We start from the raw sequence: 72089 nt of genomic DNA, 5'->3' as shown, positions 1-72089 counted from the left end.
TTTGTAATAAAGAGATAGCAAGGTCTTTATATTGTGATAATTTGTCCTGTTTTGCTTGATATATTCCTGTTACTTGTCTTATAATCAATTGCGAATCTCCATAGATATGTATGTGTTTTATATTAAGAGCTAAGGCTGCTTTTATTCCTGCTATAAGAGCCTCATACTCAGCAATGTTATTGGTACACAGGAAATTTAGATGATATGATAATGGAATAGGTTTCTTTGTAGGAGAAACCAGAACAACACCTGCCCCCGATCCCGTACGACACTTAGAGCCATCAAAGTATAACTCCCAAGTTTCATCTTCCTCTATAGAAAGAATGAAGTCATCGGGAAAGGACTCAGGGTTAAGGAATGAAAAAGGTGAAGGGGCCTCAACTAAGTGATCGGTCAATGCTTGTCCTTTAATTGCTCTTTGTGAAACAAATTTAAGGTCAAATTCAGTTAACATCATAACCCACTTAGCGAGACGACCTGATAAATCAGTTTTGGAGAAAAGATGTTTCAATGGATCAAACTTAACCATGACATGGACTTCTGAATTTAAAAGATAATGTCTCAATTTCTGAGTCGCAAATACCACAGCCAAGCATTGTCTTTCTATCGCAGAATATCGGGTCTCATAATCGAGTAAGGTACGACTTATGTAATACATCGGACATTCCTTACCATCTTTATCATGTTGTGCTAACAATGCTGCGAGAGCATGAGAAGAAGCAGCTGTATATAAGATAAAGGGTTTAGAAGGTTCGGCCGGTCGAAGAATAGGAGGACTAGCCAAATACACTTTTAAATCCTCAAATGCTTGTTGACAATTCTCATTCCATTGAAAAGTGATATCCTTTTTAAGAAGTTGAGTAAAAGGAAAGGTACGATCCGCAAGTTGAGACACAAACCTATGAATAGCTTGAATCTTTCCTTGTAAGCTTTTAAGTTGAGAGACATTTCGAGGAGGTGGCATGTTGACAATAACATCTATTTTCTTAGTGTCCACCTCAATCCCACGATGCAAAACTATGAATCCTAATAGTTTTCCACTATCCACACCAAAAACACATTTTCGGGGATTCAAGCGCATGTGATATTTACGAATTCTTTCAAAGATTTGATGAAGGACTTTAACATGATCCATGCGAAGAAGGGATTTAGCCAAAATATCATCAACGTAATCCTCTAAAATCTTATGCATATAATCATGAAAGATAAGGGTCATCGCTCGTTGATAAGTTGCACCCGCGTTTTTAAGTCCAAAAGGCATCATTATCCAACAAAACGTACCCCAAGGAGTGGTGAAAGCAGTTTTGTATTGATCTTGAGGGTTAATGAAAATTTGATTGTAGCCTGAAAAACCATCCATGAAGGATAAGAGGGCATGTCCTGCCGTAGAGTCAACTATCATGTCAATGTTTGGAAGAGGGAAATCATCTTTTAAAGAAGCCTTATTTAGATCCCGAAAGTCGGTACACATTCTTATTTTGTTATCTGGTTTAGCCACAGCGACAATGTTTGAAATCCAGGGGGAATAGTCAATAGGGTGGATAAATCCAGCCTCCAATAACTTTTCAATCTCAGCTTTAACAAGCAGAGCTATCTTAGGATTCATTTTTTGAATCTTTTGTTTCATGGGCTTAGCATCAGGTACTAAGACGATATTATGAGTAACAATCTTAGGATCTATACCAGGCATGTCAGAATATGCCCAAGCAAAAATCTCAGGGAATTCATGCAATAGTTCTTCATATTGTTTCTGTTCCTCTTCATCCAAACATTTTCCAATTTTAATGATTTTTTCTTTGTTGCAAGGATCCATCTTAACATCAAGGGTATCACTTATGAGGAGATTACTTTGTTGAGGAGTATCCTTTAACTGAGGGAATTCTTTCACAGTCTTATCATTATCAATCTCTTTTCCAAAATAAGCTTCAGTGTTCAAACAATAAGGGAGTCCCCTATTGTGATGATAACGAGGAAGAGTGTCATAGGCTCCCAAGAACTCAGCTAAAGCGTCGTTGGTAGGGAAGATATCTAGAGCACAATCACCCGAAGAATCCTCATCAATATACTCAGGGTGTTGTATTGATAAAGATGTAGAGATGGCATTAACACTAATGCATGGTCTTTTAGAGGCTTTAGTACGTCTGCAGGGATTATAACCAAGTCCAAAGGCATAATGTTGAAAATTAGTCTCTAGAGGAACTCTAATCCCTTGTTCATTAGCACCACAACCTTTTCCATGATACCCATGCTTAGCAAAAATGCGAAAACCACGACCATAGCGATCAGCCATTTCAGGAAGGGAAGGTGGTTTTTCATAAAACAAAGAATCAAACTCTTCATAGCTATCGATGTGAGAAGAGGAAGTTTGAGAAGCGGCCACAAAATTATTACTCATAGCTTCAGGCAGGGTTGATTGTTTTTTAGTTTCTTCTTTCTTTTCAACTTTGTGATTTTCAGTTTCTTCCTTCTTTTCAGCTTTAAGTTCTCTAGAAGGAATCTTATATTCACCCACAAAGGTAGGATTAAAATCAAGAGGTCCCCAATCATCTTCTGCGAGAACCTTCTCAGGATCAAAATCCTTTTTATGTGTAGTTTCAAGTCGAGAAGGATTTTCTTCAGGAGTTCCAGATTCATCCAAAGGATTTTGATCATTGGAAAGCGAAGACTCATCGATAGGTTTCTTGTTTAAAGAGTCATCACTAGATGAGGATGGCTTAGAAGAATCTCCTTCGGAATTAGATGTTTGTAGACAAGCTTGAAAATTAGTATCTCCCATCAAAGTATATGTCTTATTGTTATAAATGAATTTAACTTGTCTATGCAATGTAGAGGGGACAGCTTGCATGCTGTGAATCCAAGGCCTCCCTAATAACAAGTTGTATGTTAAATTTCCTGGCATAACATGGATAGGAGTAGGCAAAGTAACAGGTCCCACTGTGAGAGGTAAGGTAATGATACCCAATGAAGTCTTAGCCACATTGTCAAAGCCACGAATAGAACGAGAGTCAGGCTCCATAAGAGATGTATCCACATTCATCTTATGCAATAGATTGATGCTACACACATTAAGGCCAGAGCCATTATCTACTAGTGTTCATCTTATAGCAGTGTCTTTCATGACAACCACAATCATCAAAGGATCACATTGTTGTTGGACTTCACTATTAGGCAACTCATCTTGTGTAAACACAATTTGAGGTTTAGGATTCATCACGGAGTTAACAAAAGATGCTATATTACTAGATGTATTTGGTGGAGGAACATTCAAATCTTTCAAGGCATCTTGTAACATCCCATGATGAGCGTAAGAAGTTTGAATCAAATCCCAAAGGGATATTTTGGCAGGGGTAGTTTTAAGTTGTTCTATGAGATCATATTCCTTACCCATAACTTGCGAAATACGGGGAGCTTGAGGAAGAATTGGTTGAGGATTAGGAAGCGAAACTGGAATAATAGGAGGAGGATTAGGTTGCTTATTATTTCTGGTATGATAAGTATGGGCAACCGCATGATAACTCTCTCTAGTTATTTGCTTAGCATAATTGTAAGGACTTGTAGGTTTTCTTCCTTGTACGATGATGATTGGTTTATTCGGAGTACAAAAGGAATCATGATCATACCTCCTTTGGACAGTAAGGAGAGGAGTTTTAGGAATTTGAAAGGTGGGAGAAGGATAAGCACCTTGGACTTCAAAGAGAGGCTTGTTATATTCATTCAAATTTATCATGTTAACTAACTTAGAGGTCTTGTTTTTGTTTATAGGTTTCGACAAAGCCACAAAGTCATCAAGGGCATCATCCAACAAAGCACAATCATATCGGTTAAAGGGTTTGTCTTTTGATTCAAAAGGAGACATCTCCTCATAGAGGGGATTATTGAAAACAACCATGTTACTAGATTCAGGGGAAGAGTGGATAGGAATGTATCCTTGAGAGGAATCATTCGACTTATCTTTCTCATCACACCTAAATGGCATAGTAACAAGGTTTATGAGTTTTTGGTAAAATGAAGGTTTAGCATCCTTAGGGTTTAAAAACTCATCTAAAGCTTCATCTAATTCATCTTGGCTATACTCATAATAATCATCAAATGCATGAACATTTTGCAAATAAAAATATGACATTTTGAAAAGATTGCATAAAAATTTAAACACACAATGCAAAGAAACACAAGTTCTCTTTTTTTTTTTTCTTTTTCTCTTTTAATGAAATGAAATGAAAACACACTAAATCTAGATCTAGATCTAACAAATGCAATGCAAAAAAAGAAGCAATGATAGTTTCACATCGGGTTCACCAAAATGTGTAAGGGAAAAAGCGAGACTAGGTCAATGTACCCTAATCCTAACTTTTGACACACATTGCGGAATACGAAAGAGCCTAGAGATATCACACAATTGGCTACTTCTTTTGGTGAAAGAGAGAGCCACGGGATATCTATTAGGATTTCTATTCCCTTGTTGAAATTGAAAGCTAAAATGATACAAGTTCAAACCCTAACCTCAAAATGTAAATATGAACTAGTAACCAATTTGCAGAATTGAGATTAAACAATGAACAGCTGTAAATGTAAGGATAAAATAAGAATGCAGATATGTACCCGGAGTCGAAATTGGACTAAAAATGTTCGGGACGGGGGCGCGGGCGCCACTGTCCTGAAAACTACACCGGAAACCACTGTTCTGCACCCTGAAACACTGTCGAGAAGCTGTCGGAAACTTGTCTGTCCGGAGGACCAGGGTGCCCAGCACCTCTGTCCCAGGGACCAGGGCGCCCAGCGCCCCTGTCCTGGCAGGACCAGGGCACCCAGCGCCCCTGTCCCAGTCTTCTGAGCTGCAATTGCACACAGAGTTCTGTCTTTGTCTCCTCTTTCTGGATCTGTGTCCTGCGGCGTCGTCCGAATCCCAAAACCTGCAGTAATGTCTGAAAAGGGGAAGGGCGGCTATATAGGGTTTTGCCTTAGTCAAACCCCCGCTTAGGTGATTTCCACCTCCATGAATAGCCAAGTTGTTTTGTAAAATGTATTGTGTGTGCAGACCTAGTATGTGTGCAAGGTCCAAAATGCAAGAAAGCAAACTAGAGCAACCTAGAAAGTAAACCCTAATTGCTTGTAAATGATAGTGCAAATGCTCTAAATCAAGGTGCAATGTGATCTAAAGCATGAATAAATGATATATCAAAGCTTATGTAAGAACATGAAAACAATATGAAATCATACCCAACCCTCAAGGGAGGAGTACAAGCCAATCTTCAGTCGGTAATCTCCTATTGTTCTTCAATGTCTTCCAAGCCCTAAATGGATGAATGAATGAATTTGATAGATGCTTGATAGAATGATGTTGAATGTTGTTGAAGTCTTCAAAAATCTGCTCTTTCGTTGCATATGAAGTTCCTGTAAACAAAAATCGGATCCCCTCAAATGAAGAAAGAGAGCTCTTATGTATGAAACCCTAGGTCATAAATTCATATTTTCGCCGACCTAGAGATTGAATATCCCGCCAATTTCTTGGGGTTAAGCTTTATTTTATGATTGGATCGTGCTCCCAAAATTTCGGGAAAAATGTCCGGGACCATGTTGCACGGGCGCCATGGTCCCGACAACTTTTCACCAAATTTTCAGGGCCGTCGGATATGATGATTTTAGAGAGAATCCCAAAGTTACAGGTGATTTCGAGATGTTTAGACCCCGAAACCAAGCCCCCAAGTTCGAAATAGGACTTAATTAGGGTTTTTGATTAAGTGGTGTATAGGAAGAATAAAATGCGAAGGGCGCGCTTTAGTGAAAGGGCCCAACTTTATGATGTAGAGAATGATGAAATAAGACCTTAGACCTAATTAATTTGATTAATTAAGTGCTTAAGGAGAAATGCAATGCAGAATGCAAAATGCACTAAGGCGGGTGCTAAACTAGGTGTGAAATTGTACCACCCTAGCGAGTGCGTACAATTTACGACGCTACACTGTGTATGTCTAGATTCATTGAACCTAGGAAATTGAAATGTAATCCTATTGGACCAACATGAAATCAGATTCCTTCATAAGGATATCATGTCTAGGGTTTTAGGTTGTTGAAAGTTTTTGTTGGTGCTAGGGTTTAAGGTGTTTTTATGAGTTTTTGTAAGAGCGATCTTATTTGAGAAGATCAAGTTTTGTGAAGTGTAACAAAGTGAGAGATAGAGAAGACTGAAGTAATGCTGTAATGCATTAGCTATGAGCTATACTAGATCTAACCAAGCAATTTGTGCTATTTGATAGATCTCATACTTGTTGATTACTCACCTCTTTGACAAGTCTGTAGCCCTTAACCGGGTAGGCTTAGAGCAGCCTTTGTAAAATTCTCTAACAAGGTGGTTCACCTCTGTCAATCTAAAATCCTCTAGCAAGGTAGTCTTTGATCGGACTTATGTCCTAACAAAGATTGAGATTCCTAATAGGATCTGTTCTAGTGAAGAACATTGTAAGACCTTAACTGGTCTGGTTTCTATTTTGCAGATAGTGACTTGTGAGTTCCATCTCACCGTGGTTTTTCCCATTTGGGTTTCCATGTCAAATACCTTGTGTTATGGTTGTATTGCTTTTGTGGGTGAATGCTTTATTCACATTTTGGTTTGCAAGTGTGATAACTGGTCTGTCTGTTAAACTGTTTTACTAGCTTATCTTTAGACTATTTAAGTGCTTAAGTGCAGTGTTTTTTGGTATACTAATTCACCCCCCCTCTTAGTATTCATCAAAAACATCAAGAGGTTTTTATCCTAAGTTCTCTTTAGGTATTTCTTGAATCAAACACAAAACATCACTTTTTAAAGTGTCTCTACATCTAGGATAAACTCATCCTAAGAGGCATTTCTATGCGGGTTAAAATTAGTCTATGAGTGAATCCTCTCATTACTAGGTAGTTGGGTCTGTAACACATCTTAGATCTCTCTAAATCTTATCATATCAAACATTGTCAACTAAACACAACAAACAATTCAAGAAAGGTCTTTTGGAAACATCTACCTTTAGTGCTAGAGATCCACATGCACAACACTCCACCAAACATAAATCTGTCATTTCCTCACCAACTCATAATCATTTTCACCAAACTTCAAAAACAAATTTCAAACAAAATGGCTCACACTAGATCAAGAACCAAACAACTAGAGATCGAAGAAGAGGAGGATGAAAATCTCAATGATTTTCATAAGGCCTTTGGAGGAGGCACAAATGCTAAATATCCCTAATTGATAGGGAGCTTGGTAGGTAAGAACTCACAAGGCTAGTTGCTCAAAAGGAGCAATTTATTGATTAAGGACTTGTTGAGTCTGTTGTATATGACTATCCAATCTTTCCTATTGTTGTAATGCCAAGTCCTCCAAGGTTTACTTGCCTAACAAACTCCCTTACTGGTGTTGACTCTCACCATGCACAGAACTACCCAAAAATGCTCATTCCTTCCAACTACACTTTTTCATGCTTGGATCTTTGGGCCTTCAACCTTAGGTTCCAGTGTGTACTAGGGGTCTTCCACATGGAAATATAGAGGCAGTAAGGTAATGTTTACCTTTGTATGCTCATAAACTTGGTTGAGGTCTATAACCCTTGACTTACTCAAATTCGCTACCAAGGCTCAACTACCCCCAAATGAGGCTACACATGGTTTAGGAGTCCTAAGGAACACTTCTTGGATTGCTTAGAATGTTTCCATAATGTTTCATGAGCCCCAAGTTTAATTTTCCAATTGGGTTCATGCAATTTGCAAAAAACTGTCAATGTTGTGTGTTATGCAACATGGCTACTAGCCTGTAGAGGCCTAATTGGCCTTGTTTTGCTCCCTCTAGTCAATGATGGCCTTTTTAACCACAAAGAAAGTTTGGGATGATGTTTTAGGAGTGTATGCTCAAGGATTTATGGGGTTTAGCCCACTGTTAGTGTAGATTTCAGACTATCCACTTTTATGGCATAATTAGAGGGTTTTGTAGGGTTTGGAGCAAGCAATGTTTGAAAGTCTCTCTCACTCCACTCTCGAAGCCTCCTCCATGGTATAGGACCTCTACCACATCTCAAGGAACCTTCCCCTACTTTTTCTCTGTAAGGAAAAATCAAACACTTGGCGAACAAGAAGGAAACCAGTCACTATCACTGTCTTTTCATTGCCTTTTACCAGTCAGCAACATTTTAACTTTGGAACTTGCAAGAATGAAGAGTTTGGAAGATGGGAAAGTACTTCAATGAGGTCTTAAAACATTTACACTCCACCTATTACATTTCCTTCAAGATACAAGGCATGGATTATGCTCTTCAAGCATTCCTTGGGCATTTTGCCACATACAATTTATGAAAACAGTGAACTCACTGTTTGATTACAAAATGAGAAATTTTTAAGGAGTAAGATAAACTCACAATCTAAGGAGATGTTCAATACCCTTGGAAAAATTTCCATGCCCTTGTTACATTCATTTGCTCACTCAAATTACTTTTGAGTGCAAACTTTGAGTTTTAACCAAGCTACTAGCCAAATGACAAACACTTGCCTAGTATTCACTCAATTGCATATTCCAAACCACTTCTCTAGCACAAAAAGAAATATATGTACATTGTATACACATGAACCAACTTGGAAGAATCCATTGGAGGGATCCCAGGCCTGGATCAATCAAGTTGATGCATTTTACAACTCCAAACCCCTAGCAGGGCAGCAGATTCCCAGTTATGAAATAATTTTACACAAACCAATTTCCAAAGTAAACCAGTACAATAGTCACTTGGAAGGCATTAAATGACCAATATAAACACTTCCCAGAAGGTACAGTATGGATACAAATGCTACAATATGGACTGTTACTCTAAGAAGACAGTGAAATAAACCAAAAGTTCATGATTTGTATTAAAAAGTACTCGCTCAAAAAAAAAAAAAACCTTTCCAAGGAAAATGGAGGCCTTATATAGTTTCTCCAGTTGTTTTTTCAAGCCCTTGTACAAACATGAGGCTTCAGTAACTTCATTATGCAAGAAAATGATAATTTTGACAACTTTCTTAAGCCAAATGACAACTTTTCTTGCTCCAAGATGCATTTTTCCCAATCTAACCTCATCAAATTGTCTAAAAAAATTAGACATGCTTAAAAAAACTAAAGAAACATGTTTCAATTCTCTTGAAGACATTAAGAGACCTTTTTGGCAATTTTTCACATTTTTGCCAAAAATTGTCAACTCAAGGCCTGAAATGCAAGATTTGATCTCTTAAGCCCAAAATGAGATCAAAACCACTAAACATGATCCAAAAATACCTAAAAAAAAAAAAAAACCTAACACAATACTTTACAAACATAAAAGCATAAAATACCCAAAAATGGGAGTTTGACTCCACTAGGTGCTCCTGCACCATACTCCCCCCAAAACAAAAAAGTCATGTGACTCCTTAAGGAAACAAAGAAGAAGGAATACCAACTTTCTGAAAGTTAGCTCCAAGTATCCAAGTGGCCTCTAAGATAGGCTGATCCTTCCACTTGATGAGATGCTCCATGTAGGTGTGATTCCTTGTCTTTTTTAGAACTCTGCAGTCTAGAACCTGTTCAGCATGGGGAAAAGAAAGAGAAGGGAGAGATAGATCAGAAAGAGAGTTGGAAATATCTAAAACTCTTTGAACCTCCTTAGGTGGCTGCCCTTTGAAAGTAATCAAATCTACAACATTAAAAATGGGGTATAAAGAAACATTAGTAGGCAAATCAACTTTATAAGCATTAGACCCATACTTAGCCAAGATCTTGCAAGGGCCTATCCTCCTCATCTGAAGCTTGCTTGGAACTCCCTTTTGTAGCCTTTCCTTATTCAAATGAACCATCACATAATCTCCTATGGCAAATTGAACATCTCTCTTTGTAGCATCCACTCTTGCCTTGACTTTTTGAGAGGTATCTTGGAGAGCTTTCCTTACTCATGAACCTCCTTCATGGAGTGAGCCATGTCATCTAGTGTCCCACTCTTATGCTACAAGTTAGTGATATCCCTCAACTCCATTATACCCCTTGGATGCATACCATAAACAACTTCAAATGGACTTTTACCTATAGACCGGTTAACACTGTCATTGTAGGCATATTCTACTTGATGAATGAGCTGATCCCAATTCCGCCCATACTCCTTTGTCAAGCACCTAAGCATTTTCAAGAGACCTGTTCACAACTTCTATTTGGCCATCAGTTTGTGGATGATAAGCAAAACCAAAAGAGAGATTAGTACCAAATCTCTTCCACAATGTTTTCTAGAAATGACCAAGAAACTTAACATCTCTATCTGATACAATGCTAGTAGGCAAACCATGAATCCTAACAACTTCCTTGAAAAATAAATAAGAAATATGACTTGCATCATGTGTTGTTTTGCAAGGAATGAAGTGAGACATCTTGCTGAATCTATCAACTACTACAAAGATGCTATCAAATCCTGATTGAGTTCTAGGTAACCCTACTACAAAATCCATGCTAATGCAATCCCAAGGCCTATGTGGAATGGGAAGAGGCTGATATAAACCAGCATTAGCAGAGTCACCTTTTTCTTTCTAGCATACCAAGCACTGCTCAACATACCTCCTGATGTCTCTCTGTAGCTTAGGCCAATAATAGAACCTTTGAACCAGCTCTAAGGTCTTATTGAGACCAAAATGTCCACTTAAGCACCCATTGTGCTTCTTTTGAATGAGGTTATCTCTCATAGAACCCTATGGAACACACAACTATCCACCCCTGAATAACAAACCATCCTGCAAAGTGAAATCAACATATGCACCATGGAAGTTATTCTCAAAATCTTTACAAACTGTAAAGCGGAAAATCGTGAGCGAACCCTATGCGTTCTCCCCTCCCCGACTCCAAGGAGAGAGAAGGGAGAGTCACTAGGGTTGACGGTTTTCACTTAAGAGAGACTTTACATTCAAAAGAGGGGTTAAAACCCACAAGATCCAATCCCACATAATGCAAGATTGGATTCTAAATGAGTTTCAAGGGTTAAGACAGCAAGGCTACCCTCTTTTGTAAAGAATGTAGATAGAAGGATTGAGCTAGGAATGCATGTAAAGTGAGAAAGATTCGCTTATAAACAGAGATAGGAATATAGGATGAAGCTGTGGACCTGGAATTAGTAGTAAAATGTCGAGATGATGCTTCCTACAAATTTGAGCGAAAGTTGACAGGACGATGGCGCCCGGCGTGCACACGGTCCTCCGAAAAATCCGCGAAACGAAGGGGGATCTATTCATCTCTGCACAAGGATTCTAGATCTTCAATTATAGCTGCGTACCTACAACCTACACATAGAAAAGAGAGGATGATTGGGGGGTTAGGGATTAGGGGTTTGCCCTTAGGTCAAACCCCAGTTTTGGAATTAACCAAGAAATGAGAAATTGCTGTAAATGTAAATGATTGTAATGTAATAAAGTACCAATACCTTGTTGTAAGAATGTTTGTATTCTTACATGCGAAGGTGTAAATGTTGTTGTATGTTGTATGTTGTATGTGATCTCCTCTTCAATGGTTGAATCCTTGTCTTGAATGCAACACTTAGCCTTGAATGGAGACTTAGAATGATCAATTGCTTAAAGGAATGCTTGAATGTTTGAATGTCGTTTCCGCCTTTTTTTTTTCATCTACCAAAATGGGAAAGGAAAATGTAGTTTATATACTTGTCAATTAGGGTTAAAAGACTGATTTTTTCAACCTTAGGCCGACCAGGAAACATTATTTTCCAATTTGCAAACATAAAGACCTGATGCCCCAAAAGAGACCGGGCCCAAAAATAGGGCCAGGCGCCATGGTCCCACCTCCAGGGACAGCAGGGTGCAAGGAGGATAAGGCCAGGGTGCTGAAAAATGCAGTTTTTGATGTCATGAACAAGTTTCGGGGTCTCCATTCAGGTTCAGTGTTGCGTCGCCATCGTGAAGACCCAAATGCAGTCGAAATTGCAAGTGTCACAATTTTAGGATGCTACACAAACTTTATAAGCTTCAACAAAATCATTATTAGTAGGATACATGTCCCTGAAACTATCAATACCAATGCTCTGAACTTGAATCTCATGAATAGTTAACAATCTTCTACTCAAAGCATCTGCTACTTTGTTCAACTGACCCTTCTTATGCTTAAGAGTAAAAGTGTAAGCTTGTAAATATTCTACCCATTTAACATGCCTATGATTCAGTTTATCCTGTGATTTCAAATAACTGAGTGTTTGATTATCTATGTATACAACAAACTCTTTAGGAAGAAGATAGTGTCTCCATTTCCTAAGTGTTTGTACTAATGCATAAAGTTCTAAATCATAGGATGAGTACTTTTTATTTGCATCATTTAACTTTTCACTAAAGAATGCAACTGGTCTATTTTCTTGACGTAAAACAACTCCTACAACAATATTACTAGCATCACATTCAATAGTAAAAAGCTTATCAAAACTAGGCAAAATGAGCACTGGTTGAGTAGCTACTTTAGTTTTTAGTAATTCAAACCCCTTATTTTCTGCACTTGTCCACTGAAACTTTACCTTTATACCCCCTTTGATGGTGTCCAACATTGGAGCACAAATCTCACTGAATCCTCTAATGAATTTTTTGTAAAACTAAGCTTCTGACATCACTGGCTATCTTAGGAGTTGGCCAACTGGTTATTTCTGCCACTTTAGATTGATCCATTTTTAGATTGCCTCCTGATACAACAAAACCAAGATAGACCAATTCTTGCTTCATAAAATCACATTTTTCAAGATTAATGGTTAGTTGTTCATCAGATAGCTATTTCAAAACATTAGCTAAATGCTGTAAGTGTTCTTCCTTAGTCTTGCTGAAAATAAAAATATCATCTAAATACACTACAACAAATTTGCCAATGAAATCATGTAAAACTTCATTCATGAGTCTCATGAATGTGCTGGGAGCATTAGAGAGTCCAAAAGGCATGACTAGCCACTCATAGAGACCCTCATTCATTTTGAAAGCTGTCTTCCACTCATCCCCCTCTTTGATTCTTATCTAATGGTAACCACTCTTCAAATCAATCTTATTGAAATACTATGCACCCCCCAAAAAATCCATCAAATCTTCTATCCTAGGTATGGGAAATCTATATCTAATGGTGATTTTGTTTATGGCTCTGGAATCTGTACAAAATCTCCATGTTCCACCTTTCTTAGGTGTCAACACTGTAGGTACTACACAAGGACTAATGCTCTTCCTAATCAGCCCTTGGTCTAAGAGTTCTTGTATTTGTCTTGCTACCTCTTTGTTTTGTTCAGGGGTCATCTTGTAGGCTGCCTTATTGGGCAAAGAGGCTCTAGGAGTGAAGTCAATCTGATGGCTAATGGCTCTATGAGGTGGTAAGGTTGTAGGTGTACCATCACTAATTATTTGTTTGAAGTTATCAAGGATTTTCTGCACCTCATGTGGTATCTCAACTTTCTTGTCTACCTTTTCTTCCTTAGGCTTCACTATGAGTGCAAATCCTACTCCTTTACCTTCTTCTAGTGTTTTTATGAACTCTTTCTCATTCACTAACAAGATGTTAGGCACCTTATTGCTGCTCTCTCCTTCTTCAATGAGGGACTAAATCTGATAGGCTACTCCATCTTTTTGAAATGAATAGGAGTTTCTTTCCCCATCATGTTGTGCTTTTCGGTCAAACTGCCATGGTCTACCCAACAATAGGTGGCAAGCATCCATAGGAAGGATGTCACATAGGATCCTATCTACATATCCCCCAATGTGTAAATCTACCCAAGCTTGTTCATTTACCAACACATGTTGTCCCTTATTCAACTAGGTGACTTTATATGGCTCCTTGTGTTGAAACCTAGGTAGTTTCAATTTGCTTACTGCTTCTTCTGATATGATGTTATATGCGGATCTTGAATCGATGATCACCTTACACACCTTTCCCATGATTTTACACTTAATCCTGAACAATGCTCTTCTCTGTGAGGCCTCTATACTATGTGGCTTCTTTATTAACACTCTCTTGATCATCAAACTCACACCATCTTCTGAATCTAGGTTGTTTAGTGCTGAAGTTCTGGTATTACCTCCATCTTCTTGAACATAATTTACCCTATTTTCACCTCCATAGGATGAACTAGGCTTCTCTGGGCATCTATAGGCAAGGTGACCCAACTTTTGGTAGTTATATCACTTCATGGTTGAGAAGTAGGACCCTCTCCCCGGTCCATTAGATCTACCTCTACTCGGGTTGCTTGATCCCCTACCCCTATAGTTGGGTTTTCTCTAAGAATCCCCACTTTGCTCAATAAGTTTAGACTCTCCTTGGGACCATTGATCTATGCTCCTTCCCCCAAAATTTCCTCTATGGCCTCTACCATCTCTTCCCCTACCTCTTCCTCTATTTGTTTTTTCTTGCTTTCTCCTACCTTTCTCTTCCACTTTAAGTGCCAATTGATAGCACTTGTGTACGGTTTGTGGGCACCACAAGCTCATCTCTTCCTGGATGTTCCATCTTAACCCATTCAAGTACCTTGCCACTTTGATACTCTCATCCTCTACTACTCTAGATCTCATACACAGTTTCTGAAACTCTTTAGTGTAGCTACTGACATCTAGGTCTTTTTGTCTCAAGTTTTGTCTTTTCTTGTGAAGTTGTATCTCATAGTCTTCAGGAAGGTAGGTCTCTTTGATTTTGGCTACCATTGCCTTCCAGGTGGCTAGTGGTTGCTTACCTTCTTTCACCCTTTCCTATTGGATGAATTTCCACCATGTTAAGGCTGCCCCTCTTAGCCTTGATTTTTCCACCTTAACCTTTTGTGCTTCACTCACTCCATCACACTCAAAATGGTTTTCTAACCCTTCAATCCACTCTATTAGAGCATCTGGATCCATCTTCCCACTAAAAAGGGCCACTCCTTCTAAGGTCTTACCACTCATAGCTCTCAAGGCTTTCAAGAATGGTTCTTTCTCTATGACAAGGTCAGGTATGGGAACCTCATCTTCTATGGCCACCATTTTACCCTTATCGCCAACCTTATCATGGACCTCTTCAGTTTTGACTTCTACTTCAGCTAGTTTCATTGCCAGTTGATTTAATCTGTCTCTGAGTGCCCTATTTTCCTCTTCTTGATCTTCAACCTTCTTAGCCAATTCTGCATTGGTCACCATGTTTTCCTAATGTGTCTTTCTCCTAAATCTTTTGTTGGCTCTGATATCACTATGATAGGGAGCTTGGTAGGTAAGCACTCACAAGGCTAGTTGCTCAAAAGGAGCAATTTATTGACTAAGGACTTGTAGATTATGTTGTATATGACTATCCAATTTTTTCTATTGTTGTAATGCCAAGTCCTCCAAGGTTTACTTTCCTAACAAACTCCCTTACTGGTGTTGACTCTCACCATGCTCAGAACTACTAAAAAATGCTCATTCCTTCCAACTACACTTTTTCATGCTTGGCTCTTGGGGCCTTCAACCTTAGGTTCTAGTGTGTACTAGGGGTCTTCCACATGGAAATATAGGGGTAGTAAGGTAATGTTCACCTTTGTATGCTCATAAACCTAGTTGAGGTCTATAACCCTTGACTTACTCAAATTCACTACCAAGGCTCAACTACCCCCAAATGAGGCTGCACATGGTTTAGAAGTCCTAAGGAACACTTGTTGGACTTATTATAATTTTTCCATAATGTTTCATGAGCCCCAAGTTTCATTTTCCAATCGGGTTCATGCAATTTGCAAAAAACTGTCAATGTTGTGTGTTATGCAATAGGGCTACTAGCCCATAGAGGCCTAATTGGCCTTGTTTTGCTCCCTCCAGTCAACGATGGCCTTTTTAACCACAAAGAAAGTTTGGGATGATTTTTTAGGAGTGTATTCTCAAGGATTTCTGGGGTTTAGCCCACTGTTAGTGCAAATTTTAGATTGTCCACTTTTATGGCATAATTGGAGGGTTTTGTAGGGTTTGGAGCAAGCAATGTTTGAAAGTCTCTCTCACTCCAATCTTCAAGCCTCCTCCATGCTATAGGACCTCTACCACATCTCAAGGAAACTTACCCTTCTTTTTCTTTGCAAGGAAAACATCAACACTTGGCAAACAAGAAGGAAACCAGTCACTATCACTATCTTTTCACTACCTTTTACCAGTCAGCAACATTTTAACTTTGGAACCTGCAAGAATGAAGAGTTTGGAAGATGTGAAAGTACCTAAATGAGGTCTTAAAACATTTACACTCCACATATTACATTTCCTTCAAGATACAAGGCATGGATTATGCTCCTCAAGCATTCCTTGTGCATTTTGCCACATACAATTTATGAAAACATTGAACTCACTGTTTGATTACAAAATGAGAATTTTTTAAGGAGTAAGCTAAAATTGCCATATAAGGAGATTTTCAATACACTTGGCCAAATCTCTAGGCCCTTGTTACATTCATTTGCTCACACAAATTACTTTTGAGTGCAACCTTTGAGTTTTAACCAAGCTACTAGCCAAATGCCAAACACTTGCCTAGTATTCACTCAATTGCATATTCCAAACCACTTCTCTAGAAAAAAATAAATATATGTACATTGTATACACATGAACTAACTTGGAAGAATCCATTGGAGGGATCCCAGACCTAGATCAACCAAGTTGATGCATTTTACAACTCCAAACCCCTGGTAGGGCAACAAATTCCCAGTTATGAAATAATTTTACACAAACCAATTTCCAAAGTAAACCAGTACAACAGTCACTTGGAAGGCATTAAATGACCAATATAGAAACTTTCCACAAGGTACAATATGGATACAAATGCTACAGTATGGATTGTTACTCTAAGAAGCAAAAAAATAGTGAAATAAACCATAAGTTCATGATTTGTATTGAAAAGTACTTGCTCAAAAAAAAACCAACCCTTTCCAAGGAAAATGGAGGCCTTATATAGTTTCTCTAGTTGGTTTTTCAAGCCCTTGTATGGACATGAGGCTTCAATAACTTCATTATGCAAGAAAATGACAATTTTGACAACTTTCTTAAGCCAAATGACAACTTTTCTTGCTCCAAGATGCATTTTTCCCACTCTAACCTCATAAACTTTTATAAACAACTTAGACATGCTTTAAAAAACTAAACAAACATTTTTCAATGCTCTTGAAGACATTAAGAGACCTTTTTGGCAATTTTTCATATTTTTGCTAAAAATTGTCAACTCAAGGCCTAAAATGCAAGATTTGAGCTCTTAAGCCCAAAATGAGATCAAAACCACTAAACATGATCCAAAACAACCTAAAACAACAAAAACAACCTAACACAAGACTTTACAAACATAAAAGCATAAAATACCCAAAAATGGGAGTTTGACTCCACTAGGTGCTCCTGCACCAGTAATCATCAAGTGCTCCTGCACCACTAATCATCAAGGGAATCCTCATCAATGGTTCATTCATCCATTTATTATCTTTCTATACATTGGGGAAATAGAATACATCTTTCTTCTAATCCAAAAAAAAACTCCAAAAAAATTGAAATATCCAAAAAAATAAAAAATAAAAAATTGACAAAATCAAATAAAAATTGAAAATCAAAGCATTAACGCATGGCTCATCCATCGATTCAACAACAGGGAAGACTCTCAAAATTTTAAATCAACCTAATCACATGTCTTGTTAATAAATTCATCACTCAAAATCTATCGACATCAACATGTCTTATACAGGGATGGGTACACTCGAAACCAAACATACTGGTCTTATACGAGGTACTCACTCTTTGAAACCAAACATTTTTATCAATAATCAAACAAAACAAAACAATGACATAGATTAGTATGACTGCTGGATTTTGTTCTAGTTAGCCTTATCTTTATCAGTATGACATTCTAACATCGCATATCATACATCTCATTTTCAGGGTACATCTCATCATCACAATCTAGTCACATTCATCTTGTATCCATCACATGCATATATGTCACATCATCATGGAATCTTTCTTCACTTTCATATCTTCATCATTCTTCCAACTCTCATGTCTTATACAGGATGTATCTTTCTTGAAACCAGACAGTTTGATCATCTTATACAGGATATATCATTCTTGAAACCAGGCACTTTCATCATCTTTGTCTTATACAGGAGGTGTCATTCCTGAAACTAGACTCGATCCCGATCTTATCAATTCCATCCAACCTTTTTCATCTGATCCATTATACCATGTCTTATATAGGATGTATCTTTCTTGAAACCAGACATTTTGATCAAGTCTTATATAGGATGTATCTTTCCTGAAACTAGACGCTTTGATCATTTTTGTCTTATACAAGATGCATCTTTCCTGAAACCAGACACTTTGATCATTTTTGTCTTATACAGGATGTATCTTTCTTGAAACTAGACATTTTGATCATTTTTGTCTTATACAAGAAGTATCTTTCCTGAAACCGGATGCTTTGATCATTTTTGTCTTATACAGGATGTATCTTTCCTGAAACCAGACGCTTTGATTATTTTTGTCTTATACAGGATGTATCTTTCCTGAAACCAGACGCTTTGATCATTTTTGTCTTATACAGGATATATCTTTCCCGAAACTAGACAATTTGATCATCTTTGTCTTATACAGGCGGTGTCATTCTTGAAACCAGACTTAATATCAATCTAATCAATCTTGTCAAACCCATGCATGTCATCAACTATTCACTTTTCTATCTTTCAAATAGCTTTCTTCTTCTTTCAAGAGATCATTCATGCCTTTAGTGCATGGACAATCTCCTGAGGGGGGCATTATCATATCACGTCTCTATATCAATCTCATATCAGTCTCATATCAAATCAATTCTTCATATTTACATCACCCACAAAACCATCAGTAGCATCAATAGTACCAAGTACGCCAACCCAAATACCAACAACACCAATAATCCTACCTGCAAAACCCCTAATCCCACTAGCAGTACCCACTATACCCATAGCACCAATAAAAATACTTGCAACACCAATCATCCCACCAATCAAACCAATGACCCTATCAACAACAGCAATAACATCCAAAGCACCATTAGTAGCAGCAACTATATCAGAATTCCCAGTAGTATCAACAACACCGACAATTCCAGTAGAAGTAGCAAAGTAAACAACATCGATACTCCTAGTATCAGATTCACTAATTCCCATCATTCTTCCTGTAGCATCGATCATTCTGTCTATCTAGGTACATCAGCTGATCACACCTGTAGTGTTTAACTCAAAAGATATCCCAGTATGGTATAGCAATTGGATCCTAGAAAGTGACTCAGAGACCAACTCACATGAGTGGGAATTTGATTCAGTTATCTAAATACTTCAGATGAGGAAGACGTGTCACCCCCTCTACCTCACAAGGAAATCCCTGTTTATAGAGAAGCATAGATTAAAACCTCTTGGGTTCCTGAACTAGAAACATCTTCCACAGACCCTACGTCACATCCTACGCCCGATTCTGATAGGGAGAGTACCATCGCCAACCTTCACCATAATATCTTAACCCTCACTGACACATCTAACGACCTTAACCTAATCGATGAGGTAATGCCCATTATCCATCCTGAACTCATCGAATGGAACCAACCTAATCCCCCATGTCTTGACCACTTCCATAATGACGAGGCGATCATTGACTTCTTGGAATTACGGGATAACATACCAAGCGGGGATCACAAAGCTGGATTCGCCATAAAACTTAATAGCACAACATACTTTGGGGTGGATGCCAAACCTTTCAGCTGCAAAAATATAACAATAAAACATGGATCTTCTAGTGAAGACCACATAGTGGCACTATTTGATCCCACAAAAGTAAAAATAAAGAGCGTATCCAATGATGAAAACCTCTCTGAGGCACCTGAGGATGAAAGGTTTGACATCCTTCCCTCTAGTACACAATAGGAAAGATCAACAATTCTCATCGAGGAAACAAAAGAATACAACATGGGGACTTTTGAAACTCCTCACCACATACATCTGGCATCTCTTTTGACTTCAGAAGAATAGCCTAAGTTTGTCGAATTCTTTCAGAAGCATCAGATCAACTTTGCATGGTCATATTCAGACATGCCTGGTCTCGATCCTGATTTAGTCATGCATCACCTCACAGTCGTAGAAGGAGCTAAGCTTGTCAAGCAAAAGCTTCGTAAGATGCATCCCCAGATTGCAGTACTCATCAAAGCCAAACTTAATAAACTCCTAGATGTTGGTTTCATTAGACCAATTGATTATGCAAACTGAATGGGGGCATCTGTATCTGTACTGACTTCAGAGACCTGAACAAAGCATGTCCTAAAGATGACTTCCCCCTACCAAACATTGACATCATAGTGGACCTAACAACAGAGCATGCCATGATTTCACTCATGGATGGTTTTTTTGGATACAACCAGATAAATATCGCATCGGAGGATCAATATAAGATAGCCTTCACATGTCCATGGGGAACATACTGCTAGAATGTGATGCCTTTTAGCTTAAAGAATGTAGGAGAAACCTATCAATGAGCCATGACCACCATCTTCCATGACATGATGCATACTATAATGGAAGATTATGTTGATGACTTACTTGCAAAATCACTCACAAGAGAAGGTCATCTAGAAGTACTAGAGAAGATCTTTGATCGATTAGAGCAATATCATGTGCGACTCAATCCGAAGAAATGTGTCTTTGGAGTAACCTCTGGGAAACTTCTAGGATACATTATCTCCAGCAAAGGTCAAAGCAACATGGACATGCCACCTCCCAAGAACATCAATCAGCTAAGGACATTACAAGGGTAGCTACAGTCCATTCGAAGATTCATTGCACAACTAGCAGATAAGTGTCACCTGTTTATACACCTGCTACACAAGAACATCCGCTTTCAATGGGATGCCAGATACCAGCAAGCATTCCAGATGCTTAAAGACTATCTCATGAATACACCATTGCTGATCCCACCAGATCCAAATAAACCTCTCTTGCTCTATATCTCAGCAACTAATACAACATTGGGAGTATTACTGGCTCAACACAATCCATAAGGCAAAGAGTGTGTTGTTTACTGCATCTCTCGCACACTGGTTGGCTATGAACTCAATTACACACCTATTGAGTGAGCTTGCCTAGTAGTAATCTTGGCAGCCACAAAATTGAGGCACTATCTGTTAACACATAAAGTATAGCTCATTGTGAAGATTGATCCACTCAAGTACCTAATTAGTAAAGCAACATTGACTAGCTGCTTGGCCAAATGGGTGATGATTCTGAGTGAATTTGACATTGAGTATGTGGACCGTAAGGCTATCAAGGGCCAAGTTATTGCAGATCAGTTGGCTGATGCACCCCTCCTAGGTGATCATCCTCTCATTTCCAATTTTCCAAATGAAGAGCTATTCATGATCACAGAAGCACAACCATGGAAACTATACTTTGATGGTTCATACACTAGGCATGGCTCAGGGGCAGGTATTCTATTTATCACACCTCAAGGTGACAACATCCTAAAGTCTTACAAGCTCACATTTCCATGTACAAACAACATAGCAGAATATGAGGCCTTAATCATAAGACTCAGACTAGCCATACAATGGAAATTGAAAGAGTTATAGATATATGGCGACTCCCAACTGGTAATACAATAATTCACAGATGAATATCAGACCAAGGATGATAAAATCATGCCGTACAAACAAATGGTGGATAGTTTAAAGGCATCATTTATGACTATCACCTTTGAGAAGATACCTAGAGATCAGAATCGAGCTACTGATGCTATGGCTACCATTGCATCTCTCCTAGATCTTCCATAGAATTCAACACACTATGAGTTCTTGGTTGGACAGCTTTGGATTCCCACTTATGATATCCTTGAATCCAAGATGATATGTTGCCTTGTCAGTTCTGAATCCCCATGGTACGGTGAGTTCTACACCTACCTCTGCGATCACACACTTCCTCCAAACCAATCGAATAACCAACGTAAAACCTTCATTCACCAAATCACTCGATATACCATTATTGTTGAAACCTTATATCGACGTAGTCTTGATGGTACTCTCCTTTGATGTTTGGAACATGATGAGATAAAAAAGGCCTTGGAAGAGGTACATGAAGGAATTTGTGGAACTCATGCAAGTGGTCTTTCACTAGCAAAGAAACTCATGCGCACTGGTTACTATTGGCCATCCATGGACAAAGACTCCTACTATTTTGTTAGAAAATGCAAGAAATGCCAAGTTCATGGAGACCTGATACATGCACCAGCATAGGAATTGCAACCAATCACATCACCATGGCATTTTTGTCAATGGGGCCTTGACCTTGTGGGTAAAATCCATCCATCTTCATCCAACGGTCACAAATTCATTATTACCGCCACTAAATACTTCACAAAGTGGATCGAAGCTGTTCCACTTACCCAAGTCACCGGCAAGCAGATCACCTCATTCATTCTCAATTACATCATCTACCGGTATGGTGTACCCATGTCCATCATCACAGATAATGGTCTTCCTTTCAAAAATCAGGATGTCCGTGAACTCTGTGAGAAGTTTCACATCCAACACCGCTTTTCCACTCCCTATTACCCACAAGGAAATGGTCAGGCTGAAGCATCAAATAAGAATAGATTGAGAATCCTCAAGAAGACAGTCAATGACACCAGTCGTGATTGGCATGTTCAATTAAATCCAGCACTATGGGTGTATCAAACTAGCATTTGAACCCCTACAGGCACAACTCCTTACTCACTGGTCTATGGTGCAGAAGCTATCTTACCTATTGAGGTCAAGATACCATCACTACGAGTTTCCTTGCATAATCTCATTGATGATGAAGCATACAGAGTATCACGTCTTCAATACTTGGAACTACTTGATGAGAAAAGACAAGCTGCATACAATCACCTCAAAGCCTATCAGTCGTGCATGAGCATAAGCTATAATCATCGAGTTAGACCTCGCACATTTGAGGTAGGTGATCTTGTTCTTTGAGAAAATCCTCGTAACCAACCAAACAAAGAACATCAGGGAAAATTTGAATCAAACTGTTTGGGTCCATATGTTATCACTGCTGTATTTGGGTTTGAGGCATATCAATTGGCTACTTTAGAAGGAGAACCGCTAGCAAATCCCATCAACAACATGCACCTCAAAAGGTTTTATACCTAAGCATACGGGAAAAACACCAAAAACATTTAGATAAATGTCTTGAAGAAAAAAAAAAACACAATAGTAAAGAAAAATCATGCATCCAAATAGTGAACAACCACTCCAGTGGCACCTTGGGTAAGTGCAATGGTGAAACTTGGCAAATAGGCGCCACTCGTAAAGGCTATGGCTCCATTGTCTTTCAAACTTTCTGCACTCACATTGATTACATACACACATCCATTAGTCCAACACCATGGCTTGTTATTGATTTACAATAAAGAGATAGTACTTCATACATCATGCATCCCGATTTTTCATAGTCATGTCAAAAACCAGGGGCAATGACCTTAACCTATTGATGGAAGTGGATTCTGCATTACTTATGATTCATTGGGTTCTTCAATTCAAAACTATCTCACAAAAATCCAAAAACATTTGAAAACACTCACAAAATCCAAAAACATCATAAAACATCAAAAATCAAACAAAAATAGGACGACACCTTGTACATACTCATCCGAGCAGACACCACACAAACATTGAAAAATACTCACACGATGATCACTTATCAAATCAACCAAACAATCAAACATCAACACACAAACTGTCTTAACAAGGATGCATCCTTCCTTACCAAAACAAAGACATGATATCATTTTCTTTGACAAGAAATTTTTTTTAAGCTATCAAATACTTGGTTGATTTATAGGTTATTCATTCATATCAGGCTCCTATGCTACTCCGGGATATACACAAAGGATTAGAGTGGCCGTGATGGTTCCTAAGCATTGTTTGTATATCTTCTATGAATTATTCCGATGAAGTTCTGGGGCATGTACTAATGGTGTCTACATGGGAAGTTCACTAAGTTACGTGATCATATGCAACATACAATCATAGATCACTACGACTTTCTAACTACAATGTATACCTCGACCATATGAGCATGAACCATTACCAAGGATCCATATTCTTTATTCTTTGTATATGTTGTTTGCTTGTAGGTACAATGCTTTGTCCTTTGTTCCTACTGCCTCACCCACACTCGATAAAGATTTATCTCTTATTATGGTATGAACTTGTCTCAGGATACAATTGGCAAAAGATCAAGGAGGACGTTCCAAGTCATGCATGAAAGGAGATAATCCTTATCTGTTCTGCAAGTAATACTCAGGTCAACTTGACCCATTATATCAAGTTTCTTGTATTAACTTGCTATATCAAAATCCATGTAAGGAATACTCAGGTCATCTTGAATCATTATGTCAAGTTGCTTGTATTTTCTTACAACATTTTAAAGCTCAATGATGAAAATTAAAAGCACTATGGATCATCATTCCATCTCATATGTATATATTGCATTTTGTTGCATTCCACCCATCCATACATTCATAATAGTTTCATATCATGCATACATAGTAATGATAATGCATACTCTATTTTCCTCTTCTTCCATAGGAATGAGTCATAGATCCTCCATTTCTTCTATCTAACATCGAACCCCCCACCCTCCCCATCTTGATAATCAACATCACATACCCTACATCGTGTCCCAATCAAGCCACATTCATCACCATTTATCTCTAACATGAGGGGCTGCGCTTCCCATCCTCAGCCATCCTATAAGCCAAGCACATTACTCTGTCTGCACAGGTACATCGACTCACACACACCTAGAATATCAACATATACTTTGATCAAGTATCTTTAGGTCTCAACAGGTGATCGATCATGGCAAACCTAGACTACATCAGGCATTTATCATAATGACCTAGTCTCAACGGGGCTGCCATGATTCCCCACAACCATCTATCACATGCACACACTATCAATTGATCAACCAATCAAACACAATTACATCAATTGTCTAAGTCTCAATGAGTATTTTGCTTCCTATACCTTGACTTCATCGGGCAATTACATCAATTGTCTAAGTCACATCAGGTCACTTTGAATCACTTACTCAGACTTTATCCTATCCAAGCGACCAACTGACATCAACTGTCATGCATTGACTCAAGCGGGGCAATCAAACCGATTGCACTAGATTATCCAACCAATTTTGATCAATTGTATAGCATCAATCCAAACCACACACTACATCTGCTCTGTATCTCTTGCATGACCTCAGGGTACTTGCTGGCTTGTTGTTTCTTCGTATTCACTCCATTTTCTCCCATTATTTCACCATTAGTTCTATTATCTTCTCTTCTACCACCCCAGCAATTTTCATTCTTTTTTCAAGAGATTGCTCGATTTTTTGAAAAAATTTCGGCCCATCTCTCGAGGGGGCATACCACTCATTAAATTAACATTTTCTAGGGCATATTTCTTCACACCTATTTTTCTTTCTTTGAAATGATGCGATAAACCGCACTGTCTCAAGGAGGGGCAAATGTAGTCACATAAATCTGTCCATTTTAATTAAATGAATATTTGCTATTTATTTGATTAAAAATCCACTAGCCATCAGTTAATTAAATTAATATTTTATTAATTCATCTTCAAACATTCTTCTATTAATTAAATAAATTATTCAATTTATTTTAATTAATTCATTAAACCAAACTCACAATCAATTAAATGGATTAATCCTATTTATTCAATTTAACCCCTTTTCCTCTTTTAAATAAATTAAATAAAACATTTATTTAAATCATTTATCCCCCCCACTTGAATTTTCCTACAAATGCAACTTGCACCTATTTATTAAAATAAATTAATTTTATTTTAATAAAAATCCTATTTTCCCTCACCCACCAAACCCACTTGCAATTCTAAACCCCTTCTAGATTCTTCTAAGCCCTTCCTAATTAGCCTAATCCATCCCCTAATTATTGCCACATTCCTAAGCAACTTGAAGTCACTTCTCAAAGACTCCAAAGTCTTTGAAAAGCATTTATTGCTTTGTGTGCTCAACAAATTAACCTCCAAAGTCTTCCAAACCACTTATGGCTCTTACATGACCATTTATGGTTAAATCCACTTGCACCCATGGTTAAGGACTTTGACCCCTAACTCAACCCTCATGTGACTCATGTGTCTCCTCAAGCATTTATTGCTTTGACCATGGTTATCCCTTTAACCTTTGCACAAGAGTTTATCCATTGGATAAAAGCTTTATTCTTTGAATAAATAATTTATTCACTCAACCCAACCTTAACCTTAACTCCCAAGTTAACCCTGAGGTCATGTCAAGAATTTAATGCATATTCCCTCTCATTTTGACACTTGTCATCTTGGGATTGGGTTGAAAGCCCTCACATAGATTGAATATCATTCAATCCTGACCCTTGTTGAAATTACTCAATCTCAACCATCCATTGCTCCATTTTACCTATAAATAAGCCTCAAGCCTCCTCAAGCCTCAAGCCTCAAGCATTCTCAAGCATTTAGCATTCATAGTCATAATCCTGAAAACTTGTATGCATTTACATTATAGTCATTTTTAGAGAGCATGCTAGTATAATCACTCATATATTGTCATTTTGGACTAAAATCAACACTAGAATAGATAATAATCTCATTTCTAGTTTTTTCACATTTGCATAGCATTTTAGAGTAATCATCTACAATCTTGAACCTCCATAAGGCATCCATAGTGCAAAAAGCAGCTGAAAGATACACTAATTTGGAACTTGGAGAGGAGAGGAACAAGGGAGAAGGAGCTACGAGCATGTTAGAAGGCATTTGGAGATGCCTTGTGATGTTTATTTCCATAATTAAATATTCTAGCATGTTTCTAGTGTCTCTTTTGATATGCTTGCTTAGATTATTTTTTGGTTGAATAACACTAACTTGACTCTTGTTTCTTGTGTTTTTGTGTGTTATAAGACCACAAGTTTTAGTCTAACCATTGTCCATTTTGTAGAGCATCACATACATCTATATGTACATATATATATGTATATGTATATATATTTATGTACACACACACACACACACACACACACACACACACACACACATATATTACCTCCTATCTCTATCTTTATCTTTTTATCTCCCCCTTTATATATATTTGTCTCTTTCATCTATATCTATCCCTCTCTCTTCTTCTTCATGTATCCCTTATCTTCTCTCTATCTTCTTCTTTATCTCTAACACCTAGTTCCACTTCTTCGTTGATACCTTTTTTTTGTATAAATAACATTTTCTATGTGGTTTACCACTTGACCTTATGTGCTACACAAAGGTATGTAAAAAAGATACCAAATATTTTTTAATTGACCTTCGACACCTATTCAACATACCCATTAGAAACCAAGGTGAAATTGCACTAGTTTTATATAGTTGATAGATGAGTCATGGCATGTGACCTGGACAAAGATTTTTTTTCTTTGATTTATTGGAAAATAATACTGATATTAAATAAAAATAGTTAGAGTTGAGGGAGAGAGGGTGGGAGAGACCTAGAGAGGTGAGAGAAAGGTGAGAGGGAGAAGAGTGGTATAGTGAAAGGAGAATATTAGTAGAGAGGGAGTGAAAGGTAATATCCATCATCAATCATAAACCCTAAAATATAAGCCTCAATCAAAGTGGCGAAGAGAGAGAGAGAGAGAGAGAGAGAGAGAGAGAGAGAGAGAGAATTGATCCAATATAGATAATTTGGCTCTAGCATTCTAAAAATGCAACATCATTTGGCTAGTGCCAAATGATTTGCATTGGAAAATTTCAACCCTTTGGGTTCGATTTGCCTTGGCATCCAACTAAAAAGGTTGGATGATCATTTCATGCCAAAGATATATTTTTTTGAAAAGGAAAAAAAAATCACATATTTTTGGTTGTGCTCTCCATCAATTTTGCATGTGTTTTAATGCAAATTTTAAAAAAATACCATGATGATATTAAGCTCTCTCTTAGTTACCTAGCCATATATTTTTTTATATTTTGATTATGTTAAGGTTTTCATCTTTAATTTCTTTTGTTACTGTGTTCATTTTTTGTCCAAAACCAACATGTAATATTTTGCGTATAGTTTTTTACTTGTTCATCAAATTTTGAAAAAAATTACATGTTTAGAAACTAGACTCCATTCTACACATATTGGAAAAATATTTATTTGTGTTTTATTAGTTGAAAAATTTGTAAACTAGGAAGGTTTATAAAATGTGGATTTTAGCCATAGTGTTTGTGTTTCTAACTAATGTCTCCAAAGTGACCCTTATGAGTAGCCAACTTCAACATTCAAGGGTTTGGATCAGTGGCCAACTTGACATGATAATAACTAGGGATAAGGAGCTAGTTATATCCTCTTTTAGGCTCAACAAGGCCTAAGCAAGTGTACCTAATAATACTTAAGAATTTAACAAACTACTGACAAGTATTACCTATATGTTGATGATTCTCATACTTCAATTACCAGAATACAAAACATCTCACTCAAAATTAGCTTAATTCTAGTTATATTATTTTGTTATGCATTTTAGAATGAAAACATTACTTGATTTAGGTCCATCATATGTAATGTAAATCATAATATTTGTTTGGTGATACCGTGTGATGTAATTTTTGTAATTATGGGTTTATGGGTTTAGGGTTTAGCTGACCTTGTCAATAAGGTTGATGATCTGTATTTATAGGTGACTTATTCATGTAACTTGTATGGTTATGTCTACATTATCAGAGATTTGTTTATGTGTGAACAAGGTTATGTCATTCAACGAAGGTTTCAGAAGGCTTTGTGTTGCAGGGCAGACATTTGTGCTTAACAAGAATTGTATCAAACATTAGTAGATGCTACTTTCATAGTTCATTCTTTCTAGATTGTAGTTTGATGTTTATGTAAGTCAATGAGACTTCCTTTTGTGATGAGCAGTGAGCTTTAGGCGGTTGGCTTGATTGCAAGTGAAATCCCTATTGTAATTATTTCACATAATATTGCAGAAGTATTATCTGATTGTGGGTAGGGTTTCCCACCATCGTTTTTCCCTTTATCGAGTTTTCCACTTTAAAAATATTGGTGTTATGTGTATTATGCTTTCATCTTCTATCTTTCATTATTGGTTTCTTTGTGCTTTGGTTCAAAGGTTTTGATATGTAATAGTTTTTATTTCTTATAGTAAACTGATTGACCCCCCCCCTCTCAGTTTACTCTTGACATTAGATTTGTCTAATAGGAGCCTTGAAGGAAAAGACAAAAGAATGTGACAAACTTATTCAAGCTAATATTGTTCAGGAAAATGAGATGGAAGCCATTGTGATGAGATTGACAAAGGAGATTGAGGAAGGAAGAAGAATGAGGAGAAGCTTTCTCAGTCCTTGAAAGAAAAATCTGAAGAATGTTGCAAACTTGAGAATGAGAATGACCAACTAAAGAAAGAATTGCATGAAACCAAGGAAGATCTTAGAAAGCAAGTACTTCTTAAATTTGATTTGAATGCTACAAATGAGTACAAGGAGAAGTTCTAGATCAGTTCAACCAGACTAGATGAGATGTTTGCAAGCCAAAAGAATCCAAATGATACCCAAGGTCTTCGATTTGAGAAAGGTGAAAGTACTAAATTAGCACAACAAAAGAAAAACTCAATGGCAACTGTTTTGTTTGTAATAAATTTGGTCATATGGCTAGTCATTATAGAAATAGGATGAATAATAATGGTTCATCTTTCTCCAGTCAATGTTGTAAATGCAATAAGTATGGTCATTGTAAAGCAGAAAATCGCGAGTGAACCCTAAGTGTTCCCCCCACCACTCCGAGGAGAGGGGAAGGAGGATCACTAGGGTTGATGGTTTTCACTTAGAGGAGACTTTACATTCAAAAGAGGGGTTGAAACCCACAAGATCCAATCCCACACAATGCAAGATTGGATTCTAAATGAGTTTCAAGGGTTAAGACAGCAAGGCTACCCTCTTTTGTAAAGAATGTAGATAGAAGGATTAAGCTAGGAATGCATGAAAAGTGGGAAAGATTCACTTATAAACTGAGATAGGAATATAGGATGAAGCTGTGGACCTGGAATTAGCAATAAAATGTCGAGATGATGTTGTCCTGCAAATTTGAGTGAAAGTTGACAGGACGATGGCGCCCGGCGTGCACACAGTCCTCCGAAAAATCCGTGAAAGGAAGGGGGATCTGTTCGTCTCTATACAAGGATTCCAGATCTTCAATTACAGCCGTGTACCTACAACCTACACATAGAAAAGTGAAGATGATTGGGGGGTTAGGGATTAGGGGTTTTCCCTTAGGTCAAACCCCGGTTTTGGAATTAACCAAGAAATGAGAAATGTTGTAAATGTAAATGATTGTAATGTAAAACAAGTACTAGTACCTTGTTGTAAGAATGTTTGTATTCTTACATGCGAAGGTGTAGATGTTGTTGTATGTTGTATGTTGTATGTGATCTCCTCTTCAATGGTTGAATCCTTGTCTTGAATGCAACACTTAGCCTTGAATGGAGACTTAGAATGCTCAATTGCTTGAAGGAATGCTTGAATGCTTGAATGCTTGAATGCTTGAATGTTTGAGTATCGCTTCCGCCTTTTTTCCCATCTTCTAAAATGAGAGAGGAAATGTAGTTTATATACTTGTCAATTAGGGTTACAAGATTGATTTTTTCCGACCTTAGGCCAACCAGGAAATATTATTTTGCAATTTGCAAACATAAAGACCCAAAGCCCCATAAGAGACCGGGCCCAAAAATAGGGCCAGGGACCAGGGCACTGGGCGCCATGGTCCCACCTCCAAGGACAGCAGGGTGCAAGGAGGATCAGGCCAGGGTGTAGAAAAATGCAGTTTTTGATGCCATGAACAAGTTTCGGGGTCTCCATTCAGGTTCTGTGTTGCATCGCCATCGTGAAGACCCAAATGCAGTCGAAATTGCAAGTGTCACAATTTTAGGACGCTACATTTAGCCCCCACTTTAGCGGGAGTATAAGCGTACGCTCATACTTCCGGTAAAGTATAAGGGAACAACATTGAAAGACTTTCACCATGTCAAGGAGGCAAGATACACCAAGCCCCTAGTGGACTAAGGATCTTACGACTTTGATTGACAAAGTAAAAGGGAAGATCATGAGGGAGAACCATGACTGTCAGTAGTAAGGTTCCCTCACTATGAGTCATGCAAGAGAAATACCAAAAATTTTCAAGGCAAAGCTAAGTTCGCCAAGAAATTTTCAAGTATCCTGAAGGGATAGATGGGGTGTATGCCCCCCTATGTTAAAGCGATCGCACACGCCTCAACGGGGGTGATTGCTTTAAGGTAGTGATACACATAAGAAATGAGAAGGGAAAGGAGCACGTTATCACAAAGATTTAGCCCCCAAGTGTGAGATAAACCCAAGGATAATAGACACAAAACACAAAGCACGAGGTGACTTCGCTTTCCTCGGGGTCAGTATGCTATATGATAAGTCATGTATATCATATGTATGTATGCATAATTGTTCTTCATTCCCCAATCAAGGAAGGTCACCGAGAAGAAAGGAACACATGTGTCTTTCAAGTCAACAAGAGAGAGACCAAAAGAGATCTCAATGCTTTGCATCATCCTCAAGTAGACAACACTAAGGACAACAAATAGAAGAATGAGAATAACACATAGAAGAAGTAACGAAAGAAAGAGAGGAGGAGAGAATCTACTATGCTAATGAAACTAGTCTAGCATGTCATCTACCCCCCGATCTTGTTGATCAATGTTTCGAGAAGGCAGGGAACATGCTAGAGGAGGAACATCCAACACAGCAGATGGAGCTATCACAAGATCCAAACAAGGGTTATGTTCATGTTCCAAGCCACGTTGTTCTTGTCTAGGAGCTAGGATAAGTGCTTTAGAAAATTCGTTAGATAAATGGTTATCAATATCAACATATTCATATTCACTATCAGAAGCAAGAGAAGTAACATTTTCATCATGAATAACATTTTCATCTATATCATCATCAAGATTTATAAAAATAGGATCTTTAACTCGCATAGGATCAAGACCATCATGCATCTTATGTTTAGGGGATTTTGGAGAAGATGGAATAATACTTGTTGAAGGTGTTTTTGGAGATTTCAAAGTTTGAGAAGTAGCTGCCTGAGCTCTAAGTTGAAACTTTCATCGACATTCACGCGCAAAATGATTTCATCTAGTCTTAGTAGGAAGTGGAGAAGATTGAGGAGGAGGAATGTTCTCATCCTTATCACTTGGGTGTTTAGGTTGTGGTCTCTTAGGTTGGATAATAGGAGAAGAGGAAGGTCTCTTCTCTCTATAAAAGGAAGGAGGGGGAACTGCTCCATATAAAGGAGGAATGTTTGGTTTAGGAAGGAGACCAAGTCCATCATGACGAGGAGGTATAGGTCTAATTTTAGAAAGTTTATTAGACATAGACATAGTCACATCCATAGGAATGGGTTGGGAATCTTCTTGAGGAAAGACATTAGTTTTATCAAGTTTATTAGACATAGACATAGTCACATCCATAGGAATGGGTTGGGAATCTTTTTGAGGAAAGACATTAGTTTTATCTTTCAAAGGAAGAACTTCCTTCTCAAGAACGATAGGAATATCAAGTTTGGGTGTTCTAGGTTCAATTAGAGATAGGATCATATCTATTTTCCACTCTTGATAAGATTTGAAAAGATGATCACTTCATGGAGGAAGAGATTGGAATTGTTAGGCCAAAAATAATCAATAGGAACGCTAGAAGTTCTTTCAACTGGTTTAAAGAGACTATGATTGACAGTAACAACTTCACCATTATGGGGAAATTTCAAATACTTGTGAATAGGAGAAGCAATAGCTTTCATGGAAGATAGCCAAGGATAGCCTAGCTTCACATGAAATTGTTCAGATGAAGGAATAATAGCAAATTTCACATCAAGGGATTTGTTATGGACCTCAATAGGTAATGTAATAGAACCAATTGTAGGAGAAGAAATGCATCAAATAATTTCACAATCACATCTGTTTTGTCATAGATCACTTGATTCAATTGCAAAGTAAAAAGAAATTCTTCAGTAATAACATTAACCATGCACGAAGGATCAATAAGCACTCCATGACAAGGTGTATTCTTGACTTTTGCAACTATGTATAAAGGACCATCAGGTGCCCTGATAGTTTCACTAGAATCAAATGTGATGGAAGGTTCTTTAGGGTTTTCTTGCTGCTCTACAAAGTTAATCACATTAGGAGTCATAGACACAAGACCATTAGATGAGAAAGAGGAATCATTAGCCTCTATCACATTAGAGGTATGAGAAGGTAATGGATCAGTAAAAATCTTAAGATTTTGGTTAGGAGGAGCTACAGATGTGTTGCCTTTATCATTCACTCCTGAAATAGAGATAGTATTATTATCAATCAAATCTTGAATTTTACCCTTTAAAGAAAAACATTTTTCAGTATCATGCCCAGGTTGACGATGAAATCGACAAAAAGATTTGTTATCAAAATAGGGTGAATTAATCTTTGCAGGATCTATTTTCCTTACAGGAGGGAGAGTAAGCACATTTTGTTCCAATAACTTATTCATAATACTATGCAATGATTCATTCAAAGGAGTAAACTTTCTTTCTTTCTTGAAAAATTTAGAAATAGGAGGCACACCTGATGTTGCATTCACATTGTTGTTGATGATGTTTTCATTGAATTTGATGGATTCTCTGTTCGGTTTAAACTTTCCAAATGGTTGTTGACTACTATCACCCTTATCATTCGGAGCCATAGGATTTGCTTGTTCCATTTGACTCACAGTCAGTTGATAATTGTGAAGAGTTGCACACAACTGTTGGAAAGAAGTAAACTTAGAAAATAGAAGTTTTTCTCTAATGTCTTTTTGTAAATTAGAAATAAAGATTCTTTGAATATCATTGTCAGGCACTGGAAAAGAAATTTGAGCATACAAATGATTATATCTACCAATGAAATCAGTCACTTTTTCTTTAACACCTTGTTTACAATGCATTAAATCAATCAAAGTAACTTTAGGACTTATATTGTTTTGAAATTGTTGAATAAAAGCATTTGCAAGTTGTTCGAAAGAAGTAATAGAATAAGAAGGCAACGAGCAATACCATTGTAGGGCTTTATCTCTTAATGTTCTAGTAAACAGTTTTGCAAGCAACCTTTGGTCATAAGCAAAATCGGTACATATTGTTTGAAAAGTCTTGACATGTGTTAGAGGATCACCTTTACCATTATAAAGCTCCAAATGTGGGATTTCAACATGTTTAGGAGGGATGGCTTGAACAATGTCAAGAGAAAGTGGGCTCGCAACATCAAATGTGGGCACACTAAACTTAGATTGATTCATAGAGGCAATTTGTTGCTGTAAAGAAGAGACAGTTTGTGCAAGATTGTTAATGGTCACTTCAGTCGAAGAGTTCATATTAGACGTGTTAGATTGTGATGGAGGTATTATGTTATTGAAGGAAGGTATTGATTGAGAGTAAGGTGGTGGGACACTATGATAGTTAGTCATAGGAGATGATTGGAAAGGAGGAACACTACAAGGAGGGATGGAATGGTTAAATGAATTGCCCCATTGCGTCATGTTCATTTGTGGAGATTTAATAGGAACACTTATTGAAGGAATGAATGAAGAAGTTGGATTGAATGAAGGAAGAGGGTTAATTGAAGAGGAAGGATTTCCCCCATGACTGGTGATCATAGGGGGAATGTCTTGTATAGAAGTAGTTATTATGTTTGATGTAAAGGTAGGTATGTTAGCAATAGAAGTTGTCAATGGAATAGAATGATTGACTTGAGTGGGAGGTTGTGTATAACCTAAAGTTTCGGCACAACTCTTCATAGGCATCACATTCGAATCCACAATGTGTGCAATACCACGCAAAATATCAATTCCATTCTTATCACTTTGAACCATACATTTTAGACCCTCAATTAATGAAAGAGCTTGACTATCGGGATACTCTTGAGACATCCATTGCTGAAAATCATCAAATTGGTTATCTAATTTCAAAAGTTGTTCTACAGAAACCTCATGGAGAGCTTCTTCATCATTAGGAGGATTAGAGGAATTACCCGTGTCCTCGTTAAAAAGGCCATTCAAATTAGGTTCCATCTCCTCAGTAATTAAACCTTGGAAAGACTTAATTCTAAGGCTTCATCTAACGGGAATAGTGTAAGTAGGGCTTATTGTTGTAAACCTCATGCACTAGAGAGGGAGAGAAGATTTTGAATTTAGAGGTAGCAAATTTCAATAAAATCAGCCAATCTCCTAGATTTAAGCTGTTAAATGCAATCACGACAATCTCCCGAAATTTCAGAAAAAATGTCAGGGACCGTGGCGCTCGGAGTGCACACGGTCCTTGCAACTTTTTTTGAAATTCTCAGAGATGAAAGTTATGATGATTTTAAAGCTAATCTGAAAAAATTGAGTGATTTTACAATCTATAGATAGGCCAAATTAAAGTTGCAATCTCAAAATTGAACCCTACCAAGATTGTTGAAAAATGCAAAATTTGAATTTTGAAAAAGAGAGGGAAACTGAAATTTTGAATTTTATGATTTTAGAGGGAATACCAAAAGCAATGCAAGTTTTGAAATTTAAAAGTTGACTCAATTTCACACAAAATTCAATTTTGAAAGCGGAAATCAAATTTGTTGTAATTAAACACTTAATTTCAAAAGTCACAAATTGCAAGAATTTGAATAAAGCACTGAGATTTTGAATGAATGCCAACACACTTTTCAGATTTAGGACAGTAAGAACACAATTTTGACACAAAATTTCAATTTCGACAATTTTTGAATGATTAGAAGCCTTAATCCGAGCAATCACAAGACCAACTTTGACTTTAATTTTGAAAGTGTTGTAATTGATAAAATCAGCCAAAATTCTGGATTTTAGCAGAAAAATACAGTAAGATCTAACTCCCAAAATTTTGAAAAAAATGTCGGGGACGATGGCGCTCGGGGTGCACACGGTCCTCGCAACTTTTTTCCAAATTTTCAGGGATGAAAGATATTATGATTTTGTTGCGGAATCCAAAGTTACAGCTGATTTGGAGATGTTTTGATCAGTGAAATTATCAGTCAAAGGTTGAATCAAGAGGGTTTCAAAGATTAGGGTTTTGACACTTAACCACTTAATTTTCAAAATTAAAGCACAGATATGATTTGATAATTTGCAGTAGAAGGGTAGATCCGAAACAAGCATTAACAATTAGACATTTCACAAGCTTAATTACTAAAAAGAAATTTTTAGGGTTTTTATGCAATTATCCTCTAAAATTTGCAAAAGATCAAACATGGAAATGTAATCAAGGTATCCAATTTTCAGATCTAACCATGAAAAATCAGAAAGGATGTTCACATCGGGTTCACCAAAATGTAAAGCGGAAAATCACGAGCGAACCCTAAGTGTTTCCCCCACCACTCCGAGGAGAGGGGAAGGAGGATCACTAGGGTTGACGGTTTTCACTTAGAGGAGACTTTACATTCAAAAGAGGGGTTGAAACCCACAAGATCCAATCCCACACAATGCAAGATTGGATTCTAAATGAGTTTCAAGGGTTAAGACAACAAGGCTACCCTCTTTTGTAAAGAATGTAGATAGAAGGATTAAGCTAGGAATGCATGAAAAGTGGGAAAGATTCGCTTATAAACTGAGATAGGAATATAGGATGAAGCTGCGGACCTGGAATTAGCAGTAAAATATTGAGATGATGTTGTCCTGCAAATTTGAGTGAAATTTGACAGGACAATGGCACTCGGCGTGCACACGGTCCTCCGAAAAATCCATGAAACGAAGGGGGATCTGTTCGTCTCTGCACAAGGATTCCAGATCTTCAATTACAGCCGCGTACCTACAACCTACACATAGAAAAGTGAAGATGATTGGGGGGTTAGGGATGAGGGGTTTGCCCTTAGGTCAAACCCCAGTTTTGGAATTAACCAAGAAATGAGAAATGTTGTAAATGTAAATGATTGTAATGTAAAACAAGTACTAGTACCTTGTTGTAAGAATGTTTGTATTCTTACATGCGAAGGTGTAGATGTTGTTGTATGTTGTATGTTGTATGTTGTATGTGATCTCCTCTTCAATGGTTGAATCCTTGTCTTGAATGCAACACTTAGCCTTGAATGGAGACTTAGAATGCTCAATTGCTTGAAGGAATGCTTGAATGCTTGAATGCTTGAATGCTTGAATGTTTGAGTATCACTTCCGCCTTTTTTCCCATCTTCTAAAATGGGAGAGGAAATGTAGTTTATATACTTGTCAATTAGGGTTACAAGACTAATTTTTTCCGACCTTAGGCCGACCAGGAAACATTATTTTCCAATTTGCAAACATAAAGACCTGAAGCCCCATAAGAGACCGGGCCCAAAAATAGGGCCAGGGACCAGGGCGCTGGGCGCCATGGTCCTGGGGGACCAGGGCACTGGGTGCCCTAGTCCTGAAGGACCAGGGCGCTGGGCGCCATGGTCCCACCTCTAGGGACAACAAGGTGCAAGGAGGATCAGGCCAGGGTGCAGAAAAATGCAGTTTTTAATGCCATGAACAAGTTTCGGGGTCTCCATTCAGGTTCTATGTTGCATCACCATCGTGAAGACCCAAATGCGGTCAAAATTGCAAGTGTTGCAATTTTAGGATGCTACATTCATAAGGTAAATGAATTCAAAAGTGTGATGAACAACTTTCAAGATAGGAGAAATGTCAAATGTTATGTATGCGGTAGGTTTGGACATGTTTCTAGTCAGTGGATATCAAAAGGAAATTAGACGAACTTCAAGCCTAGACAAGAAAATGTTGTTTTCTATGAATGAAACAAATTTTATCACATTGCTAAGTATTGTAGAAGCAGAAATGTGAATAGGAGAGGTCTAGAAGATAAGAATGTAAAGGCAGATGAGAAGGTAAATGCTATCCTTATAAAGAAACCCAACTCTAAAGATAGAAACCCTAAATGGTGGAGTCTACAAGATAGACTAAGAGTTTGAAATATAATGCATGAATAAGTCATGTATGCACAAATAGCATAATAGATTGATTAATGCATGAAACTCTAAAAAATCTAAATATAATTTGCTTTTTCCTGGTTTGTATCATGCATGGAGATAAATATTATTTAATTATTCATAATCAATTAATTAACTAAATAATAAATTATTTAGTGTATTAATACAATTAAGTGAATAATTAATATATAAATTATATACTCCAACACCCCCCTAAATGCACAACTGGGAGAGAGGCAAAAAAGATGTAGGAAAAAATTATGCAAAGATGAAATTAAGATGGGTCTTGGCCTAAAGCCTGATGAGGTACCAATGAAAAAACATGAAAGTCTCTCATAAATGGAGCAAAGGAGAAAACCCCGAATGGGAACAAAAATCCTCTCCAAAAGAGAAACAAAAGACAAGCATGAAAAAAAATTGAAGCATAAAGAAGTTGTAAACACTATCCTAGAATGACTGCTATGATGCTGAAAAAAGAACCTTTAGAAATAGGAATGCAAGAGTGTCCATATGGTATGTGCTCCATCTCATGAAATGGATGGGTAAATGGTCCCGCTTCATTTCATAATATGTTTTAATATTGAATTGTGGATTGTGAGAATAAATTAGATTGGAAGGTATTAAAGTGAAGTATTATAGACTTTGTATTATAGTGGCTTATTGTGCATCAATTATTTATGCTTGGTAATTAAGTGTAGACTTTGTGTTGTATCAAATTATCTATTTTGAATATAAAGGATTGTGATATATGTGTAATACTTTGAGCTACAAGTATATTTCAATACAAGTTTAAGAAATAAGTAGAAGAAAGATCATATAAGACTTTGGGCTTACAGTGGTCTTATTAGTTTGTATAGAATCACTTGTACATCTTCAAGTTATTCTTTTATTTAATTGAGATTTTTAATGATTATTATTTCTTAGATTAGTATCTTATGATTGTGATTTTTTGTAAAGAAGAAAGTCTACTCTGAAGTAAGAGAGTTAGGATAACATTTATTCTAAAAAAATGAGAGTGTGGTGATTGTACCACCCTATAATAGTTTAGGAGATAGAAGTTAAATAGGTATTAATTGTCTTGTGCAATAAGAAGACAACCTCCCTTTTGTGAGGAGAGATTAAATCTCATCATACTGTGTGTTGGGACTATAAAATGCATAGGTTCGCAACCATCATGGAAAGCGGTTGAGGTAAGTTATGATCTAGCAATGTAGTTGTATGCAATCATAGCAAGTGTTGAATCACATCTTCATAACTTGGGTTGGTAGTATAGAGTAAGTCTGTGAAGAGGAAATAAGATGCCAATTATCATTTGATCATACCAATGCAAGGAAGGGTGACCTCATGAATCATGGTCTATGAAGATACGATGAGCTACCATATGTTAGGTGGGACTGGTGAATAAAAGGTTAATTGTTACATAGAATGTCGGATCATAATTTTGAAGTAGTCAAGGTAAATTGACAATTACTTCTATGATGTTGTGATGGATCGTTGAAGGTTATGAAAATGGCAAATTGCATCATTACAACAGTCAGAAACAAATACTATTTAAACCACAATCATGTAATTGGTAGTTGATGGTTAAATAAAATGTTAATCTTATCTTCACACATATTCTATGTAATCACTTCAAAATAACTTGTGCCTTTGCAAGAATGTGACATGCATCCAGTCTAGTTAGCGAAAGATGATTGTGAAGCTCGTGAGTTGTCCATGGTGGTGGTTGATACTTGATCAAAAGGAATTTTAATTCTACCAGTGATCATAAATGATTTTTATCCATGGATTTAAACCCCCACTCTAGATCATTTGCACTGTCCAAACTCACATTGACACTTGTAATTGACATGGACATGTCAACATCATGAATCATATTAGACTATAATTTGAGATGTAGCCTAAGGATATTAATTATGATCAGGTGGCTAATTTTATGACATTCTCAAAGAATTTAGGTTTATGATCTCTATGTTTAATGTATATCTTTCAAATGGATTTGGCAAGTTTCTCTTTGTCCATGAGAATTTAATAAGTTTGTAGGGTTATCTGATTCTCTAGAGTGATAAGCAAGTTTGTGTGGAGAAAAGAAGGATCACAGATCATCTATTACACCTACCACCTGTTGAGAAAAGGAGAATGTATGCCTCTATCATAAAATATAAAAAGTTGTTTGTTTTTCTCTATCAAGCGGTTACCTACTACTTATTGAGATTGTAAATGGCATGAAGATTTTTTCTCCATTGTTTTATAAAAGAGAATTCAAGATCATTGTGAAGAGGTTTTGATTTCACTTTTGTATGGGATAGGTAGAATAGCTAGTAGAAATCTCTATGTAGATAATATAATTTCAGTCTTATGCCATGTGAATTGTATTGAACACTTTAGTGCAAGTTTAATGAAGATATCACACCAATTTGTCTCCGATGTGATGTTCTTTTAATTGTATGATTTTATTTATTCAAGATAGTAATCTTGTCTTTGTGAAAATATCATAAAGGTGTAGTGTGTTTACTAGTTTCCTTCAATGAAGAAATTAAATCCTCTAAGTGCATTACAACAATTAAGGAATATAGTAGAGATCTCATAAGTATGATTTGGAGTGATGAATTAGAATGCTTATTTTAGGATAGGTTTTCTAGATTCATGAGTGTATTTCATGAAGTTCATTTGATGTATGGCTCTATCCCAAAGTATTAAAGCTCTAGTCCCATTTTCATTATGATTCAGTAACCAATTCAAAACTCAAATTAGATTTCCTTTCATTTCTGTTATTAGGAGTAGAATTAGAGTATGTTTTCATTCTCAAACAATTACATCCATCAGAAATTCCACTAAGATCAAAATCCTACATGTTTCACCAACCTATAAAAATCCTTAGTGAAATAATAAAAAGTTTAACCGGATCCAAAAAGGACCATCATGATAGCATGCGAGCCAATGCAAAGTCACCAAACACTCAGGACACGATCAAGAAGCAACTTCAGGACAATAGAAATCAATTCCATAAGCTGGACCAAAATCGATTGACCAAATCATCAAATATCGCTTATCGGTAAAGCTAACTGGTACCATGAAATACCAACCGGGAATAAAAGTGATATCAACTGGAGAACCAAATCATGAACCAACAAAATATGGAAAACATATAACTATCCATAATAAGCATCCAAAACTGAGTCTAGAGATCTGATCATACCGGATTAGAATCATAGCCAAAACCAAGATGATCACCAAGACTAATTGGGATAGGTCCAACTGGGATAGTGTCCAACCAAGATCCATTGTTGAAATCAATGACAACACTAAACCAAATCCAACATATTTCCAACAATCTTCCCCTTTGGCATTGATGGCAACACTGAATGTGAAAAATATCCAAGTGCCAAGGAATGCCAACAATCACCAAAAGACTGATCTAAAATATCTGTCCCCCTTTGATTAATAGTTTTTCACATGAATACCTTCTCCCCCTTTGACATCATCTCATCAACCCAGATCAGAAAAATATGTCTGATAAGCTCATAGGATCGATGCATCCTTGCATCTCCAAGTCTCTTCCGAGGGGTTGTTAACCCCCAACTAATCTTTGAGATATTCAAAAGTGTCTTTAGGTAATGGTTTAGTTAGAATATCTGCAATCAGTTCCTTAGTAGGCACATAAACCAATCTTACTTCCTTTGCTTCAACCTTTTCCTTAAAGAAATTATACCTTATAGAAATGTGTTTTGATTTGGAATAAAATACTGGATTCTTTGACATATCAATAGCAACAACATTATCACAGTGAATAACAATAGGCTCATCATAACTTATCCTTATATCTTTCCACATTTGTTTAATCCACAAAATCTAAGTACAATTGGTAGCAACAACTACATATTCTGCTTTAGTAGTAGATAATGAAGTGCATGATTGTTTCTTGCTAAACCATGAAACCAACTTCTTCCCAAGAAAGAATGCACCGCTAGTAGTTCTCTTCTAGTCATCCACATCCCCTACCCAATCAGAATCTGTATAGGCACATAATTTGAAGTCATCATTCTTTGGATACCATAACCCAAAATCTATTGTATCTGCCAAATATCTAAATATCCTCTTAACAACAATATCATGAGTTTTTATAGGATCTGACTGAAATCTAGAAGCAATACAAACAACATTCATTATATCAGGTCTAGTTTGAGTTGAATACATCAAACCACCAATCATTGATTTGTATCTACTTGGATTCACTTTAGGAGATTCATCATCCTTTGACAATTTGCAACCGGTTATCATAGGAGTACTGATAGGTTTAGAATTCTCAAGTCCAAATTTCTTAAGTAAATCCTTCACATAGTTTCACAAATGAAAATACCTTTATTAGTCTGATTAATCTACAAACCTAAGAAAAATTTCATCTCACCAATCATAGACATTTCAAATTAATTCTTCATATCATCAACAAATTTCATGCATAGACTTTCTTCTCCTTCAAAAATGATATCATCGACAAAGACTTCAATAATCAATATGTCATTGTACAACCTGAGTTGGCCTAGTGGTGGAGAACTTGTTCTCTTAAAGGAGATATCACAAGTTCAAATCCCACAAGGGGGTAGGGTATGTGCATCTTATCAGATTCAACCCATTACCAATCAAAAAAAAAATTAATAAGTCATCATGCTCAATTTTGTAATATAAGTTACTATCAACATTACCTTTGCTAAAACCAAGCTTTGAAATATATTTATCTAATTTGGCATAACATGCTCTAGGGGCCTATTTTAGTCCATATAAAGATTTCTTTAGTCTGCAAACCATGTCCTTATCTTTTGATAAAGAAAATCCATCAGGTCACTCAATGTAAGCTTCCTCTTCAAGATCTCCATTGAGAAACACATATTTGACATCCATCTGATATACTTTATAGTTCTTGTGTGCAACATAGACAAGAAAAAGTCTTACCGCTTCAATTATTGCAACTAGGGCATAAGTCTCTCCATAATAAACTCCTTCTTCCTCTGAATAACCTTTGCAAACCAATCTAGCTTTGTTCCTCACAACCTAACCTTCCTCATTCAATTTATTCCTAAAAACCCATTTAGTTCCAATAATATTCTTGTCTTTAGGCCTAAGAACCAATTCCCATGTCTTATTTTCTTCTATCTAATCTAATTCTTCTTCCATTGCTTTTATCCAATTTTCATCCTTACTAGCTTCAATACATGATTCTGGTTCAATTTGAGAAATTGAACATACCTCTTCAACAGCTAATGTTCTCCTAGTCGTCACACATTTCCTTTTATCTCCAATGATCTAATCTTTAGAATGATTTAGTTTCACATACATGGGAGTCTTTAAGTTTTCTTGTTTTTTTGACTCTTTATGTTGTTCATTTGTCATTGTTGAATTTTTTGATGTTACTGGTGTCACTGGTTCACTATTATGAAATGATTCTTGCATTACCAATTCAAGTCTAATAAATTCATCTTCCGGTCCATATTCATATGATCTGATTTGATTACTACCATGTTTATCCACCTTCACATTTATGCTTTCAATTATCCAATTCAATCTTTTGTTATAACATCTATATTCTTTTCTCTTAGTAGAATAACCCAAAAATATTCCTTCATCACTTCTAGGATAACACTTTCCTATTGCATCATCTCTTCTAATGTAACATTTACTTCCAAAAATTCTGAAATATTTGACAATAGGAGTGTGACCAAACCATAATTCATAAGGAGTCTTATCGGTATCACCTTTAATGTGTACTATGTTGAAAGTGTATACAAATACATGGACAACTTCCCTCCAATAGATATCAAGCAATCTAGATTTTGTCGTCATTGTCCTTGCCACATCTAATATGGTTATGTTCTTCCTTTCCACCAATCCATTCTGCTGTGGGCTTCTAGGTGTAGAAAGTTATCTTTGGATTCCATTCCTCTCACAAAAGTTGTTGAACTCATCGGATGCAAATTCACCGCCTTGATTTGATCTTAAACATTTTTTCTTCAGTCCCATCTCAGTCTCAACCATAGATTTAAATATTTTGAATTTCTCAAGATCTTTTGATTTTTCTTTCAAAAATGCTACCTGCATCATTCTAGAATAGTCATTAATAAGTAAAATAAAGTATCTATCACCTTGAAAAAATTTAGTCCCTGACGGTCCACACAAATCAGTATGAATAAGATCAAGAGTTTCATTAGATTTATCATGTATACTTCTGAAATAAGTTCTAACTTGCTTACCCATTTGACATTCTCTACATACCAGATTATGAGGTATAACAATCTTGGGCAAATCTCTGACAGCCTATGTTGAACTGATCTTCACTATGCAATCAAAATTTATATGGCACGTCCATTTATTCCACAACTAACTTTCATCAATCTGAGCAATCAGGCAATCTTTCTCACTAGAGTTGAAATGAAAGATGTTTCCTTTGGTTTGAGTTCCAGAAGCAATTTTCAATCTAGATCTATTGATGATCTTACATTTTCCATCCTTGAATTGAAAATGAAATCCTCTATCCACCATCTGACCTACACTTAAAAGATTATGCTTTAAGCCTTCAACAGAATAAACATTATCAATATTAGTCTTACCATCCAATGATATTGTTCCTTTGCACTTGATCCTACATGCCTTGTTGTCTCCAAATCTGACTAGTCCACCATTAAATTCTTGCAGTGTTAGAAATTTAATCTTGTCACCAGTCATGTGATGTGAGAATCCACTGTCTATGACCCATTTATCCTTTTCTTCAATTTTAGTAGCCAACACCTTCTCCTCGGTATGAGTTGCTTCAATGACAAGTTCCAAAGCATCATCCTTGATAGCAATAAAGATCCAATCTTTAGCGGAGGAAACTCCATTATCGGATCCACTCATAGGTTCATCATCATTATCATCATCATCACCAGTAATACCAAAATCATCACCACCAAAATAATAACATGATTTATCCTTATTCCTTCTAAATCTAGGCCTGATATTCTGGATTAGACTTATAACTCTTTACAAATCTTTCATGATTCCTAGCAGATCTTTCAGGGCATCTAGAAGCAAAATGACCAATATTATTGCATGAAAAACATTTAAAAGGGACTTTTGCTTCATAATTACTTCCAGTTGGTCCTTTAGGAATTATTCTAGCAATCAGGGCTTCCAGCTCTTCAAGTTCTCTTTCTTCTCTCTCAATATCCTCCATATCTTTAGCGTACATCTCCTTCCAATCTATCTTCTACTTACCAGAGGTAGATGCTTTAAATGCAGTCTCAGTTTTAGTAGCACTCTGATCTCCAAGTTCTTCAAGCTCACAAGCAGTCAATTTCCCAAGAATTGCATCTTTGGTAACAAGGGTACTTTTGTCCGAAGTTCATTGATTGTAGTAACTTTCATCTTGTAAACCAAAGGTCGAACTCTTAGAAAATTTGACACTATTTCATCCTCACTGACTGATCTATCATAGCATTTGATACCCATGACAATCTCATTCACTCTATCCATGAAAGAACTATTCTTCTCATCTTTCCATCTTCAAAGTTTCATATCTTACCCAAAAACCTTCAAGTTTTGCAATCTTTACTGCATGGTCACCTACATAAAGAGTTTCAATTTTGAACTAGATATGCTTAGTATTCTTCAAATCTATGACATTTAACAACTTTTCATTAGATAGGGCACTCAAGAAGGCTTCTTTTGCTCTAACATCATTTTCAACTTTTTTCTATTCATCAATAGGTGCCTGTGTTCCAGAATTAGGATCATGAGGTATTTATCCTTTCTCCACTATCTCCCAAACTTCAGCTCCAAGACATTTGAGATGAATCTTCATTCGCTCCTTCCATATTTTGTAATTTGTACCATTATATCTAGGACTCTCCTTCCGATAGAGATTGAATGTAGAACTTGATGCTAATGCTACCAGATCTCTTCAAGTAGTTAAGCTTCTATAGAGAGGACCTTTCTTTGATACCAATTGTTAGAGAGATTTGATACCGGGAGTAAACTAAGAGGGAGGTGAATCAATTTACTACAAAAAATCATAGCTATTGCATATCAAAACTTTTGAACTAGACAAAAAAGAAACCCTACCCACAATCAGATAATACTTCTGCAGTAGTATGTGAAATAATTACAATGGGAATTGAACTTGCAATCAGGGCAACCACCTAGAGCTCATTGCTAATCACAAAAGGAAGTCTCACTGACTTACATAAACATCAGACTGCAATCTAGAAAGAATGAACTATGAAAGTAGCATCTAATAATGCTTGATATAGTTTTGGTTAAGCACAAATGTCTGCCCTGCAACACAAAACCTTCTCAAACCTTTGATTTACTAGCTAAATCATTAACAAGAGAGGGTCATCTAGAAACAATGGGTCGAATCTTCGACAGATTAGAGCATATCATGTCCATCTTAATCCAAAGAAATGTATCTTTGGAGTAACCTCGAGGAAGCTCCTAGGATACTTTGTCTCAAGAAAAGGAATTGAAGTAGATCCAGTAAATGTCAAAGCAATCATGCACATGCCACCTCCCAAGAACATCAATCAGTAAAGGACACTACAAGGGCGACTACAATTAATTCGAAGATTCATTGCACAAATGGTTGATAAGTGTCATCCCTTCACACATCTTTTACATAAGAATATCCTCTTTCAATGGGATACAAAGTGCCAGCAAAAATTCCAAGTGCTTAAAGACTACCTGGTGAGTACACCATTGTTGATCCCACCAAATCCAAGTAGACCTCTACTACTATATATTTTAGCTACAAATATGACATTAGGAGTACTGTTGGCACAACACAATGCAGAAGGAAAAGAATGTGTTGTATACTATATCTCTCACACATTGGTAGGCTATGAACTCAATTACACACCTATTGAACGAGCTTGCCTAGTAGTTATCTTGGCAGCCACCAAACTGAGACACTACATGCTGACACACAAGGTACAACTCATTGCTAAAATCAATCCACTCAAGTACCTACTCAACAAGGCAACATTGACAGGCCACTTGGCCAAATGGGTTAGATTCTAAGTGAATTTGACATTGAGTACGTGGACCGCAAGGCTATCAAGGGGCAAGTTATTGCAGATCAGTTGGTCAATGCACCCATCATAGGTGACTATCCTCTTGTTTCTAATTTTCTAGATGAAGAGTTCTTCATGATCACAGCTACACAACCTTGGAATCTCTACTTTTATGGCTCATATACCAGACATCGCTCGAGGGCAAGTATTCTTTTCATCACACCTCAAGGTGACAGCATCCTGAAGTCATACAGGCTCACTTTTCCATGCACCAATAACATAGCAAAATATGAGGACTTGATCACAAGGCTCGGATTGGCTATACAATGGCACCATAAAGAGCTACAGGTATATGGAGATTCTCAGTTAGTCATCCGACAAGTCACTGATGAATACCAAACTAAGGATGATAAGCTCATGCCATATAAAAGGATGGTGGATAGTTAGAAAGAATCATTTACAACTATCACCTTTGAGCAAGTACCCAAAGATCATAATCAAGTTGTTGATGCAATGGCTGCAATTACATTTCTCCTAGATCTTCCGCAAAATGCAACATGCTACGAGTTCTTGGTAGAACAACTTTGGATCCCCGCATATGATATCCCCGAAACTGAAATGATATGTCACCTAGTTGGCTCTAAATCCCCATGGTACAGTGAGTTCTTAACTTACCTACGTGACCACACCCTTCCCCCCAACCAATCCAGTAACCAACAAAAAAACTTCATCCGCCAAACCGCTCGATACAACATCATTACCGACACCCTATACCAGTGAAGTCTTGATGGTACTCTCCTTCGATATCTAGAACAAGACAAGATAACAAAGGCCTTGGAAGAGGTACATGAAGGCATTTGTGAGGCTCACTCAAGTGGTCCTTCCTTAGCAAAGAAAATCATGCGCGCTAGATACTATTGGCCATCCATGGAAAAAGACTCCTACTATTTTGTCAGAAAATGCAAGAAGTGCCAAGTTCACGGAGACCGGATACATGCACCAGCACATGAATTACAACCAATCACAACACCATGGCCCTTTTGTCAATGGGGACTTGACCTTGTGGGTAAAATCCATCCATCCTCATCCAACGGCCATAAATTTATCATTGCCACTACCAAATACTTCACAAAGTGGATCGAAGCCATTCCACTTACCCAAGTCACCGACAAGCAGATCACCTCATTCATCCTTAATTACATCATCTACTGGTATGGTGTACCCATGTCCATCATCACACATAACGGTCTTCCTTTTAAAAATCAAGATGTCTGTGATCTTTGCGAGATGTTTCACATCCAACACTACTTTTCCACCCCCTATTACCCACAAGGCAATGGTCAAGCCGAAGCATAAAACAAGAACATATTGAGAATCCTAAAAAAGACAGTCAATGATGTTGGCCATGATAGGCACGTTCAATTAAATCCATCACTATGGGTGTATCGAACTAGCATTCGAACCCTTACCAGTGCAACCCCCTACTCATTGGTCTATGGAGCAGAAGCCATCCTTGCCATTGAGGTTGAGATAACAACTCTATGGGTTTCCTTGCACAATCTGATAGATGATGAAGCATACCGAGTCTCACGTCTTTAGGACTTGGAACTACTTGATGAAAGGCGACAAGATGCATACAACCACCTCAAAGCCTATCAGCAACGAATGAGAAGAAGCTATAATAATTGGGTTAAACCTCATATATTTGGGGTAGGTGATCTTGTCTTAGGGAGAATTCTCGTAATCAACCAAATAGAGAACATCAAGGCAAGTTTGAATCAAACTGGTTGGGTCCATATATTATCACTACTGTATTTGGGTTTGGGGCATATCAGTTGGCAACTTTTGAAGGGGAACCACTAGAAGATCCGATCAACAAGATGCACCTCAAATGGTTTCATACATAAGCTATACAGAGCATCATACTCCCTTACATACTAGAAAAACACCAAGAACATTCAGAAAAATGTCTTGAAGAAAATTTTAAAAAAATCAAGAAAATAGTAAAGAAAAACCATTTATCCAAATGGTGAAAACCACTATGGTGGCACCTTGGGTAAGTACGATAGTGAAAACTTGGCAAACGGGCACCACTTGTAAAAGCTATGGTGCCATTATCTTTCAAACTTGTTGCGATCACATCCATTGCATCCATCATTCAAACCATGGCTTGTTATTGATTTGCAATCAGGGTTAGTATTTCATGTGTCCTGCATCCTGCTTTTCATAGTGATGTCTAAACTGGGGGGGATACTCTTAACCTATTGATGGAAGTGGATTCTATATTACTTGTGATTCATTGAGTTCTTCATTCAACATTGGCTGGAAATAATACCAAAAACATTCAAAAACACCCACAAAATTCAAAAACATTCAAAACACTCACAAAATCCAAAAACATGATAAAACATAAAAATCAATCAAAAACATTGCAACATATATTATTCTTTGTACATACACATCGCAAAAGACACCAAACAAACATTTTGAGCTACCCACATATTGATCACTTATCAAATCAACTGATCAATCAAAACAGGTACACACAACTATCTTAACAAGGATGCATCCTTCCTTACAAAACAAAGACATGGTAACATTTTCTTTGACAAGAAAATTTTGTTTAAGCTATCAAGTACTTGGTCAGTTTGTTCATTATTTATACATTCATATCAAGTTCCTACGCTACTCTGGAATATCCACACATGATTGGAATATCAAGTTTGTTTACTATCTGTGAATTGTTCCAATGAAGCTCTAGGGCATGTACAAATGGTGTCTACTTGGGAAGTTCACTAAGATATGTGATCATATGCAAAATCTAGTCATGGATCACTATGGCTTATTCACTACTGCATATACCTCGACCATTTGCGAATGAACCAAAATGGAGTGTCATTTTTTCCTTATTATAAATGATTTCTTACAGGTGAAATGCTCCAAACTTGGTTCCTGCTACCTCAGCTAAGAACGATACTACCATGCTCGATGAGGAAAATATAGCACTATGAATACTCTATGAATCATCATTCCATCTCATCTATATATATTACATTTCATTGCATTCCACCCATCCATACATCCATATTGCTGCATATCATTCATACATAGTAATGACAATGGCTACTCTATTTTACTCATCTTCTTCCATAGGAATAGGTCCTCCATACCTTCTATCTAGCATTGAATCCCCCCCCTCACCCTCCCCATCTCGATCATCAACATCACATACCCTACATCATGTCCCATCAATCCAATCAAGCCACATTCATCACCGTCCATCTCTAATAGGAGGGGTTACACTTCCCATCCTCGGTCATCCTATAAGCCAAGCAAGTTACTTTGTCTACGTAGGCACATTGACTCACACACACCTAGACTATCAACAAATGCTTTTTGATCAAGTATCTTCAGATCTCAACAGGTAATCGATTATGGCAATCCTAGACTACAACAGGTAATTATTATAATGACCTAGTCTCAACGGGACTGCTATGATTCACCATAAACAACCTACAACGCAAACACTATCAATTGATCAACCAATCAAACACAATCACAACAAACAATTACATCAATTGTTTAAGTCTCAATGAGTATTTTGCTTCAGATACCTTGACTTCATCGGGCAATTACATCAATTGTCTAAGTCACAACAGGTCACTTTGATTCACTTATTCAGACTTTATCCTGTTCAAGTGAACAATTGACGTCAACTGTCACACTTTGACTCAACCAGGGCAATTTCACTGATTACACTAGATTGTACAACCAATTTTGATCAATTGTATAGCATCAATCAAAAGCACAACACCGCATTTGCACGGTATCTCTTGCATGACCTAAGGGTACTCATTGGCTTCCCCTTTCTCCGTATTCACTATGTCTTCTCCCATTATTTGACCATTATTGCTAATTTCTTCTCTTCTACCTCCCCTCCACTTCTTGTTCTTTTTCGAGAGATAGCCCAATTTTTCAAAAATTCGGCCCATCTCTCATGGGGGCATACCACCCATTAAATTAACATTTATGGGGCATATTTCTTCGCACATATTTTTCTTTCTTTGAAACAACGCGATAAACCGCACTGTCTCAAAGAGGGGCAAATGTAGTCACATAAATGTGTCCACTTAATTAAATGAATATTTACTATTTATTTAATTATTTAACACTTAATAATCAGTTAATTAAATATATTTAATTAATTCATCCTCAACCCCTTCTCCTATTAATTAAATAAATTATTGAATTATTAAATTAATTTTTTAAGCCACAATCAAAATCAATTAACTAAATAAAGCACATTTATTTAATTTAACCCCCTTTCCTCTTTTAAATAAATAATTAAAACATTTATTTAAATCCCTAAAGTACCCCCCACTTGCATTCTCCTACAAATGCAAGTTGCACCTATTTAGTTGAAATAATGAATTTTGTTTTAATTAAAATCCCATTTTCCCTCACCCACCAAACCCACTTGCATCCTAACCCCATTCTAAATTCTTCTAATCATTCCTAATTAGCCTAATCCATCTCCTAAATATTGTCATATTTCTAAGCAACTTGAAGTCACTTCTCAAAGCCTCAAAGTCTTTGAAAAGCATTAAATGCTTTATGTATTCAACAAGTTAACCCCTAAAGTCTTCCAGAGCATTAATGTCTCTTGCATGACCATTTATGGCTCTTACATAACCATTTATGGTTAACTCAACTCACCCACATGGTTAGAGACTTTCCCTCTAACTCAACCTCCATTTAACTCATGGGTTTCTTCAAGCATTTATCACTTTGACCATGGTTATCCTCACTAACTCTTGCACAAGAGTTTATCCATTGGATAAAAACATTATTCATTGGATAATGACTTTATTTATTCAACTGAAACCTAACCTTAACGCTTAAGCTAACCTTCATGTCATTTCAAGCATTTAATGCTTCTTCCCTCTCCTCTCAAGCCATCTCATGTTGACATTTGTCATCTTGGGATTGGGTTGAAATCCCTCACATAGATCATAAACCCATCAATCTCGGCCCTTGTTGAGATTGCTCAATCTTAACCATCCATTTCTCTATTTTTCCTATAAATAGAGCCCATTCCTTCATTCAAAATCCAAAAATCTTGTATGCATCTAATAAACTCTTTGGCAATTTAAATAGGACTAAAATAAAATTTTGTAAAAAAGTGGCGATTTAGGTCACCTAAAAAATTGAACTATTAGCCAAATTTTGATTTTCAATTTTTTTAAAATAGCCAATTGACGAATATTAGCCACTAAAAAAATCACTGAATAGCACATATACAACACCTTCAAATATCTCCCAAATATATTGTAATGTTATATGCTTTTCTCCCAAAAAAGTCTACATAATCTTTCACCATTTGATGGTCCGAACCACAATGGATGAGAGTTTTTCAATAGCCAACTTTATAAATTCACCATGAAAATGATGGATGAGAGAATTTTCCAGAAACCAAATTTAAAAATTCACAACACATTTGGAATAATAGCTAAACCAATAATATACTAAATAATTTTGTATTGATCAAAGCTAAAAATAATAAAAAAATTAGTAAGGAAATCAAAGGCAATCCCAAAGGATGGGATTGTAGATGAAAGAAAAATCTACAAGGCTATCAAGATACCATCACAAAACTAGCAAGTTAAGCAGACTTACAGTTAACTAAAACAAATCAGCAACTAAAGATGTCATATACAACCCAACTATTAAACATAGAAGTTAGAAACTCATTACAATACAAAATACAAACAACTGCAACAACCAGATAATGAAGCATAAGAAACTACTAGAGCTGCAGCCACCTAGCTCATTAATGTTATAAAAAAAAAAACTTAAAATTGATCTATTAATAACCATTAAATTAATATTTTATAATTTAAATTTATAAAAAAATAATCTTTTTGAAATTTTTATTTGAACACTACCAACATAATTAATCTAAACTACAAAATTTTATTTTAAAAATTAAAAATTAAAAGAAAAAAGAAAAATGTATGCTAGAACCAGTTTCAAAGATCCCATACAACAATGATTAAGGAAACTTTAGAAAGAAAGAAGAGAGTTCCACAGGCAAAATATTAGAAATCAAATACTTCAATAAAACAAAGATGACGAGCTTTTGACAGTAAATAGTCAAAACAAATTGATCACACTTTTCAATACTTTTGCCTTCGTTTTCGCTTTACCGCAGCATATGCTGCCAAGTTTGTTCTTGGTCTGTATAATCTATCAAAGACAGTTAAGGCTTTCCCTTCTTCCCCAACTTTCACTGTGGCCTTAAACCCCTTCCTTATTGTGAAACATTTTAGTCTACCTTCACTATGATGCTGGGTGAGTACAACTGTAACTAGCATATCCGCTTCACCTTCACCGTATGTCAAAAACTCGTCTTCAGGTTCAAATGTTATAGTACAAAAAGATTTTACAAGCAAAGCATATATAGTGATTGCACTCGATGAGCTTTCCATCTTCAGTGTATTCTCTCCTCTCTCTATCTCAGTTACTGCTTGGGCGCCGATCACCTTAGAAAAGAAATTTGCATTCAATTCGGACGATGCTGTATCCATTGACTTCTGTGCCAAAATGATTTTCTTTACCGACTGCCTCTGAAACAATTAAAATACCAGCTTAAAAAGAGAAGATTATAAATAATTGATAAAAACATTAAAGATAAAACATAAATTTTAAAATATGACTTAATAAAAGCAGAGCATTTATTTTCCTACTTTACGCAAAAGGAAAAGTCATTATCCACAGTAGATAAACTTTCTTTCCACTCAAAGTCAGTGATTGCGCGGACAAGTAGGAGTATTACCCTCAGTCCACATATGCAATTTCGTACCGATGCAAAATATCCATCCTCGGGCATTTGAATTAGCAGACTTTTCAATCCTGGCAACTCTTCCACCCCTTCGACACTCTGCAGCTGAGGACATCCTGTGAGCTGGATTGTCTCCAGACGAGGCAGATGCGCAAGGGTCGGCAACGATTTCAAATTGGAACAAAAAGACAGTTGAAGAGTATTCAGTCTCTCTAGCTGTGCAAGGGTCGGCAAGGATTTCAACGCACAACAGTTCTTTACTTTTAACACTTGAAGCTCTGTTAGCGTAGATAAATCTGATATTGTTTCCAATTTGTAACAACGAATCAATTCAAGAAACTGAAGCCCTGATACAGTGGATAAATCTAATATTGTTTCTAAATTATCACAGCTCTCCACACTCAGTGTATTCAGTCTCTCTAGATGCTTTAATTCCATTTCTTTTAGATTTGTCGGGTGGGAAACTCTAAGCGATCGAAGTCTGGGACACATGTCTCCACTGATTACCAACTTGGATGTATTACCAAGTCCATTAAGGTATATGGTTTCAAGGCTATCCATGCTGCTGCTTGTAGAAAAATCCACATTACCTTTGCTCAGATCCAGCTTCTCACAGAAGTCACGGTTCTCGCTGACGTCAAGGTCTCCAAAGTGCAAGCTCAATGATCTAAGCTCACTAAGTCGTCCAAGTGATTGGACCAAGGATGTTATATCTGTGCTATATTCTGGATAAGCTATATCCAATTCTTCCAAGTGAGTGAACATTTCTATTAAATCTGGAAGCTCTTCCAAATAAAAACAGTTCCGAATGGATAACCTTCTCAATTGGAAAGTGGCCTGGCATTGACAGTTACTCTAAGAAATTAGACTTATATTTAATGAATTACATTCAAACATATAACTTACAAAATATTGATTGAACAGTTGAAAACTATTAAAAATATTTTTGTTATTGAATATAGAGTTGAGATTTTGATTTTGAATTTTAAAAATATTTTTGTTAGAATCAAGAGCTTAAATATTGATTTTCAATCTTAAAAGTATTTTGTACCCAATCTATTACACTGTATCAAAATAAAATAGCAAATTCATAAAATATTTATATGACAAATTTAATAACTTATTAAATTCTATATTATGTATATGTGTATATATATATATATATAAATTAAAAAACTATTATCATCTTGAAAACAATTTATATAAATATATTTATTCAAATTATAATTATTTAAAAATTGATTTTATTCAATATATAAATTTATATTTATTCATAACTCACTATTATCATTGTTTGTCAAACTATACTTATAAAACACTTTATATATCCAAATATTTTTTAATAAAAATAAATAATAAAACAATTTTTTTTTTTTTTTTTATAAATTCTTTAATATTTAATAAATGAGTAGAACGAAAAAAAAACTTAATCATTGCCTTTAAGAAATGGAAGCAAAACCCTTTTCATCCATGTTGTGCTTCAAATTGTCTCTTTGTTGCCAATTATAGGGGATTTCAAAGTACAGCAGCACAATTAGTTATTATTTGGATTACATCAAGTTTCAAATGTTTCAGCATAAAAAAAGAAGATCTCATTTGCTTCAGGTAACTTCAAAGATATTTTAAATTCAGATTATAGCTGCAATACATGCTATCGTATGGCTTGTCCTTTTGTTGGCCAAGCTTGGTTATCCTCTGTATGTACAACAAGAGTGTGGTTGGAAACTTTGACAGTTTATGTGGTTGTATGACTGAAAAACTTTTTTCTATATGACTGTTATTGTCTTTTAACTCGGCAGCCTTTGTGCCCCTCTTCTTTGTAATTTTTTTTTCATTAATTCAATTTTTTTAAAAAGTAATGCAATTGAAAAATAATACCATACTTTGTAGTCAAATAAATGAATCCAACGCGTCATTATTTCTCTATCTAATATTAGTTGGATCTAGTGAAAACAATTATAAAGTTCCTAATGATTTATTTCTATATTCAGACTGTTGAGATTCTACACAAATGTTGAATCAAAAAAAATTCTGAAAGGAGACTTCATTTCCAGCAAAGAAAAGCAAAATACCTGGTTATAGGTCTGCAACTGTTGCTGAAATGTGCTCCACAATCCTTCCACAGAAGCAATATATAAAAGGTGCAATTTCCGTAGAGGAATCCAGGATGGAATGTTCATAGATGATTGACCATGCGCTTTCAGTTCAAGCCACAGGAGATCAGCCTCAGCTATAAAAAAAGTAATGCTCATTTCAAGGGACGAATCCCACAATGAATGGAAGCACCTGCCGCCCTTTTTTTCTTCTAGGATTTGTTGAAATCCTTTTGCTTCCTACATTCAAGGATCGGGGTTAAGTATGATTGGCTACAAAAAGATTATAATAACACATAAATTTTTCAAATGCTTTCTATAACTTTAATTTAAGAAAAAATGTGAAAAAGTATACCATAGATCTCAGGAGTTCTGGTTGCCACAGGCGAGGGCTCAACTCGTCTGCTGCTATTTGTCTTCCTAAATCCCGGAGGTGATCGTGCATCTCAAAACATCCGTCCTCAACCGATTCAAGTAGGCACCTATCTTGTAGGATTTGAAGTGCATGCTCAGCGTTGCTCCAACCGGATGCTTTCCAGATTATTATAGCTTTACTTTTCAAATCATCTACTCCTTTTTTCTTATTAAATAAACAGGCTATATCTATAAATATCTGTTTCTCCTCTCTGTCCAGACTATCAAAGCTGATTCTAAGTCTTTGCATTATATCATTAGGTTGGATTTTCTTAACTTTTTCCAACTCCAACTCCCAAAAAAGCGTACCTTTACCGTAAACATGGCTGCCTAAAACTTTGAGTGCGAGGGGTAAACCTCCGCAGAATTCCACAAACCTTTTAACCAATTTCTCATATGAAGTAGGTGGATGCAAAACCAATTTCTCATATGAAGTAGGTGGATCCGATCTGCGGAAAGCGTGGCTACAGAAGAGGGTTCTAGCATGATCAAAATTCATTTCCTTCATCCTATGACAGATATCTGCATCCGCTAACAAGTTTTGGTTACGGGTCGTAATAATTACTAGGCTACCAGAGCTTAGCATAGCTGCAAGTAAGAGGGTATCTAACTGGTCCCGATGATCGATATCATCGAGGACAATAAGAAAGCGCAAATCCCTTGCCCTTCTCAGACAATGCTTCAGGTATCCTATTCCTTCATCAGTACTGTTAAACTTTCGATCTCCATCAAAGTTGAGATCTTTACAGAGCTGACTTTGCAAGGAACTCAAGTCACGATCTCTCACGTCAGAGAGAAAGCATGATTCATGGTAATTTGAACGCTTCCTGTTAAACAATTCTTTGGCGAGGGTGGTCTTGCCAGACCCCCCTAGACCAAAGATCCCTGCTATTGTAACCTTGTCTCTCACTGTCTCCGAAAAAGAAACTTCAAAATCTTGGACTTGCTCAGCAAGTCCAACAGGATATTTTGCAACATCTAAAGGTATCCTTTTCTCCATTTCTTGCCGCACACGGGACACAATCTTTTTACACAAATTGCTGAAATCCAAGACCCAGAATCTCTTTAGAAAGCCATTCGAGGGAGGTAAATTGAATGTCATGTACTAGAGAAAAAAAGGAAAATATGATGAATCACAACCAATACAAAGTTCATAGAGGTAAACTTACTATTTATGCTCGCTTTGTTCATAACCAGATATATATGAAGCAGCTTTGAGCGCGTCTTTCCATTTTTCCAGCTTATCAAGATACCTGCCTTTCCTTTCGTAATCACGAAACGCTGCAGCATACTGTGACTTCTTGTTGTTCTGGATGTGGCGTAGCTCCCACGGCTCGACATCGTAGAAGACAGGAATAAAGAGTGCGTCAGGTTGTTGGTCTAACATAAGAACAAGCTCCTCTAAACACCATGAGGAATGTGCATATCCTTTAGAAAAAACGGCTATTTGCACAACAGATGAGCGTATGGCATTTTCAATGACATCGGGAATAGAATCTCCCCCTTCTATCTCTTCACGGTCTAGAAATGCACGGCACCCTCTTTCCTGAAGAAGCTCATACAGTTGTTTGGCAAGTGTTTCTTTGACGTCAGGGCCTCGGTGGCTGATGAAAACATCATATAATTTAGCAGATACAATCGATCTTGCCTGAGAAGACGAAGAGGAGGAAGCCATGAATGCAGGACTAGAACTACAAAATGTATGAAACGCTCTAAGGAAGAGGGGGTAGAGTGGGGTGGGTACAATACTTTTCTTGGAGACGACTAACAAAAGGAGAGATGTTGCAGCAGTGGGCACGGGCAAGAGACTAATGGACTGGACTTCACCAAAGACGAATAGACAATGTCGGTGATATAAAGTGTATCAAAGTGTGATTCCAATACTAGATGGCTAGGTAAGAAAATTTCCACCTGTCGGGGACCACCAATAATGACACACAGCTTGCACAGAATCCGCTTTTATGTACGCTTGAAATTTTCCGTGCCTTCTACTAATTTAACGTTTGCGCGACTATGTTGAATTTAATTTGTTTATATTTATAGAAGGATAATTTAACTTAGTGAAATGCATATACATTAAAATTAAGATTTACTGAACGTATTGTAACCATGAATATTAGACTAGCAGTTGCACGGGAAGTCCGTGCTACGATAAGTCGATAGGCGCAACGTTTGCTGGAGAGTATTATTTTTTATTTTTTTTAATTTGTTGAAGGAAAAGGAAATGTTAAATACAATGTATTTTGTAATATTGTAATATTGTATGATATGGTGATTTGGAGCGGCAATTATCATTTATGTGAACAATATAATTTAAATTGTGCGTAGTGGGAATTACAATTACGATGCATAGCTATAAGTATAGTCAAGAATATAATTGGAAGCACAACAATTATATGTAGAAGATGATTCCGAGATATGTTTTGGAAAGTATAGAATCAAAGCTAGTTAAACGAAGAGCATCAGTAGTTGAGCATGTACCAATTGTTGTCAGGGTTGTTGATAAGTTTTGCTCTAATAATACTACAAATAAAAACTATTGTTTGAAACATAAAATATCAATCTTTGTGTGTTTATGCATCAATAGTTGTGACCTTAAAGTTGTTATTGTTAGGAATTGTACCAATAGTTGAGAAAAGTAACCAATCATGTGGTGCCACACCAGCTGCACAAGTATTGGGACCTCTTTTTCACTCTTATTGGTCTCACTTTTTTGGGGGGTTGTTCTAAACACCTTGGCAAAAAGCAGGCTGATGTGGCACCATACTTGATGATGTGGCCCTGGAACCTTAGTTATAAGCAGGGGACTTGCCAAGTAAGCTATTGTAAAAAAATGGGAGTGATTTGAAATTTCCACGTAGGATTTTGAGAAGTGTGAAGTTAGGGTGCACGACTACTGGGTCCTCTCCCCTAATTCTCAACAATTTATTTTTGCGTAAGGGTGTGGTGCGATTTTTTTAACTATCAAGAGAGTTTATCATTAAATGTTCAATGTTTTGAAGGGAATAAATTATTTTAATTGTTGTGGTCTCGGAAGGGGAAATAGTATTGAAATATGGAGCTTTAAGATTAATAAATTTTTGGGCAAAGGAACATCAGGGAGCTAAAATTGGAGGTTTTACTACGACAAAGTGAATATGTTGAAAAAGTTTTGTATGATTCTAGAGTTTTAATTGTTTTTTTATTATTATTAAATGATCTATGTTTTGATGGCAATTTTTTTTTAGAACATATTGTTTAGCAAAGTGGAAATGATAATGAGCTATAAGATTCAAAAATATTTGGGCAAAGGAGGATTAATGATGTAATTTTAGATAAAAGTATATAGTATTATTGTAGCAATAAGCACATATTAGAATTGTATTTCAAACATAATTATTTGTGTGCAATGTTGGAGAAGTACTTTGCACAATGGAGAACTTGGTTTGTTTTTTAGTAGAAGCAATAAGTATTGTATAAATGTGGATATTATGTTCTTCTTTAACTGGAGTTCTTAATCAAGTATAAGAATAGAATGTATTTGTGAGGCGAATTTATTTATAATATAGTTTTTTGCTATTATAATGCAGGGAAAAGTTTGTGTTGAGTATACAATAATTAGATATTAGTATATAATTATTCTGGGAAGGCAGTGACATACGTTTACTGAAGTACAAAGTTGGCTTAGTGAATGGTGATGTATGCAATTGTTGCGGATTTCAACGCATGGGCGAAAGATTTTGTAGACTTATAAATCTGACCACTTTCCTAAATGAATATTTAATATTGATTTTAACCCCATTCCTCTATATTAATTAATTTCTTCGCATTCATCTATTTAATTAAATGAATTACTCAATTTATTTAATTAAGTTCACCTAAACATTTTCTAAGTTTTTAATTAAATAAATCACATTATTTAATTAAATCCCCTTTCTCCCCTTTTAATTAAATTTGCATTTTATTAAATTTATCTTTGCAAATAAATAAATCTAATTTATTTATTTAAATCCTCCACTTGTATTTATGCAAGTTGCATATTTTGTTGAAATAAAGTAATTTTATTTTAATTAAAATCCCCCTCTATCCACTTGCATTTTCCTACATCTCCCACTTGCCTCTTAACCACCCTTCTAGATTATTCTAATCCTTTCCAATTACCCTAATCATGTCCTTTCCCAAAATTTGAGGAGATCACTTCTCAAATTTGGAGGAAAGTCTTCTAAAAGCAATAAATCCTTTATGTCTTCAACAAGCTAACTTGTTGAGTTCCCCAAAAATTGTCCCCAAAGTCTTCATAACCATTAATGGTTAACTCACCCTTCTTGCATGGTTAGAGAATTTTTCTCTAACTCAACCCTCATCTAACCCAAGGGTCTCATCAAGCATTCATGTCTTTAACCTCAGTTATCCCTTTAACCCTTGCACAAGAGTTTACCCCTTGGATAAAATCTTTGTCCAATGGATGACCCTAACCTAACCTTAACCTTGCCTCCTAATGTAACCTTCATGTCTTCTCAAGTATTTAATGCTTCTTACATCTCCTCTCAAGCAACCTCTTGTTGACAATTGTCACCATTTCATTGGTAAGAATTGTAAACATAGATTGATTAACTTTCAATCCTGACCCTTGTTAAGATTATCCAATCTTGACCATCCATTGCCCTATTTTTCCTATAAATAGAACTCTCATTCTCTCATTTGAATATAGAAGTTTTATGCATCAAACATATAGTCATTTTGCTAATGATATATCCAAGTCTTTGTGCATCAAGCTTGTAGTATTTTTTACTAATAATTTAGCCTCTCTTTGTTAAATCATAATAGCATTTAGAAGCATTTTAATATCATGGCATATCCATGTGAGACTAGTATATCATGTTAGGATAAGTTTACTAATATTTGTTCATAGCATCATCTTCATACTAGCTTAAATAATCATATTTTTTTATATCAAACATCTATTAGGGATGCATTCATGCTTATAAATCAAATATCACTCATTCTTGGAGTTGTCATTCCTAAGCCACTTTGCTTAGTGATCTAAGAGAAAGAGTGAGACCCTGGGAATCCTATGAGATAGAGAACAATGGGACACCCCTTAAGAAGTTGAACTATCTCAATACAGTCCCTATAACTTGTGCCAAGAGTCTCATTGGTGTGTAGGTCCTTTGAAACTGACTTTTCCATTTTTTATCACCCTCATAAATTCCTGCATACATTTTTAGTGCCCACCATGGGGCTTATCCCCATAAATCATATCATTTTTGATGCAGAACAAAGATTACAAGCATGCTGGAATGTTGTTTTAGCACATCAGGAAGTTTTGTTAGTGCATTCGGGACAAGCAATAGCCCTTTCAGAATATTGTTTAGTGCATCAGACCCTTTTCCTAGTGCATAATAGTTTGGTTTCTTTCCTGCACAATTGGAAAACGGTATAGTGTGTTTAATAATCAGTGTAGCACTTAGGAAACTTTTTGTAGAATGTTCGTAACTTTTTGTAGTGCATCTGTGCAGAAGTACATAATTTGTAACCGAAGTAAAAGTCAGGCTTGTATAAGCTCACCTAGAACTTAATTTTTTTCACTAATTTTTATGTTTACTGCAGGTTACTAATCTTTGTTTTCAGGTTGAAGGAGTTTTATTTAGGCATTTAACTATTTGTGTTTCTAACTTTTTCAAGTTAGTTTAAAAATAGTTCATTTTTTTGCTGGTCTTAAAAAAAAAAAAAAACTCACATTCAGTTACAAAGGGTAAAAAGAATCACATTTTCATTTAGTGTTAGTTAAAAAGAACCTCATTTTCCCTTTGGTTCTTAAAACAAAATCTCATTTTCGTTTTGGCAAAAAGGGTTAAAAAGAACAACAAACTCACTTTCAGTTACAAAGGGTAAAAATAATTACATTTTCATTTGATGCTAGTTTAAAAAGAACTTCATCATTCCTTTGGTGCATAAAATGAACTCACTTTCATTTTTACAAAGGATAACAAGAATCTCACTTTTGTTGCTTTTGTACAAAGCAAAGGAATTTTTAAAAGGATTGATTTCATGATTTTCCTTTTGTTGACCAACATCATGTTGGCATTGCACACTCCAATGAGAATTGTAGGTGATTGAAGGTGTTGTCATTGATGGCAACCTTGCAATCTTATGGCACCGACACCAACAGAATGTTCACTGACAACGACAATAATGATTGCCAACACCCTAGCCAACAGGATTTTGATTATTGTATTTAATTGTAATATCTTTTGTAAGCCAGCATGGCATATTGTAATATGACTCATATATAAGTATGAGATCTTGTAGATCATTTTGATATGATATATACACATGGATATGTAGAGTGAATATTAAGGCAGATTTTGTAGAAAGGTTTATGGTTATTGCATGAGCTTAAACCGGTACTGAACCTGGCATAGCAAATGCTTTTTGTAGCACTAATACATTTGGGGTCAAATTCCGACGGAGGTTTTCGACGGACAAGGAGCATTGTGTGAAAATTTGTTTTTTTTTTTTAAATGCCCATGTTCGTCGAAATTCCAACGACCTCAGGCATTTTATTAAAAAAAAAAAAACACAACGCATTTTCATTTTGAAAGCAAACCGAAGCAAGCGGCGACCGTCTTGCCTTCCTGTCCCCCCCCCGCCAGAGCGATCTCTACACAAGGAAGGTAAGGTTTTTTTTGCAATCAAAGGAACTCTTTGTTTTTCAATGAAGGGCAACTAATCTTTTTTCGCAATCAAGGGCAACTGGTTTGAATTAATCCATTTTGTTCATATCCTGCGATCTTAAAATTCCATGAAATGACATCTCTTTGAGGTATTTCATCATACAATTCACATGTCATGTGTATGCTAGCCCATTTTGCAATTTTTGTTATTGGAGCATTTGCAACTAATTTATGACAAAAAACCCCCTTCGATTATGCTTTGATGGATGTCCATACCTTGTTCCAAAGCTCCTATTTTAGCACACGCAGAGAGGATGCTGGAAAACATTGCATTGAGATAAACATGACTGTATTTCATGAGGATTTGAACTCAAAGCATTGACACTTTCATAGTGCACTTCACTTGTCCTAATAATGGACTATCATGAGATTCTTAAGAATGGAAATACTCCAAACATTCATGCCCTCTATGTTGTCATTGTGGTGTTCAATCATTGCGACTACATGCTTTTCAAGGACCAAGTAGTGTTCTTTTTTCATTGTTCTATTGTGCTTCTCAAGCTACACCAACATAGTTTTATTTAATGGCTTTGTTTTGATAATGATTTCTCTGTGGCTTCCACTGTCTTTTTCTTGGCACATTCAATGCATTGTCATCTATCACTACTATTTATTGTCCTTTTTACCTTTATTGAGGTTGTTCTCATACATGTCATTCACTTTGTCTATGAGTATATCTCAACCAATTCACTATTGTAAGTAGAAATAAAAGATTAGTCTCATCTCTTTTACTATTTTAGACCTTCATAGTAATCTTTGCAATATATCATTTCCTTCCAATTATATGGAATAATGATTTTCTTTTTATGGAATGTGATGAAGGCTTGAGTGTGTCTTCTTGAACTCACTTATTATCAGCTCCTCTATGATTACCTTAGATCTTTGTGGCTAAGAATTGTTCTTGATGAACTTATGCTCTTTATTGATTTCTTTTACTACCATTGTATTATCCTTAAAAAGGCTTGTTCAATGCTCCCTTAGCATGCATGTGCTCTCTTTGTATTGATCTAGGGCTACTCATTAATGTATCTATGGATTTCCCTTATTCACTATGTTGTGACAGTCATTTGCAGATTTGGGACTATCATCTTTCATAATTTGATGTCTTTAAGATGTGAGTACATTGCTTGATAAGAAAAGCTCAAGCATTTGTGAAGTTCAAAGAGTTTAAACCCCTTGTTGAATGGTCGTCCAGTTGTTCTCTAAATGCAAAATGCTCAAGTAAATGAGAAATTCACTCAAAATAGTTTATCCACAACTAAAAGAAAACAACTAACCACTACATATATGCATCAACAAAATAGTGTTGTATAGAGACCTAATCATGCCTTCATGGATATGTAGATCAAGTTCCTACATTTTGGACAAAAGAAATTCACGCAATAATATATTTGTTGAACACACCCACCACAAAGATTTGGTTATGCAATAATATATTTTTTGTTAACTTTATCATGGAGGATTTGGTTATGCTTGTTACAATCAAGGTTTGACCAAACTAATTCTTAAATATACAAATGAAGAATGTGGTTGGTTGGTGACTAATTACTCTTTTTAACACCATTTACAAGATCATATCTAAATCAAGTGTCGCAAGATTTAAGCTACTACTAAAAAGATAGTTTGCCTAAAGCAAATGGGTTTCTTGGGTGGCTATTTATTGTAGATAACTTAGTTCCTTCATGAGAATCAATCAATTTGGAACATGTATAACTCACATTTGTGACATGTCACTAATGCAATTCCTTAATACTTGTTTGAGTACTATCTCCTCTATTGTTTTCTATCCACTTTTGTGTCCTTCTTAGAACAAATAATAGATTAATGAGAAGGTGGAAAAGGTGGATTCACCTAAGAGGGAGTGGATTTTCCCAATAATATGTTAGATTCTCCCAAGGATGGATGGACTATGCACTTGAAAGGTAGATGATTAAGGATGATGACAAGGTGAATTTTCCTTAGAATGATAGGGTTGATTTTCCTAAGAACAAGGAGATTCAAGTAAACTAGAGGATACAAATTTGGACAAAATAATGGAAGGAGACTAAAACTAGATAGATTCACCTAAATGGGAGTGTAGTCATCTAAGGATAGGAAAAATTCAGCATTTGCATAAGAAAGATGGATAAGATAAATGATTTATGTGAAATAGATTCACCTAAGAGAAAGTAGATTCACATAAGGATAGGTGGATTTTCCTAAAGATGAAGGGATAAGACAACAAAAAGAGTACTTAGGATGATGACAAGGAGGATTCATTTAAGGATATGACATATTCACCTAAGGGATAGTGTATTCTCCCAAGAATATGGAAAAATTATTGATTGGTGGAATGACATACTAGATCAAGGAATGATACAAGGGTAGATTCACCTAAATATAGGGTAAATTCAGCTAAAAGGGTACCCATGAGATTGTGGTACTAAGTACCTATCTATGGATGGTGTATTTGGATACAAGTATGATTAAACCATGCTTGTGTATGATGAAACAAAGTCCAGATCTCTATTATAGGTCCAACATAATCTCTATTATTTGAGACACCATTTTATTAGCATATCCAATTAGGGTAATTTATGGGTTTAATTATGGATCATGTTGTCTATTTCCATGCACTATTGAACTTATTTGGATGTATTGTGATTATTTTAATTTTGAAGTTATAAATAAATTATGTTTGTACCTTAGAAAGGGTAACTCCAATTGATGTTTGGGCAGTTTATTTGAAAACTTATGGTGATTATTGCTCTATGTTATGTAATGGAGTTATTTTTACACCAAGTGTAGACACTTAAAAATAATTATTTTAATTATTTTTAATTCCTCACATAATTAATTAATTAATTATGTTAATTCAAATTCTCCTCAATATTAATTAAATATAATTAATATTGTCACTATAGCATGTGATTGATTTATTTAATAAATCAATCCCATTTCTTTATTCTTCTAAAAAAGCAAATCCTCACAAATATTCCTCTTAGCTAATTAATTTCAATTATTTAGTTAACCTACATGATTCCTACAAATTATCTTCTTAATTCATCATTAACCTAATAAATTCTTCTAGAAACTCCCTAAACTCACTTAACATTATTCTTCTAATTTTTTATTCCCTCCACTCATTCTCTCTCCTAGTCAAATTATCCTAATCCGACCTAACATTTCCTCTAATCCCCCTCTTAATGAATCGTTAATGGCTAATCAGCATGATTAGCCACAAAGTCAACTCCTTGCTTTTAAATACTCTTTCCCTGAATGTAAGATTTTTGAAATCTCACATTCCTCCAAGCATCCCCTCTCCCAAGGAATTTTTAATTCTTTTTTATTCCTCCAATCCCCATGATATCCTTTTTTGGAGAATTTTTAATTCTTCCAATGCACCTTGTGGAGTGTGGAGATACGAAATGCCTTTAAGGCATATTTCTTGGTCTCCACACCCTCTCTTGGACCTTGTGTGAGCTCACAAGTAAATCCTAACCCTTCATCTCAAATCCATCCTAGCCATTCGTTTTTCTCTCCTCTTCCTATAAAGAGGGCTCCATCCCTTCATTCAAAACATCTTGAAATCCAGTAAGTTTATGCTGCCCTTTTGAGCCCAAGAAATCATCTTGGCAACTTGATCATCTCATCCTTATCATTTTCCAAATCCATTCCATTTGTGCACAACATTGGAGACCCATCCACATCCAGCAATCAAAGGAGCACATCAAGTGGAGCATTATCAAGGGGCACCTTCACTTCATCAAGCTCAATCCAAAGGAGAAGGTAAAATAGCAAGGTGAAATGGTCTTTTCATGATATTTTAGCATTCTGCATGTTTATTTCATTATGTTTTTTATCATTTGACCTTCTAATCTATTTTCCCCTCTTCATTTTGGCATGCCCAGTGGGACCCACGTCCCTAAGAACTAATGTTGTTTTTAAGTTTTTGTGAGTTGTGAGACACAGGTTCTAGAATAGCATGACTACAGAAAAAAAATCTTTTTTTCGCAGGTTCCCGAATAGCGGCTCTGTATTTTTTTTGTTTTTTTCGCAGGTTCTAGAATAGCGGCTCTATATTTTTCTTTTTTTTCGTAGGTTCTAGAATAGCGGCTCTGTATTTCTGTGCCATAGCTTCTTTTCTGTTTCTGTTCTTTTTGTGTTTCAGCACAATAGCTCTGCGATTAGTGCGAGGGTTTTTGTGGGAATTTGAATTCCTGTTATCCGATCTGTTATTTGCTCTATTATCTGTTCTGTTTATTTATAATTTATGTGAAAGTAGGAGAGTATGCTCGTCTATATAGACAATCAGAAATCCAGACCTTTCACTTTTCTATTCTGTTTAGCGCGACTGTATGCTCTGACCGCAGGAAAGTGTGAAAATAGGAGAGTATGCTCGTCTATCTAGACAATCAGAAATCCGGGCCTTTGACACTTTTCTATCTGTTTAGTGCTACTATCTGCTCTATTAATCTGTCTAAAATTTTTAGGCGCTAACTAACTGTAGTCTGCATTTTTTTTATTTTTTTTCAGTTCCTGTTATCTGCTCTATTAAATCTATGGTTTGTCTGCTGTGTTAAATTTTCCTATTTTTTCGCCATATCTTCTTTATCTCGACTCCATTTTCCTCCAAACTTCACCAAATTCTCTGCACTACCATTTTTCACATTTTCTTCCTTGGGGGCCTTATCCCAAAAATCCACTTTTTGAAGCCTAAATCCCATATTTCTCTATTTTTAGGGTTTGCCATAACTTCTTCCCCTTTTATCCAATCACCTCCAAATTTTTCCCATATTATCCATCTCCAACTTTTTCTTCTTTGTCCCTCTTGGACAAATTTTTCCATTCCTTCATCTCTTATCTAAAATCCCCATTTTTCGCTTGCTTATCCCTTGGAAAGTGGCAAAAACCTAGTCAAACCCCATTTAACCATCAAAGCTTTCTTCAAATCCACATTTGTCATTAGTAAAAAAGTTTTTATTCATGTTTTTCTATTCATTCCCAAAAAATAAAAAAAAATTAATATTTTTGTCATTTTGTTGTTTTTTGCAGGACGCTTACTGAAGACTATTTTTTCCAAACTACTAATCAGGTTGTTTTGCAGGACGCTTGTTGAAGACTCTATTTTTCCAAACTACTAATCAAGTTTTTTTGCAGGACGCTTTTTGAAGACTCCATTTTTCAAACTACTAATCAAGTGGTTTTGCAGGTTGCCTAGCTGATTCAACCAAACGTTGTGCATTTATTTAAGTTAGGCACCTAGATGTTAATTAAAATGGAATGAACCATTGTCTTATGTGTCTTTAAGAAAAGCGTAAAGGTAGGAAAGTATGCTCTCATCTTACTAGACTATCAAAAATACAGACCCTCCAACCTTTTCTTGTTTGATTGTGTGTTTACCTCTAGCGGGCCTACCCTCCCAACTTCTCTTTGAGAAGGTAAGAGGGGAACAACCCAAGTGAGTACACCCAGACCTGGGGTTCCCAACTCACTATAATGAATAGGCCATTGATGCGAAAGTGTCACATGGTTGGTGCTATATGAGAGTTCACTCTCACATTGGGTGCTTAGTAGGGTCCTATAGATCTCAATCACACTTGCGTGACTACTAAGTTCTTTGTGCTTCGTTGGGCTATAGGCCTCAATTGCGCTTGCACAACTTCAAAGGGTAGCTCCTAACGGGAAGACTTACTAAACACCTTGTTCATAGTGGCCAAAAACCTTCTAGTCATTGGTGCAGAGGTCAGACCTCTGAAGCGGCCCATATTCTTACGACCCTTAGTAGAGACACAAAGTTTGCCATGAGGAGTTTTCATGGGAATTGATGCTTGGTTGCCTCGAGAAGTGAGTGTCATGGAGGGGAGCCAGTGGGGTCAAGCATCTAAGTGTCCGCTCTAGGTAAGCGTAGATGGGAAACCAATTGGGATTCAATGACTATTGTCCTTGCCAACCTTAAGAATGTTGTATATGAGCATGAGTGTCTTTGATATAATATGCATTTGATTATTGTGTTTGCTTTGTTTGATACATACTTCCCAAGAGAAGACTAAAAACACATCACTATCCCCAAACACTTTGCAAAAACACTTGTCAAGACACAAACAATTGTCCAAGTCATTACCCATACAAAGTCCAAAATTGCGTCAAAACTCTGTCCGTCCCATTTTCATAGGCCTAAGAGAGAAGCTAAGAGTCCGTCATCTCCATCAACATTCAAGTTTGTCCTTTGAAACACCAACTATCGTCCAAATCAGGGTTTTTGTATCCCTTCATACAACTTGTCATTCGAATCGATCCTTCATGTTCATACCAAAAACAACCTAGTCATCAAATTTCTTCTAAACCATCACTACTATACCTCCTCTATCAATCATCCTCAAATTTCCTAAGTCCTTTCATCCTCAAATTTCTTAAGTCCTTTCATCACAAATATCGTGTATGGTCACAACTCGATCCCAAAAGAAAAAAATGGCCGAACAACAATATGGCATGTCGAACATTGATGTCCTATATGAAGATCCCACGCAAGATCATACACAAAGTGGGCAACCTAGCAATCAAGATCATAGACAAAGTGGGAAACCTAGCAATCAAGATCAAAGCCAAAATCCTAACATGGTTAGCCAAGATGAACTTTGTTTGGAAGTGCAAACTTTCCTAGCAGATAATTATAACCAAGAGATGATGGACAAGTTTATTAAACACAATCCTACTGCACTTCTGAAAGCTCTTCTTGAAAATGGAGCTCAACTTCCTCTTGAGTTTAATAGATCCGCTCTCACCCAACAACCACAAGGAGATCTCGCTCCCACACAAAGTGTTGCACCTACTATTCTCAATCAATTGCAACCCCATCAATCATCCAGCTCAATTAATGCCACCCGCGATACCTCGCACCGTGGTCTCCATCCCACCTTCTTCCTCCTTACCATCCATACCACTATCAAATCCGATCTCATCCATTCTCCAACAAACTTCTATACCACCTCATTCTATTCAACCACATATTTCTATTCCACAAACTTCCCTTCCTCCCCACAATGTTGCAAATTTTATCCGGCCCGTATTCAATCCCGTCACAACTGTTTGTGGACCACAACCAACTGTCACTCAAACCCCAGCAACATCGGTCATCACATCCCACGTTCCCACCTCCTCATCATATCAATATATTGGTGGTGATGCACCTTCTTTGGTTCATCCAATTCTTGGGGCAAATACAATTCATTAATATCAAAGCCCACAACAAGACCTTATCAAATAAATTCAAGACATGAAGAATATCATCAAGGACATGAAACAAAGGACTAATAAAAGGAAAACTTACTCATTCGAAGAGTTTTTCCCTTGTCCTTACGACCCATCTATATCAGTTGCACCATATCCCCAGGATTTGAGATCCCTAAATTCACCAAGTATGAAGGTAAAGGAGATCCCCGCGACCATGTATGAGAATTCCACATCTTATGCCAAGAAGTCTCCTATAGTGACCTTTATCTTCGTAGACTCTTTCCTAAGAGTCTCACGGGAGACACCTTGGCATGGTTCTCATCTTTACCACGAGGTTCCATTGTCTCTTTTCTAGACTTGGCAGAAAAATTTGTGGCCCACTATGCATACAACATGGGTAATGATGTATCTATGATGGACTTATGTAATCCAAAACAAAGGCCCGGAGAAACCTTCACCAATTTCCTACAAAGATGGTGACATCTTATCAAGAAATTCCAGTGGGACATGCCAGAACAACATCAAATTGAGCTATTCCAAAAGAACTTGGTGCCTGAACTTTCAAGACCTTTAATATCTCAATGTATCAAATCATTCCAAAAATTGACCGATAAAGGCCTCGCACTTGAACGTGTCTTGTTGGAGGAAGGAACCTTGAAACATTACTATAAATCAACACAAAGTTCTTCCTCTTATCATAACGAAAAGCCAAAATTCTGGTCCAAGAACAAAAACGTGGTCAATGATTGTGTAACTGATGCAAAGTGGGTCCAAACTGTGGCCGCTCCCCCAAAATCCACCACCAATAATCATCAATCCAACAATCAAAATAATCGAAATCAATCCCAAAAACCTCACAACAATGTCTCAATCTAGGGACGACCACCCCGATCGAATAATAGGACTCCAAGAGATTTCACTCCTCTCGCTGAGCCTATTGAAATAGTGTTTTAGAAACTTGTCCAAGCAGGTGCAGTGGTTTTTCCAATCACTCGCCTGTTTGACCCCAATCAACCTAAACCAGGATGGTATAATGAAAATGAATATTGTGAATACCATTGTATCAAGGGACATGATACACGCAAGTGTATGAAACTGAAGATCTACATACAAGATTTCATTGATAGAGGTGAGATTGAAGTAGCAAATGTAAAACCTGGTAATAACAATGACAAACTCAAAATGTACCAGGAACCCTTCCCGAATCATGATAAAGGAAAAGGCTCATCATCTAACATAATGGGTTATGACTACGCTAATCACGTAAGTGGTTTTGATTATTTAGTAGGTCGCATTGAACCTGCAGACAATAATGTCAATGTCATAACCATCCAAGGAGTTAATCCTCTTTCTTCCCAAAGTAGACCAAATCCTGCTCAGATAGTCATTCAAGGCACCACGCCTTCCACCTCCCATTTCCAGAATGACTGCAATGCAACTACACGTCGAGGAAGAGTCACCATCCAAGGAATTCCTCCCCCACCAAATCCTCCACCCATGTCTTCCACCCGTCGATATGACCTCCTTGATCAACTTGGGAAGACACCTGCGCAGATCTCCATTTTCAAACTTCTCAAGACCTCCCCGGTCCATAAAGAAATTTTGGAACAAGCCCTTCTTCAATCATGCATTCCAGATAACATCAACGCCACCCAATTCCAAGCCCTCATTAGAAACCTTGCTTCCCAGCAACACATTGTATTTAACTCCAAAGATGCTCCCGCAGATGAAGACCATAACAAACCTTTGCACA

The 72089-nt window shown here is 36.5% G+C and overlaps 1 protein-coding gene across 2 annotated transcripts; it reads right to left on the bottom strand.

Moving 5' to 3' along the window:
* Positions 1 to 53210: 53210 nt before the first annotated feature.
* Positions 53211 to 58209, bottom strand: LOC131030833 (disease resistance protein Roq1-like). Of its 2 annotated transcripts, none has more exons than XM_057961755.1 (5): positions 57578 to 58209; positions 56350 to 57448; positions 55974 to 56234; positions 53896 to 54738; positions 53211 to 53686 (listed from the first exon to the last, which is right to left on the bottom strand). In XM_057961755.1, the coding sequence occupies exons 1-5, from the start codon at positions 58081 to 58083 to the stop codon at positions 53237 to 53239; spliced, it is 3159 nt and encodes a 1052-aa protein (XP_057817738.1). In that variant the 5' UTR covers positions 58084 to 58209; the 3' UTR covers positions 53211 to 53236. The 2 variants fall into 2 exon arrangements, with proteins under 2 accessions (XP_057817738.1, XP_057817739.1); XM_057961756.1 differs by having other exon boundaries at positions 53923 to 54738.
* Between the last annotated feature and the right edge of the window lie 13880 nt (positions 58210 to 72089).

Source organism: Cryptomeria japonica, chromosome 7 (genome assembly GCF_030272615.1).
Source record: "Cryptomeria japonica chromosome 7, Sugi_1.0, whole genome shotgun sequence".
Lineage (NCBI taxonomy): Eukaryota > Viridiplantae > Streptophyta > Pinopsida > Cupressales > Cupressaceae > Cryptomeria > Cryptomeria japonica.
The sequence above is the reverse complement of the archived record's forward strand: the minus strand, read 5'-3'. Positions and strand labels throughout refer to the sequence as shown.

What these genes read in the sequence shown, in the direction of transcription:
- LOC131030833 (XM_057961755.1), bottom strand. Translation starts at nt 58,083, where the DNA reads ATGGCTTCCTCCTCTTCGTCTTCTCAGGCAAGATCGATTGTATCTGCT. An exon ending in GAACAAAGCGAGCATAAATA is followed by an intron (nt 57,449 to 57,577) that starts GTAAGTTTACCT and finishes CTTGGATTTCAG; the next exon opens with CAATTTGTGTAAAAAGATTG. An exon ending in AGTTGCAGACCTATAACCAG is followed by an intron (nt 54,739 to 55,973) that starts GTATTTTGCTTT and finishes TGTCAATGCCAG; the next exon opens with GCCACTTTCCAATTGAGAAG.